This window comes from Nycticebus coucang, chromosome 12 (assembly GCF_027406575.1).
Source record: "Nycticebus coucang isolate mNycCou1 chromosome 12, mNycCou1.pri, whole genome shotgun sequence".
NCBI lineage: Eukaryota > Metazoa > Chordata > Mammalia > Primates > Lorisidae > Nycticebus > Nycticebus coucang.
The window spans coordinates 67,150,449-67,221,593 of NC_069791.1; the positions used below are offsets into that span (position 1 = coordinate 67,150,449).

Below are 71,145 nucleotides of genomic sequence, written 5' to 3' on the forward strand. Positions count from 1 at the left end.
CTGACTTTGAAATATACTACAAAGCTATAGTAATCAAAGGAGCACAGAAACAGACAAATAGACTAGTGGGACAGAATTGAGACTCCAGAAATAAATCCACATGTTTACAGCTAACAGACTTTTATCAAAGGCACCAAGAATATTAATTGGGAAAGTACAGTCTCTTCAATAAATGGTGTTGGTAAAACTGGTTGTCCATATGCAAAGGAGTGAAACTAGACAGCTATCTCTCACCACATACAAAAATAAATTCAAAATGGATAAAAGACTTAAATGTGAGACTCCAAACTATGAAACTCTTAGAAGAAAATATAGAAAAAATGCTTCAGGACATTGGTCTTTGTAAAAATTTATGAATAAATCTTTGCCCCAAAGCCAACTAGACAAATGGGATTATATCAAGAGCTTCTGCATATAGAAAATAATTAACAGAGTAAAGAGCAAAGAGACAACTTGAAGAGTAGGAGAAAATTTTGCACTAATAGAAAAAAACCACTAATCATCAGGGAAATGCAAACCAAAACCACAGTGAGATGTCATCTCACTCCAATTTTCATAGAATGGCTGTTTTCAAAAAAGACAAAAAATAACAAATATTGGTGAGGATGTGGAGGAATGGAAACTCTTATATGCTATTGATGAGAGTATAAATTAGTACAGCCATTATAGAAAATAGTATGGAGGTTCCTCAAAATGCTAAAAATAGAATTACCATATGATCCAGCAATCCTGCTACTGGGTATATATCCAAAGGGAAGAAAATCAGAGATAGCTACACTTCTATGTTTACTGCAGTAATAGTCACAATAGCCAAGATATGGAATCAGTCTAAATGTCTATCAACAGATGAATGGATAAAGAAAATGTGGCATACATACACAATAGAATACTATTCAGCCATCAAAAAGAAGGAAAGCTGTCATTTCTGGGCAACATAAATGAGCTCAGAGGGCATTATGTTAAGCAAAATAAGCTAGAAACAGAAAGATGTGATCTTTCTTATGTAATATGTGTGCTCACTCATATGTGAAAGCTAAAAAAGTGGATCTCATGGAAGTGGAGAGTAGAATAGTGTTTCAAGAGGCTGGGAAGTGGTGGAACAGGGAGAAGTTGATGAATATATATCAAATTATAGCTAGATAGGAGGAATGAGTTTTTCTGTTCCATAGCACTGTAGGTAGATTTATCAGCATTTGCACCAGAATGTTTATTGTAGCTCAATTCACAATTGCCAAGTTGTAGAAGCAAACTAAATGCCCATCAACCAATGACTAGATTAACAAACTGTGGTATATGTATGCCACAGAGTAGTATTCAGCCATAACAAAAAGATGGAAACTTTACATCTTTTGTGTTTACCTGGATGGAGTTGAAACACATTCTTTTTTTTTTGAGACAGAGTCTCAAGCTGTTGCCCTGGGTAGAGTGCTGTGGCATCACAGCTCACAGCAATTTCAAACTCTTGGGTGTAAGCAATTCTGCTGCCTCAGCCTCCCAAGTAGCTGCAACTATAGGTGCCCACCACAACACCTGGCTATGTTTGGTTGTAATTATCATTGTTGTTTGGCAGGCCCAGGGTGGATTCGAACCCGCCAGCTCTGGTGTATGTGGCTGGCACCCTAGTCACTGAGCTACAGGTGCCAAGCCTGAAACACACATTCTTGTTAGTAAAGTATCACAAGAATGTAAAAACAAGTATTCAATATACTCAATACTAATATGAAATCAGTATATATAAAACTACATGCCCATAGGAAAGATAAAACACTAGCAAGGGGGAGGGCAGAGGCAGGAGAGGGGAGAGAAGAGGAGAGAAGGCAATCAGCAGGATGAGGGAGGGAAATTGGCAGGATCTCAGCTAATGTGCACAATGTGAGGGTGTTCAGCACAACCCCTGGGTGAAGGGCTCAGCCACAACTTGAACTTTACTTTAGAATTGAAAATTATGTAATCTAAACATTTGTACCCTCATATTAATTTGAAATAAAAAAATTATCATGTATTTTCAAATAGCTATAATAGTGGATTTTGAATATTTCCAACACAAAGAAATGACCACTGTTTGAAGTTATGGGTATAACCCTGATTTGATCCTTGCACATTGTATATATGTATCAAAACATCACACTGTACCACACAAATATGTATAATTATGTGTCAACTTAAAATAATAAAAGTGATCCTGCAATCCCATTATTAGGTATCTTCCCAGAAGAACAAAAATCATTTTACCACAAAGACATTCCCACAAGAATGTTTATTACAGCTCAGTTCACAATTGTCAAGTTGTGGAAGCAACCCAAATGCCCATCAATCCACGAATGGATTAACAAATGGTGGTATATGTATACCATGGAATACTATTCAGTCATAACAAAATATGAAGACTTTACATTTTTTATGTTTACCTGGATAGAGTTGAAACACATTCTTCTTAGTAAAGTATCTCAAGAATGGAAAAATAAATATCCAATGTACTCAATACTAATATGAAACCAATATATAAACAATTACTCATATGAACAATAAAGGGGGTAGGGAGGTTTGGGAGAGGGAGGGGGAGGGGAAAGGACAATTGGCAGAAGGAGGGAGGGCATTTGGCAGGATCTCACCTACTGTGCAAGAGTGAGATGCAAGAGTGCATGAGTGTACACAGTGCAAGAGTGTATAGCACACCCTCTGGGTGAGGGGTTCTTTACAATGGGAACTTTACCTTGGAAGTGAGAACAATGTAATCTAAAAATCTGTACCCTCATATTAATTTCAAATCACAAAAATAAAACTCAAAAAAGAAGCTAAGTAGGTAATCAACATAAAGAATAAAAAAGTGAAAAAGCTCTATTATAGCTGCATTCTTGTTCCCCTTCTTTATGCTATTGTTACACAAATTATCTTAGAAGTCTCTCAACGCAGTTTTTATAATTGTTTATTCAGTTGTCTTCTTTTTTTTTTTTTTGCAGTTTTTGGCCGGGGCTGGGTTTGAACCCACCACCTCCGGCATATGGGGCCAGCGCCCTACTCCTTTGAGCTATAGGCGCCACCCTATGCAATTGCCTTTTAAAAGGAAAGAGTTACTAACAAAATACACTTACACCATTTTTTATATTTACCTGTGTAGTTACATTTACTGTTGCTTTTTATTTTTTATTGTGGCTTTTCTTTATCAGAGACAATCCTTTTTCTCCCTCTTTTTTTTTTTTTTTATTTTGAGACAGAGCCTCAAGCTATCACCCCGGGTAGAGTGCTGTACCATCACAGCTCACAGCAACCTCAAACTCTTGGGTGTAAGTAATTCTCTAGCCTCAGCCTCCCAAGAAGCTAGGACTACAGGTGCCCACCACAACATCCAGCTATTTTTTGGTTGCAGTTGTCATTGTTGTTTTAGCTGGCCCCAGTTGTCTTTGAACTGCCAGCCTCAGTGTCTATGTGGCCAGCGCCCTACCCACTGAGCTAAAGCCATCGCCATTTCTCCCTTATTTTTGAGGGATAATTTTACTGGATATAAAGTTATTGATTGCCAATCTTTTTCTTTCAGTGCTTTAACTGTATCATGCCACTGCTTCTGGTCTCCATGGTTTCTGATGAGAAGTCAGCTGCTAATCTGATTAAGGATTGCTTTCATATGTTTTTTTCTTTGCTGCTTTCAAGATTCTCTCTTTGTGGCTTTCTATACTTTGACACCGGTGCATCTAGATGTAAATCTTTCTGAGTTTATCCTACTTGTAGTACATTGATCTTTAATATGTAGATTAATATTTTCCATCAAATTTGTTGAGTTTAGGCTACTATTTCTTTTCTTTTTCTTTTTCTTTTTTTGGGACAGAGTCTCACTCAGTCACCCTGGGGTTGCGTGCCATTGTGTCATAGCTCACATCAACCTCAAACTCTTGGGCTCAAGTGATCCTCTTACCTTACCTTCCCAAGTAGCTGGGACTACAGGTGCCCACCACAATGCCTGCCTCTTTTTTTTTTTTTTTTGAGACGGGATCTTGCTCTTGCTCAGGCTGGTCTTCAAGTCCTAAGCTAAGGCTATTCACCCTCCTTGGCCTCTCAGAGTGCTAGAATTATAAGTGTGAGCCACTGTGCCTAGCCTGGGCTACTATTTCTTCAAATATTTTTTATGTGTCTTTCTCTCGCTTCCCTCTGGAACTTCCATTATGTACATGTTGGTAATCTTGAGAGACAACACAGGTCTCTCAAGCTCCGCTTTTTTGCTTTTCTTTTTTTCTTCTCAGATTGGCTAAGCTCAATTATATCACAAAAACCATGGAGACCAGAATCTAGATAGAGAACATAAACAAACATAGAAATTGTCTGAAAGATCCAATAGAAATCTAGAGTTAAAACTTCACTTAAAGGATTCAGCAGCAGATTTGAACTGGCAGAAGAAAGAATCACCATGTTTCTATATTTACTTATGTTCTCTATTTTGTGTAATATTGCTCTCATAATTTTCTTTAATTCTTTAGAAAAGATTTCCTTTATTTATTTGAACATATTTATAATACTTTATTTAAAGTCTTAGTCCAGTTAAGTCTCTTACTGGGATTCCTCAGAGCCAGTTCATATTGACTGCCTTTTTATTTTCTGTGCATGGGCCATACTTTTCTGTTTCTTTGCATTTATCTTTTTTCTCCCATAAAACTGGACATTTTAATTACTGTAGGCCCCCTATATCTGAAGGGGATATGTTCCAAGTCCCTGAGGAGATGCCTGAAACCACAGATAGTAACAAACCCTATATGCCCCCTGTCTTTTCCTATCTATGATAAAGTTTAATTTATAAGTTAGGCACAATAATATATTAACAATCATAAAATAGAATAACAATATACTTTTCACAATTTCATACATTAAATACTCATTCTTACTGTAGATCTTAGCAACCATTACATGATTTTTTTTCCTTCTTATTAAGTAAAGAACTTTTACCTTTTCATTTACAGGAATAACTTCATGGCTTCTCTTTGGAATACCCAAATCAATGGAATCACTATTCTTGCTCTTTGGGGCTGAGTAAAATAAGTGTTACTTGAACACAAGCACTATGATACTATGTATGACAGTCAATCTGATAACAAAGACAGCTACTAAGTGATTAAATAGTGAGTATCATATACAGTGTATATATACTGGGTAGTGGGATTATTCACCTGCCAGGTGAGATGGCACAAAATTTCATTATACTACTCAGAATGGTGCACAATTTAAAATTTGTGAATAGTTTATTTCTAGAATTTTTCCATTTAATATTTTTGGACCACAGTTAACCAAACAAAGCTGAAACTGCATAAAGTGAAACTACAGATAAGGAGGGAGTACTATAATACAATATGGTAACTCTGGCAATCAGATTCCCTCCCCACACCTCAGAGTTTATGGTTGTTGTTCTTTGTTGTTGTCTCTGCTCAGTTATCTTAGTGTTCAGTCAATAACCGCACAGAGCTTTCCAAAAGCCAATAAGTCTTCCAGATTTTGCCAACAGGCCCCTTTTGTATTTGAGTCCATCTTCAAACACCGCAGCAGTTGACAACTCTGTCTTAGCCTTCACTTCCTGCTTGCTCAGATTCTCAAAGGCTGAGGTGGGAGAATTGCTGGAGCCCAGGAGTTTGAGATTGCAGTGAGCTATGATAATGCCACTGCACTCCAGTCCCAGCAACAGAGCAAGAGTGTCTAAAAAACAAAACGAAAAAAATGTGCCAAGCTCATGGGGAAATGCATCAATAATTTTCCCCTAGAGAGAGAAGACGCTCCCTCCAGGTGTCTTCACGGGGGCCCATGAATGGCTCAGGAAACTGGGGACCTGGAAGGGACCCTTTTTCTTCACAAACCCAGGCTCCACACTTCTGATGGAAATGTAATAGTCAGGGAGAAAGGGCAAGAATCCTCCTCCTGTAGGAGGTGCTATTCCTGTTCATATTTTACAGATAGAGAAATGAATCCCAGACTGGGGGGCAACAAGGGTCACTTCTCAACAGAGACCATCCTGGGGCAGGACTGAAGCCAGGTGTCTGTGCTGCAATATTGTCCCCATTTCTCACACACAAACACTGAACCTTACCCTGCTGTTCTTGCAATAGACTGAATGTGTCCCCCAGACTTCATGTGTTGAAACCTACCTGCCAATGTGATGGTATTAGGAGGTAGGGCTTTGGGGGAAGTAATAAGCTCATGAATGGGATTAGTGCCTGTATAAAAAGGAACCCAGAGAGTTCTGTCCCCCTTTCACCATGTGAAGACACAATAAGAAGTCTGTATTCTGCAACCCAAAGGAGAGCCCTCTCTAGAGCCTGACTGTACCAGCACCCTGATCTCAGAGTTCCAGCCTCCAGACCTTGGAGAAAGAAGTGTCTATGCTAGACAGAGAAAGCCATGCTGCCTTGTCATAAAGCCCAAGCTGACAAAAACAGCTCAAGGGGCTGTGTACTCAGGAGGGGATGGGTCACTCTCTGTTTTATCTCTCAACTGCAAATGTTCTTGAGCATATTTGGGCTCTCAGCCCTTCTCCAGGCTCCCTGGAGGCCTATCTGGGTGAGTACAGGGGCAAAGGACCAACCACTTCCTCAGCCCCTAGCACAGTCTACTCCCTCCAGGGGCTTCCGGCTTCTCTGCAGGGCAGCCCGACCTGAGGGTGGCACAGGAGTCTCCTGGATACAGGCCCCTTCTCTGAAAGCCTCTGCCTCCGTCTGTCTGAAGGCTGGTCCTAGGCATCGGTGACTGCCATCCCCAATTCCCCCAAGATTCTTACTTATCTCAGCTTTTGATTTTCCCTGGCGGGCAGGCAGCTCCTGCAGAAGAACCTCTGTGGTCCTCCTTGTGTGGCTTCAAGGACCCTCACTATTTAGGAATTGCAGATTTGCAGGCAAAAGTCTGAATGCCAATGGGAGATATGAGCACTTCCCCCAACCCCACAACCCCTGTGCGGGGGCTAATCAGATGCCACACCAGGCGTTTCTGGTATCTCCTGTGGTTTGGTCCCAGTGCCATCATCCTATCCACACACCAGCTCACCTAGATCTTCTCAGCGCAGAGGCTAGAACCCTGACCCGGAGAGGTGGAACCCAGGCCACTGAACAGTAGCTGGCCCAGAGACCCCCACTTCCCAGGGAGGGCTTGAGCCTGCAGCCCATTGTCCAGAGCCTGGACTGAAGTACCTGGGTAAGAGCCTCATGCCACAGCCTGGAGGAGCACCAGGGGCAAAGCTTGGTCAGGTGAGCTCTGCCCCAGAACCCAGAGGCCATCTTCAAATCTCATTCCTCTCGTAGACATCACCCTGTCCCAAGTCTTCATGTGGTCCCTCCAAAATTACCTCCCCTCTATCAGCGCCTCCTTCCCTTCACAGCAGTAATTTTTTTCCCCAGTAATTTGTTTTATTTTACTTTTTTAGAGACAGGGTTCCTTGATCTCCTGGCCTCAAGTGATCCTCCCACTTTGGCCTCCCAAAGTTTGGGGATTACAGGCATGAGCCACTGCAGTCTGGTCAGTAATTGGTTTTAATAAAGCTTTTGCCTGTCGTCCCTGTCTTATTAGGTTGTAGCCCACATAGGCACTTCCATTGACCATAGTGTCCCCGGCCCAGCGGGTATTTCTGGCAGGAATCAGCAAATGGTGACAAGGTTCTGCATGAGGCCGCCAGGGGGCAGGGCTGCGCCACACGACCTCCAGGATCAAGAGCTTAGGGACAGGAAAACCCTTCATACTGGAAGGTGTGATAATCCCTTTGTGAAACCATGAGGAACAGAAGACATGACCTAAGATTTTTCCAGATACCAATTTCTTTCTCAGTGCCCAAACCTGACAAACCCATTTCAGGAATAAAATAATTGAATCCCTAGCACTTCCTCTTCAGATTTATTTACCCCAAATATAGTAAATGGAAACTAAGGTATAGCAAATAGCACCTCACCTAAATTCAAGAGCTAGATGCCAATGGGCTGCAAGCCAATGATTGTGTGCTCCAGTGGACTCAAAAGGGGTGTGTGTGTTGGGGGGGACCAGCTTTACAAGCAAAAGAGCCTTTTTATAGTTGTATTATGCATATGCTTCGATTTCCCAGGCCAGTAAGATTTGCTGACCAAAACTTTGTAACTTTCTGTTGCACTGATTTGAACTCTTCCCCCCAGAAAGTTCTTCTCACTTTACAGCCATGAGATAACTACAAAGCCTTACATCCCTATTTGACCAGAGAAGATTGGCCAGTCCAGGGTTAGGGTTAGGCTTAGAGGTCACTCAGGATGACTTCCTCAGTGGTGTGACACTTGCTTGGAGTTCCCTGGTGGCAATGCATCTCCTCTGTCACCATGAAAGATGACTTCACAGAGGAGGAGAGGGCACAGTCCTTTGGTTACAAGGGGTTTGGTATTCAGGAAGGAACACAATGTACCAAATGTAAAAATAACTGAGCACTTGGGCGGTGCCTGTGGCTCAGTGAGTAGGGCGCCAGCCCCATATGCCGAGGGTGGCGGGTTCAAACCCAGCCCCGGCCAAACTGCAACCAAAAAATAGCCGGGCGTTGTGGCGGGCGCCTGTAGTCCCAGCTGCTCGGGAGGCTGAGGCAAGAGAATCGCGTAAGCCCAAGAGTTAAGAGGTTGCTGTGAGCCGTGTGGGACGCCACGGCACTCTACCCGAGGGCGGTTCAGTGAGACTCTGTCTCTACAAAAAAATAAAAATAAAAAATAACTGAGCACTGAAGTTTTATATTGTATTATTATACATTTTGTGTGCCTTACTAACAATAACAGTAGCCATTTGAGATATAAAGTTGTGGAGAAAATGGACAATATCACAGGTGGCATTGAGACATCTCACCAAACCTATGATGACAAGCTCACAGGAGAAGAAAGTGACCTGAAAACATTAGGGGATCAAGCGGGAAAGACAGCTATAAGCACCAATGCAGAACTTCCCACCTTCAGCTCAGACATTCTGGACCTTTATCAGTAACTTTGTGAGATTACAAAGAAAACCAGCAAGGACAAAGATATGCTGGGGAGGTTACAGGCCAGTGGGGATGCACTGGTGGACAGGCAGTCAACTGAGAGAACTTTGGAGAATAGCTCTTTCCTCATCACCACTGTAAATAAAACTATCTGGGTATATAATACCCATGCCATGAATCTGCCACAAGATACCATTGCTCCAAGGCAATGTGCAGAATCAAATGTGTTCTCATAATGTGGTCCCTATGAACCTCGACAACCAGAACCTGACCCAGGTGCAGCACAGGAACCTCATCACTAATCTGCAACCTTCTGCAGATGATGTAATCAGGCTATCCAACAAATCAAGAACAACTTCCAAAATCTGCTGCAGATTTTCCTTCAAACCAAAAAGGACACCAATTGGCTGCAAGAGAAAAGACAGAGCTTGCAGGCACCACCTGCCCACAACTTTGCCTTGGCCAAAGTCAACACCACCACCCTGGAGTATCTGAACAGCCAGCTCAACTCATTCACAGATCAAATAGAACGTCAACACTACCTACCTCTCAGGCCAATGAGCAGAACCTGAAAGATCTTCAGACTTACACAGGATTTGGCTAATAGAACAGACAAGTTCAGGCAACTGGAGGAATGCTTCCAGCTCTTTGAGACAGATATTATGAACATCATTAGCAATGTCAGTTACCCACCCCACTACCTGCAGTGGCTGACCAGAGATCTGAATGAAGTCAGGACCATGTGCACCAATACCCAAACCAAATGCTCTGATGATTTGACCTCCTTGAATAATACACGGGCTAATTAACATCTGCTTGGATTCTCTTTCTTTCAGGATGCAACAAGATATGACAAGGTTGAGGTTACACACTTGATACACAAGAAGTGGCCAACTTATCAGTAATTATGGATAAAAGGAAGCTGGTGGACTCCAAGCATGGTCAACTCATCAAGAATTTTACAATACTCTAAGGCCCTCTTGACCTCAGGGGTCTGAGGATGTCAGGGATCCACTGGCCCAATTGGAACAAGGGACAGGAAAGAGAACAAGGGGAGCCTGGTTTTCCCAACCCTGCCAGGGAGAGAGGACCAATTGCAACCATTGGTCACCCCCAGAGAGTGTAGTGGCAAAAAACTCAAAGGCTCCCATGGGTCACCCAGGAAGCCTAGCCCTCCTAGTCCTAGGGCTCCAATAGGGATCCAGGCCCCTTGGATAGCCTATGTCTACCAGGCAAGGATGGGCCCCTTGGCCCACAGGGCCCTCCCAGCTTCCAGGGACTGCAGGGCACAGTGGAGAAACTTGGGGTACCTAGACATTGGGGGCTTCCCAGCTTGCCTGGGGTGCCAGGTATTCCAGGCCCCAATGGACCTCATGTCCCCCTGCCAAGGATAGACTACCTGGCCTGCAAGGCCCTCCTGGCTTCCACAGATTGCAGGGTACAATGGAGAGCTTGGGATATCTGGACCTCAGAGTCTCCCTGGCCCTGCAGAACAGGTAGACCTCAGCACTGGAGGCCAATGGCTGCCTACCTCTCTGGAAGAACTTCACCCACAAATGCTACTACTTTTTAGTTGAGAAAGAAATTTTTGAGGATACAAAACTTTTCTGTGAAGAGAAGTCTTCACATTTAATATTTATTAACACAAGAGAAGAACAGTATGGATATAAAAGCATATGGTAGGTAGAGATAGCCACTGGATTGGCCTCTAAGACTTAAAGCATGAAAATGAATGGAAGTGGCTGGGTGAGACATATCCAGACTACAAAAATTGAAAATCTGGACCACAAGATAACTGGCATCATGGCCACAGGCCAGGAGAAGACTGTACTGGGTTAAAGCAATGAAATGATTTCCAATGTGAGGCATCAATAACTTCATTTGTGGAAAAGAGAATAAAATGGTAAAATAATAAAGTTTTTTTCTTGCTTAAAATTTATTTTTCAAGTATTAGGAACAAGGCTTGTCTGTTTTCCTAACAAGTTTTTTGTTCTCTGAAGGAGTTTATGTAGGGCACCCAGTAATAATTACCTAAAATGTTTATTTTTTTGGTGGGGAGATTTTAAATTACAGGTTTAATTTCTTGTGTAGTTTCAGTAGGTTGTGTTTTCTGGAAAGTTGTCCATTTTGTCTAAATTTTCAAACTTATGGAATGTTGATATTATCTTCCTATAGGCTCTGTAATGATGTCTCACTTTTTCCCATTCCTAATGAACTGAGGTGAGGACAGAGGCTGGTGTTCCAAGTAGTGGAATAGAATGAGCAAAACTATAGCACAGTGGTTGGAATAGTAGCTGGCCCTTCTTGTCTGTCTGGAGGTTTAGGTACATACCAAGGATGGAGAGGGTCTCAGCACCAAAGAACATTCACCTGCTGGCAGAAGTAGCTGCCATTTGACTGTTTTGTTCCATCAGCCCAGAATCATGGAGGCAACCTGAATCATATTATGGCTAAGCCAAGGGACAGGATGTCTATCACATATTTTATAATAATCATACACACCCCTGCACCATTCTGGCTTCCCTCCTTGCTGCTTAGTATCATCCTAATGTGTGCTCACCCAGGCCAAGGCACAGGCTGCTCCTTTGCTCCTATCCCTGTCCCTGTCCCTGGCCTCAGCTCTGCTGTCTGAATAGTCATGCCCTTTTCGGCCTTCAACTCATGTTCCCTCTTTTCTTTTCTTTTTTTTCTTCTTCCCCCTTTTCCTGATGCCCCCACATCCCCTGTGCTCTACCACTGAGCCTGATTAATGGAGACGTCCCTTGGGTCAGTTCCTCCAGCTTGACTCAAGTGGGTCGGCTTGAAAATAAGCCGACCCACTTATTTTCACTCATTACACAGACAATGGCCAGGACACCCGTGGGCTGGAGGCAGAGCTGGCCATGATGGTGCTGCCATGGGGCTCACACCCCAGGACACAGAACAGAACCAGAGGTGATGTTATCACTTTAACCTCAAAACCTAACTAATAATGCTTCTTTACCTCCCAACAGAGGTTAATGTTCTCCTTTGTTTGAGTGACCCACTTCTTTCCTTTCTTTTTTTTTTTGAAACAAAGTCTCACTATGTCACTCTCGGTAGAGTGCTGTGGTATTACAGCTCACAGCAACCTCAAACTCTTGGGCTTAAGCAATTCTCTTGCCTCAGCCTTCTAAGTAGCTGGGACTACAGGTGCCTGCCACAACGCCTGGCTATTTTTTGTTGCTGTTGTCATTGCTGTTTAGCTGGCCTGGGCTGGGTTCTATCCCACCAGCCTTGGTATATGTGGCTGGTGCTGTAACCACTGTCCTACAGGCACTGAGCCGACCCACTTATTTTCACTCATTGCCAACACACCCATGTACATGTGAGAGTGAATTTTGATGTTCAGCCATTAGACGGTAAAACTCTGGTGCTTTAAACAGTCCTGCATGATCACCATTTAAAGTGACATTGAAGTGGAAACCCGGGGCTGGAACGTCAGGGAGTGTCCCCCCCCCCACAGTGCACGATGGACACAGCTATTTGTACACCTGTCCTTGGTGAGAGAAGAGAGCCTTTGAGAAGTGAAACTTTGCCAAGCTCTCTGCTAAGCATTGTGCAACACGGCAGGAAAAATGACCATTCCTACCTTGGGAGCTGGCAGAGGTGTCACCAAGAAGTGATCACTTTAGTGCACACACCACACAAATGTAGGCAGAAAACAACCTGTCCTGGATTCACACTCAAACACTATTTCTGAAAATTATTGGCCATTTTATGAAAATGGAAAACAAGTCAGCCTGAGGCCTGTGAGGAAACTCTTGTGTCTGCACATTTCTCAAGAGTTACACAACACCCACGTCCCATGTGAAGGGGACACACTCGGCTGCCCAGGGTTGCAATTTCTTTCTATTCTGGTCTTGGGGTCTCAAGAGTGGCTAGAAACCAGCCCTGACAGGCCTCTGTGGGGGGTGGCTGTGGGTGGTGACTGTACCTTTCATGGAAGACTTTGTCCCTGCGGGTGGTCCAATGCCTTGTTATCTTTCCATGACCAAGTGGCCCTTTTGCAGGAAGCTTGTTCACACTGGCGCATCCCTGTGGCTCTTGCCCAGTTTATTCCCAAGACAGTCACTCTCCTGGCCCAGGATGGAGTCAGGTTTGGGAATGGGGGGGACATGAGGCCCAGAGGAGGTAGGACAACAAAGCATAAAGTGACTGAGCACCTTATTACTCATAGATCCAGAGGTTTACAAAGCCTGGCAGGACGGTGCCTTTATTGAGGATCCCGGGGCTACCCTCAGGTGGGGTGCGGACTGACGCGTTTAAAGAAAACACATATAAAGGAAACTCATTTGAGACTCGGGTGTTGACTGTCAGGTTTTCAGCATAGTCAGTGGCTGTGGGGTGAAGATCAGGCAGTTGTGCCACAAATAACCACATGGGATGGGGACATTTTAAGGAGACCAAAGGTGACAGGTACAACTGGGTTTCAAACAACTTAAGTCAGGCCTGACAGTGGGTGCAGAGGCAGCAACTACATGTATATGGAGCAAATGTGCCACACCGGGAGATGCCAGGCCTCAGGGCAGAGTCCCCTAAATCAAATCCCTCCTCAGGCCTCTGGAATCCCAGAAGGACCAGGAGAAGCCAAGCCAGACTGCAGGGTGGGCATTCAATGTAGAGGAGAGCAGAGACCCTGGGAGCATGGGGAGACCAGCTGTCACATCCTCCTGGGCAATGGTGAGCAGGGGGAGGGTCAGGTGCCACTGCCCACCCATCTTTCTCCACAGTGCAGAGGCAACTTGTGCCATGTTCCCACAGGGACTGAGGGGACCAGGAGGAGCACAGGGTGCTGGGGGCAGGGTCCAAAGTACAGAGCTAGAATTGTATGAACAGCTTCATTGAGGCATTACACCTGTTTAAATGCGGTTTCTACAAGTTTGGGATATATTAATATATATGCACCTATGAAACTATCACATTGAGAAAAAGAACAAATCCACCTCCAAAGCTTCCCTGCACCCCATTGTAACCCCACCCTCCCCGCACACCCATCCCCAGGCAATCTCGGATCTGCTATCAATGTAGATTCATTTGCCTTTTCTGGAATTTCACAGAAGATGCAATTATATGTAGTCTTTTATTTGGCTTCTTTTGCTCAGGATAATGCATTTGAATCCATTTATGTTCTATGTGTCAATAATTTTTTCCTTTTCATTGCTGATTACTATTCCATTGTGAGGACATTTTACAACTTGTCCATTCACCTGTTGATATTTGGGTTTCTCGGTCTTGACAATTACAAATATAGCTGGCACGGGCATTCATGCACAGGTCTCTGTGGAGACATGTGCTTTCATCTCTCTGGGGTAAGTGCCTGGGCATGAAATAATTGGCAGTGTTTCAAATGTGTTTTACATTTTAAGAAACACCAGGGCTCAGTGTTTTAGCCTTTGGGACTGAAAATAGCAGGGGCTACCCTAGTGCGTGATGGTACAGAGGGCTGGCGTCAGGCTTGCTCCTTGGAAATCATAAGTGGCCTTGGATAAAAGCTAAGTTCCCAACCATTAAGAAGGTTGGGGACCGGGCGGCGCCTGTGGCTCAGTGAGTAGGGCGCCGGCCCCATATGCCGAGGGTGGCGGGTTCAAACCCAGACCCGGCCAAACTGCAACAAAAAATAGCCGGGCGTTGTGGCGGGCGCCTGTAGTCCCAGCTGCTCTGGAGGCTGAGGCAAGAGAATCACGTAAGCCCAAGAGCTGGAGGTTGCTGTGAGCCGTGTGACGCCACGGCACTCTACGGAGGGTGGTACAATGAGACTCTGTCTCTACAAAAAAAAAAAAAAGAAGAAGGTTGGGGACCAGAAGTAGGGCAGCCACCAGTTGCAGCATCTAGAAATGAGAGAATGAGGGACTGGTACACTGATGGGGCTGCAGGTGACAGTCAGGGATTGAGTGCTCACAGGGGCTGCAGGTGACTCTGAGTTGGGGACTAGGGGACAGTTGGCTTTATCAGAAGCCAATGACAATGCCTGAATGGGAACCATTGCTGGTGCCTCCAACTGTCACAGTCAGGCCTGGTGGACCTGGACCAGGCCCAGGCAGTGGGGCCCCTCCCAGAAAAAACAGCACTGCTAGCTAAGAAAGAATTTTATTTTTGAAAGGTGCTAGGGGTGGGGTCTGGTGAGGGTCCATGTCTGTTCCCCTCCATAGTCTTGATGTCCACCCCCATCCCCTACAGCAGCTGATGGGTGTGGGAAGGGACAAGGGGCGGGCTTGGGAGTAGGGGGTAGACCCAGGGTCGTGCCGCCAGTGGGCGCCCTGCCGCAGGTCCTCGAAGGGGTCCGCGCCGCATCGCCGCAGCAGCCACCTCACGAGCCGGGAGGACAGCCCGAGCTGGGGCCCAGGTTTGAATCCGCCCACAGCTGTCCGTCTGAGCCAACTCCGGTTCCTGGTGAAAGGGGACAAGCTGGCCTTCCCAGTGCTGGCTGGAGCGGGTAGCGCTCCCCAGCAGGGGCCCCCGACCGCTGCGCGCTGGCAGGGCTCGGGGAGGCACCAAGGTCCAGCCCGCGGCCGGTCCACCGGGGTGGGAGCAGGCCTCCTCATGGCCCGTCCACCTCCTGCCCTGTCCAACCCTCAGGGCCTCTCATCCCAACCCCTGTTTTGTCCTTTCGCCTTGTCCGTCCCCCTATTTCCCCACTCCTGCCGCCCTCGGTCCCGCTGCACAGCCTCTTTTCTGTCCCTGTCTCCCCCTCAGTCCTTTCCCCTTTCTCGGTCCCTGACTGGAGAGGTCTCCTGCCCACCCCTGGTGGGTGCGGTGGAAACCTTGGAGCAGGCTCTGAAGGCCTTCCTGGGTGTCGGCGTCGGGGAGCGGGGCTGCCTCTGCGGTGGGCACCGGGGCGGCGGGAAGCAGCAGTAGAAGCAGGACCAGCGGGGGCCACATGGCCGGCGGGCAGGACCGCTGGCTGGGGGCAAACGGGCAGTCAGAGATGCTCCCGACCCCTACTCTCTGGACTCCCTTCTTCTTAGTCCCTCCCTGCGCCCAGGCCCACACGTCTGTGCCCGCTCGTGGTATCTGAGCTGCCCAGGGTCAGCCCACAGCCCCTCGCTCACCGGTCTCTGGTTTCACACGACTGTTAGGTCCGGACAGTTCTGTCCTGGAGCTATCCTGGAGGTTGGACACTTCCTCGAGCCCGAGCCACGCACTACCCACTGTTAACGCATCACTCAAACCCTCTGCACAGTGGCCACGCCCCAGGGCACCGCCACACCCACTCCACAGCCACGCCCCCTGAAGAAGACCCCGCCCCGAGGCCCAGCCACCTTTGATAAACTGCGCCCTGAAGATATGTAGCCCACACCCCGTCCCAGGCCCTGAGTTGAGCCTCACCCAGAGTCCGGGTCAGCCTCTGCCTCCCCAGACTCAAGACCCCAGCACTGTCAGCCTGGGACAGTCGTTCTGGGTCCGTCCACTCCTGTCCAATCTCCATTCTCTTTGAATATGTGGATATTCAGAGCTGTTTATAAATCCTTATCTACGAATTCTATCACCTGTGTCATTTCTGATTCCTTATTATTGTCCTACCCATTATGGGCTCTTTTTTCCTACTTCTTTGCCTATATGGTAATTTTTTTTCTTTTTTGAGACAGAGTCTTGCTTTGTTGAGGGGCTAGAGTGCCATGGCCTCAGCCTAACTTACAGCAACCTCAAACTACTGAGTGCAAGTGATCCTCTTGCCTCAGTCTCCCAAGTAACTGGACTACAGGTGTCTGCCACGGCCTCAGGCTACTTTTTTTTCTGATTTTAGTAGAGATGGGGTCTCCTCTCTTGCTTAGGCTGGTCTTGAACTCCTGACCTCAAGTAGCCTCCAAGAGTGCTAGGATTACAGGTGTGAACCACTGCAGCACAGCCATACTTGGTAATTTTTAATTGAAAGCTAAACACTAAATTTTATGCTGTTTGGGAGCTAAGCTTTTATTTCTTCAAATATATTGTATATATTATTTCTTCAAATATATATGTATATATATTTGAGACAGTCTCACTTTGTCGCCCTCGGTAGAGTGGCATGGTGTCACAGCTCACAGCAACCTCGAACTCCTGGGCTTAAGTGATTCTCTTGCCTCAGCCTCCTGAGTAGCTGGGACTACAGGCGCCTGCTACTGCGCCCACTACAGCGCCCAGCTATTTTTAGAGATGGGGTCTTGCTCTTGCTCAGGCTGGTGTCAAACTCTTGAGTTCTGGCAATCTGTTTGCCTTGGCCTCCCAGAGTGCTAGGACTACAGGCATGAGCCACTGCACCCAGCTTTCAAGCTTTCTATTGGGATGCACTTATTACGTAGAATCAGTTTGATCCTCTTTAGGTTTGCTTTTAAGTTTTCTAAGCAGGACCAGAGTGGACTTTAGTCTGGAACTAATTAAAACCTCAATCAACATCCTTCTGGTTTTCAACTTAATGCCTCCTCTGAGATTCTTCCACTTTGGCTGTTGGAAAGGCTATTGTGTGTTTCAGAGACTCCTTCCTGTCCCTTTCTGGTGGTTATTTCTGTGGTCTCAAGTAGGGTCTGGAAACCAAAGCAAATCTCCAGAGCTCTGTGCAGCTCTCTACTGTTTGATACTACTCTGTAGTCTCCAGCCTTCTCAGAGTTCCTGAATGTTCAACTGTCTCATCTCAGGGAGAACACCTCTGCTTGGATTCCATTCTCTGGCAATGAGGCCTGGACTATTTCTCCAGGCATTAAACTGGGCAATCATAGGGGTCAACTTGTTCATTACCAAGTAAATTCATTGCCGTGATCACTATCCTGCTCCTCTTGGTTCATGTCTGAATTCATTTTCTCCAGGTGCTCCTGCAATCTTGATTGGAAGAAAGGCCAGTCACATTTCTATTTCCTGTATGGCAGAGGGTCAGTCCTATTTCTGTTCCCTAGAATGGGTTTAGGGAGAACATATATGGCCCAGAACAGAAACATACCAGCAGTTTGGGATGGATGCTCTAAGTTTATCAACTCCCCTCTAGACAAACATCCACAATCCAGCTGCAAAGGGATTCCTCACCCCCTTTAAAAAATCTCCACTAAAACATGTCAAATTTCTTCAGGTGTCATAAAAGCTGTTTTTGGAGCATGGAAGCACTCTAGCTAAACACCCTACCTGTGCTTGTTTCACCTGGCCCTCATTCCAGCCAGGCTCTCTGGTTCTGGTAGTGCTGGGCTACTAAACACTAAACACCTGTGTCCCAGTTCCACCATGTGGTTAAGTCCGGCAATGAATTTACTTGGCAATGTGCAGAGAAAAGAATTCATGTTGAAAGTCTTGCTCGGATGCTATGACATTTGCACCAGTGTTTTTATTGCCACATTTTGCCGCATCTTTCTCCACTGAGACACTACAACTGTCCTATCTTCCCTTAGATGATTTTTTTTTTTTTTTGAGAAAGTTTTACTTTATCACCCTTGGTAGAGTGCTGTGGCTTCACAGCTCACAGCAACTTCCAACTCCTGGGCTTAGGCGATTCTCTTGCCTCAGCCTCTCGAGTAGCTGGGACTACAGGCGCCTGCCACAACACCTGGCTATTTTTTGTTGCAGTTTGGCTGGGGCCGGGCTCAAACCCTATCAACTGAGCCACAGGCACCGCCCCCCTTAGAAGATTTTAACATTATTTTCACTCTGTGCCCTTTACTCACAAGTCAGAATTCAATGGGAGTTCACCAATTTGACAGAGACCTTTAATGTGAAAGGGAATTTATTTTTCGACACAATTACCTATGTGGCAATTAGGAGGAAAATTACACTTGGTGTCCTTCACGTAATTGAAGTTAGAGTATGCTGTAACACAATTGTGCTGTATGTCGCAGGCATTGCACTCTGCGAGAACTTGGTTTCCCCATATCTGGATATAATTGGGACATAATTTGAGATAGAATAATCAGTGGGTAAATTTTTGGCCTCAAGTAGAAGGAGTCTTGCATTAATGTCTTTTAACAAATCTTAGAGACATAACTGAATAGTAAATGTCCTCTGATGAAATAAGCAGCTTTTCATGGTACTGAAGGGAGAGCTGTAGCCTCGGGTAATGGTTATGCCCAATGGACTGAGAACCACATTAATCCAGGTGGAGAAATCACACCTCCAAGTCCCACAGGACTCCTCTTTCTTAGGCATGCAAAACATCAGTAATCTGCTCACACTTCAAGTTTACTCCCCTGTGAGAAAGGTGAAACAAAAAGCACACGTACTCCACACCATGGGATGTTGTATGTAGTTCCTGCCGTGCTTTTATAAGCTCAACCACCAGCACCCCAACCAAAGCTTCTATTTTTTATAGTGCAAAGTCCTAGTCACCTGTTTCTTCACTCACATTTGTGCTGTTAACAACTGTGTATCTTACATCTGTTGGAAGGATTAGTTGAAAAATTTTACATATAATTTTTCATCAAGTCAAACTCACTGCTATGTTTATTTACTGCAAAGAAAGTTCACCCCATGGGTGGCGCCTGTGGCTCAGTGAGTAGGGCACCGGCCCCATATGCTGAGGGTGGCGGGTTCAAACCCAGCCCCGGCCAAACTGCAACAAAAAAATAGCCGGGCGTTGTGGCGGGCGCCTGTAGTCCCAGCTACTCGGGAGGCTGAGGCAAGAGAATCGCGTAAGCCCAAGAGTTAGAGGTTGCTGTGAGCAGTGTGACGCCATGGCACTCTACCCGAGGGTGGTATAGTGAGACTCTATCTCTACAAAAAAAAAAAGTTCACCCCTATTGTAATGGCTAAGATGCATCTCAAATTCAGAAATGTGAAAAACAATTTGAGAAAACATGAAATGTTATGTATTATCTATTTATTGAAGAGGCATTTCACACCCATTTATTTATATATGCAAAAGTGTAAGATGACAAAATATGTAATGACCCATTAATCTTTCCAAATATTTTACTTAAAATATACATTATGCTAAGCTTTAAGGACACAGTGTAGGAAATCATAGTAGTTGCTAATAAAACTACTATAGAGTATGCATTTCCTGCACAGAATTATACAAAATCTATTTGATTCCTGTTACGCAGCATATTCATACACACCTAGAAAAATATGATGAAAGCGTGCTGAGTAACATAAATGTTAGCCATTTGTGGTTTTTGAAAATTTTATGGAAAAGTGTAACATACATGCAGAAAAATAACTTAAGAACACATTCAAGATATTCAGCACCCAGATTTAGAAACGGATTATTTCCAGCACCAGATAAATGCCCCTTTTCAGCCTTGGTCAAAGCTAACCCATATCCTGATTTCTAATTTCAAAGTAGACAAGGTTGCTGTCTTATACTTTACATAGATGGAATTATACATTATGTTCACTTCTGTGTCTGGATTCTTTCATTCAGCACTGTATGTGAAATTCAGCTACATTATTGCACAGACTTCTAGATCATTCATTCTCATTGCTTTACAAGCACCAGCTTTCCATAATGACTTTATCAACTGGCAATTCCCCCAGTAATAAAACAGCTTCCAGTGCTTACATCTTTGCCAAAACTTGATGACTTTTTCTTTTCGCTTCTCATTTTAATTATTTCAGCGGGTGAGTGGTAGCTGATGTTTTGAATTTGCATTTCTGATTATTAATAAAGGTAAGATATCTTTTTATATTTACTGGCCATCTGGATATCCTGTTTGTGAAGCCAATGGCCAAGTGTTTTGTCTTTTCCATTCCCTTGATTTGTAGGTACTCTTTATATATTCTAGATCGGGGGCCAGAAAATTACGAGCTATATACGCGTCAAATCCACACCGCCACATGTGTTTAAGAATAAAGTCTTACTGGAAAATAACCATGCTCCTTTGCTAAAATATTACATATGGCTGCATTCACACTATAATAGCAAAGCTAAGCATTTGTGACAAAGCCCCCCAAAATTACTATCTGCCCTCTTATTAAAAAGCTTATTTTTTCTCATTCAGTTCTATTGTCACATATGTGAACTGAAAATACCTTCCCCCCTTCTGTGGCTTCTTATCCACTTTCTTAATGGTATAGTATATTCTTAGTATATTCAAATTACAAGTTTTGTTTAATTTTATGCCAAAATCACACTTTACTAATTTCTATGGCTTTATTACAAGTCTTCATACTTGGGAATATAAATTCTCTAGCTCTGTTATACAAAATAGTTTTGACTATTATTGGCTTTTTAAATGTTCTAACGAGCTTTACAATCAGCTTGTTAATTCCATAAAAGACTGTGCTAGGATTTTTTTTTCTTTTTTTTTTTTTTGCGGTTTTTGGCTGAGGCTGGGTTTGAACCTGCCACCTCCAGCATATGGGGCCAGCGCCCCACTCCTTTAAGCCACAAGCACCACCTGGATTTTTTTTTTTTTCCCCACAGTTTTTGGCCAGGGCTGGGTTTGAACCCATTACCTCTGGTACATGGGGCCAGCACCCTACTCCTTTGAGCCACATGTGCCACACTGTGCTAGGATTTTTATTAAGGATGTGTTGAACATATGAATTAAGGTCAAGAAAACAGACGTCTTTTTTTATATTATCCTGGGAGTGCATACACAAGATACATCCCTCTCATTGTTTTGTAGTGTTTTCTTTTTTTGGACACACTTCTTGAAAACATTAAATATTATTCACCTAGGCACTTGAGGACTTTGTAAGTGGGACTGCTTTTAAAAATTTCACTTTCTCGGCAGCACCTGTAGCTCAAAGGAGTAGAGCGCTGGCCCCATATGCCAGAGGTGGCAGGTTCAAACTCAGCCCCGGCCAAAAACTGCAAAAAAAAAAAAAAATAAATTTCACTTTCTCTGTCTTTTGCTGCTGTATTAAAAAGATTTTGCAAAATAGGCAGCACCCGCAGCTCAGAGGGTAGGGCGCCGACCATACACTGAGCCTGGCGGGTTCGAGCCCAGCTTAGGCCTGCTAAACAACAACTGCAACCAAAAAATAGCCAGCATTGTGGCAGGCACCTGTAGTCCCAGGTACCTGGGAGGCTGAAGCAAGAGAATCACTTAAGCTCAAGAGTTTGAGGTTGCTGTGAGCTGTGACACCACTGCACTCTACCGAGGGTGACACAGTGAGAGTTGGTCTCAAAAAAAAGCTTTTGAAAAATAACCTTGTAGGCAGAACCTTGCTAAATTTACTAACTCTAATTATATATTCTTCAGAATATTGTATACAAAGTCATGCCATCTGCAAATAAAAGCTTTATTTCTTTTCTAAGATTTATGCCTTTTGTTTCTTTTTTTTTTTGCCTTACTGTGCTGGCTAGGTGCTCCTGCATAATGCTGAATAAAATTAGTGACAGCAGATATCATTCTCTATTTCTTTTAATCTTTTGATTAATCTTTCACTATTTGGGGTGGATATAGTGGCTCATGCCTGTAATCTTCACACTCTGGGAGGCCAAGGCAGGTGAATCTCTTGAGTTCAGGGTTTGAGACCAGCCTGAGCAACGGAGACCCCATCTCTACAAAAAAAAAGAGGGGAAAAATACCTAGCCAGGTGTAGTGGCTGGTGCCTGTAGTCCCATCTACTGAAGAGGCTGAGGCAAGAGGATCACTTGAGCCCATGAATTTGAGGATACTGTGAGCTACAATGACTCCATGACACTCTACCCAAGGCAACAGAGTTAAGACTGTCTTAAAAAAATAAAAAAAAATTTCCCTATTTTGCCATTAAGCATGCTGCTTGTTGTAGTTTATGTTGCTCTTTACACAATTAAGGAAGTTCCTTTCTACCAATAGTTTGCTAAGATCATAAATGAACACGATTAATTAATTTTTGCCACATGAATTTTCTGCATACTCTAGATTACTTTTCTTCACATGGTATATAACAGCAATTGACTTTTTTTTTTTTTTTAGCAATTGACTTTTAAATATTAAGACACTCTTGCATTCCTGAAAGAAGATCCATTTGATCACCATTTTATCCTTTTTCCAAAAACCTATCTCTATTTTATTTGCCCAGGATTGGGTAACATGGCCAATATAAACAATTCACCAAAATAAAACTATCATTATTGGTTTAGACTAATCAGGATTTACCCTCTGTGTCATGTGAAGAATTGCTAGAATAAGACCCAAACTTTTCCAACAAGGAATGAAAGCAAAAGACTTTAAGTTAACCCACAGAAAAAAGTCTTACGGAAACTTGTATTAATTTGTTCTGAAATAACAAAATAATATTTACAGCTAATAAAAATTCAGATAAAATTTCTGAACTACATAGTATTGGCACTCTGCACACTCAAACCTGTGGAGTAAAATGAATGGTATGAGAGTTGGAGATATATTTTAGAGAGGACGAGTAGTACGCTTATTCCCTTTCATGGAAATAGACTTAAAAGAATTCCAAATTATGTATGCATAGTTTATCAAAATAGCATTTTTAAAAACATTTGTTTGCTCGGTGCAGTTGAAAACTTTAGAAAATCCACTACCTCCTCTACTAATGAGGCATTCATTAAAAACACATTTGTAAATTCATCTAAATAAATAATTATATATTTCACTCTCTTATACCTATCAAATATTATCTCACCAACAACATATCCTGTGTTAATATTTTGTCATCCTAATACTCAAATAATACTGCCTTTACTACCTTTTCACAAATTATTCAATCCAAACTTGCATAGAATTACCATTAGATTGCATTTTTTTTTTTTTTGGCCGGGGCAGGGTTTGAACCCGCCACCTCCGGCATATGGGACCAGCGCCCTACTGCTTGAGCCACAGGCGCTGCCCTAGATTGCATTTTAAGAACATGATTGGGACTGCCATATACTCATTTAATGCTACTGTCCTCACAATCAATTCCTGATGATTGTAAAACTTCATTTTATACAATGAAGATTAATTCAGAGCTGTTAGCTTCTAATGTCTTTCCTATAAACACCTGTTTTTACATCAGAAGTATGGCTTTTAGTATAACAATTCCAAGACAATATGTTTTCCACATTCATCATATTGACAAATTTCTCCTTAGGATGATTCCCTGATATGCAAATATAGTTTGAATCTAAAATAAATATTAAATACTTATAAAATTTCACTCCTGCATAAATTATCTAGTGTCCAATGAGTTGTATGGTCTTGCTGAAGGCTTTGCTTTTTGTTGCATTCTTGGGGCATCTTCTCTGTGAAAATTAAAATTAAAATGAATCGAATGCCTAAATGCTTTTCCCTATTCAGGAACATGAACTCTCAGATGAACAATTATATTTGATTCCCTACTAGATTTCCCATATTGTATTTAAAGCATTTTCTAAAAATTGAGAGATTTTTAGACTTCAGAGATTTCCCACATCAAGTACATTCATATTTCCTCTTCTATGAATTCTCTGGTGGCTATTGAAGGCTGATCTGTGGTGGAATTTTTTCCCACATTCATTACATTCATAAGGTTTCTCTCCTGAATGAGTTCTATAATGTACGGTGAGGTACGACTTCTGAGAAAAGACTTTTCCACATTCATTACATTCATAGGGTTTCTCTCCTGAATGGCTTCTATAGTGAACAGTGAGGTTTGACATCCGAGAGAAGACTTTTCCACATTTACTACATTCATAAGGTTTCTCTCCGGAATGAATTCGATGATGTATAGTAAGATATGACTTCTGAGAGAAGAATTTCCCACATTCGTAACATTCATAGGGTTTCTCACCAGTGTGTACACGTTGATGTCTAAATAGGGATGAATTATGGGAGAAGGTTTTTCCACATTCACTACATCCATAGGGTTTCTCTTCTGAATGACTTCTATAATGTTCAGTGTAGTATGACAACTCAGAGAATAATTTTCCACATATGTTACATTCATAGGATTTCTCCCCTTTTGGAAGTGACTGGTGCCCACTGAAGGCTGAATTTACAAAGAAGGTTTTCCCACATTCATTACATTCATAGGGTTTCTCTCCTAAATTAGTTGCATGATGGTCAGTGAGATATGACAATTGAGAGAACTTTCTACATTCATTACATTCATGGGATTTCTCTTCTGTGTGTACTTTCCGATGTCTGATGAAGGCTGAATTTAAATTGAAGGTTTTGCCACATTCATTGCATTCATAGGGTTTCTCTTCTAAGTGACTCCTGTAGTGTATAGTGAGGTATGATACCCGGGAGAAGAATTTTCCACATTCACTACATTGATAGGGTTTCTCTCCTGTATGTGTTCTTTGATGTGTAATAAGAGTAGACTTTCGGTAGTAGGATTTCCCACATTCATTACATTTATAAAGTTTCTCTCCAGTGTGTGTTCTCTGATGGTCACTGAGAGCTGACTTGCGGGAGAAGGATTTCCCACACTCATTACATGGATAGGGTCTTTCTCCTGAATGATTTCGCTGGTGAAGGGTGAGATGTGTCTTTTGGCAGAAGGTTTTCCCACATTCATTACATTCATAGGGTTTCTCTCCTGAATGAGTTCTCAGATGTTGAGTGAGGTGTAATTTCTGACAAAAGGTTTTCCCACATTCATTACATTTATAGGGTTTCTCCTCTAAGTGTGATCTCCGATGTACTGTGAGGGTTCCCTTTTGACTGAAGGACTTCCCACATACATTACATTCATAAGGTTTCTCTCCTGTGTGAGCCCTCTGATGTATAATAAATTTTGACTTTTTACAGAAGGATTTTCCACATTCATTGCATTCAAAGGGCTTCATTTCCATTTGTGATCTCTGATATGTGTTAAAACTTGACATCTGAATGAAGTCTGGCCCAGAATGATTCCATTCATAGTGTTTCTCCCCGATATAAGCTCTCTTATGAGTAATGAAAACAGTTTCACTCTCTAAGGCTTCCACACATTCATTATATTCAAAGGGTTTCTCCAAAATGTTGATTTTCTGTATAACACCTTCTTCATTTTGAGAATAGGTATCTACATTTTGATTAAATTCGTAGAGTTTCTCTCCATGATATGTTTTCTCACATTCATTACACTCATTAGGCTTTTCTCTGGCATAGCTCCCATCACTACTAATTAATTCTGAAGTAGAGTCTAAATTCTTTCCACATGAGACACAACTGTGAGCTATTATGCTTGAAGGAACAAGGCTTGCTTCCATATAAATTTTATCAAAAGTATCCCCTCTCTCTTCAATCAGGGTTTTGCTGTTGATATAAACAACTTGCCTTGAATGTTTGTCTTCATTTTCTTGGATTCTCTCTATCAGGTCATCACCTTCCCAGACTTCTTCTAAAAAAGAATAAAATCAAACAAACTTAGTAAATCTGAACACTCCAGCTATGGAAAGGGAATGGTACCAAAGAGCCCTATTGTGGGATTTAACTCTGGCTTTGGGGACCATCTCCACAGACACAAAAAATAATTACAAATGTAAAATTCTTTCTTTTTTCCTTTGATTTCTAATACAAAATACATACACACAAGGGCAGGTGGACATGGGAGAGGGATAAGGGTGGGATAAGACTTAGCAATAGTGGGGAAAGGGCAAGTAAATTCACATTAAATAGAAGTACCTTTGACACTTTACAAATATTATGGCTAAACTTTAGTTGAAATAAGCATAAGAAATCATACGCAGAGAATAAAGTCAGCGAAAAAGTGCTAGATCCAGACAATAATGGAGGACTCAAGAGCAAATGCGGTCAATGGGAGAGCAAAAACAGTTACTAGGTATATATGCAAAGGAAATATGGTAATATTCCCACTATTTTAGACCCTTCCAAAGTCTTTGCCTTTCTATTCTGCACAGTACAATAAAGAAATTCTAAAAGCTCCAACTCTTCATGTTTAGAGACAGACTCCACAACCAAGACTCCAACTCTCAAACCTGAGTCACACTCACCTGGAGGAGAGATCCAGGCACATAGATGTCCAAAAGAAATGCAAGATAAACCAGAGGGGGGGCAAAGTATCTTAAAAACAAGATCAGATCCAGTCAGTGTTCTAATAGTGTGTGATATTAACTAACCTTACTTGAGCATCAAAAATTCTCCCTTTACTTCTTGCACAATATAGAATAGTGCTTAACAGCATGAACACTGGAACAAGCTACCTCAATTCAAACAACTCCAACAATTTCCTGGCTGGGGGACCTTGGGCAAGTTACTTAACTGTGACAGTTTCACTCATCCAACACATGGATAATAGTGCCTAAACCATAGGGTTGTAAAAGTACTAAATTAATTAGTACATGTAAACTGCTTTGAATAGTTCATAACACAAAGCAAATGCTCATTAAGTTTAGCGATTAATTTTCTTTCAATTTGCTAACTTAAATTTCCTAAAACCAGTCAGATCTCTTTTTACTTAATTCTGAATACAAACAAGAGTTCCTATACTCTCGTGTTTCATTTGGTGTAAAACCATACATATCAGATTCTGAAAGCTTCTCCCACAACATTTACTTTTATTTTTACCTATCTTTCATATTTTTGGATGCTCTGATGCTATCTTTAGTTGCTATCACTCACATTCAATGCAACACTGACAATACTTTGCTCAGCAATCTACAGCATCCCTGAACCCAAAAACCAGCAGAAAACAGAGAAAAGTTATAAACAATATTTTTTAGCACCTGGAGTCACACTATGTATTCAAGCTAGTATTGAATTAATCTTCTACTCCTGGAAGCCTAGGCTGTATCTTGTTTATTCCCAACCACAAGTCTGCGCTCATGTTCTTTTTCACTCAATTTGACTTGCAGCATTAACTATATTCAAAGTCTATCTTTGGGGAAGCTTTAAAACATTTATCAAATTTCTTCCCAGCTCACTGAATAGCCTTCCCTTAAATTTTAAAATAATGTTAACACTAAGTTGTAAAATGTGTATTAGAATTTAAATTTTCCATGTGAAAGCCAGATTTTAAAATAGTTAATGCAGCTATGTTCTTATTTCTTAACCAAAACCTATGTTTCTAGAACGTATTCATATTTTCTTTGAATCTCTCCAAATAGAAATTAAATTATTAGTTCCTAATCTGAATGAAATGGGTACTTACAGATTGTACTCTAATCCCTATTTTATCAGAATCTATTGCTTAGAATTAATGATCTCTCATGGATGAATAATAAAGGTCTTTCATTTATCTAACCCCCCAGTTATTAAATAAAAAATTTAACGAATGCCTACTCACTATATGTGATATATCTCACAAAGCAAAGCAGAGTGAAAATGTCATTTTGGAGAATTATAATTCAGGTAGAAAAAGCTGAAGCAACAAATGTATGCAACTACATATCAGAGTATAGAATCACATCTCACTTTTCTGTAGTAACATCAGTAAGTGGAATTGATATTAAGAGAAAAGAAAGGCTGGAGTGATGAATAAATAATGAAAATTTCATTCACTATGGAAAGTTTCATAACTTTTAAGGTCAAATATAAAGAAATGAGAAAGATGGGACAGGACTTGTGGCTCAGTGAGTAGGGCACCGGCCCCATATACTAAGGGTGGCAGGTTCAAACCCAGCCCGGGCTAAACTGCAACAAAAAAATAGCCAGGCATTGTGGCAGGCGCCTGTAGTCCCAGCTACTCAGGAGGCTGAGGCAAGAGAATCATCTAAGCCCAAGAGCTAGAGGTTGCTGTGAGCTGTGACACGATAGCACTCTACTGAGGGTGACAAAGAGAGAGAAAGATGGTAAATTTTTTACCGTTTTTTTAACACGATTCAAAAATAAGTAATAAATGAAGAGAGGAAAGGAGGGAAAATATACATTATCTGGGCAAGTGAAGTGCACACAAAAGAAAGGGACAATGATCATTTGAATGGAAGATACTAAGAAATCTAGACCAAACAGAATGTAATAAGAGTTTGGGGAAACAGAAGATTATTAATTCTATAGGATCATATTGTGGGGACCTAAGGGGCAAAGAATTTAAATTCCATTTAGGAAGCAACAGAATAATCAGAGGCTTATCTCGTCCAGCTGGTGATAAGAGCAAATGTATGCTTCAGATTGAACAGACTTTACCATGTCCGAATAGGAATCACTGCAATCCCAGTATGGAAGAATACTGATGGATCTTGGTGTGAGAAGAAAGTACGAATATGCAAACAATTTGTAAGGTTTTCAGAGAAAACAAAAAAACAAAAACTATGGAGAGAAGACTGTTACAATCTAATAAATAATGGGAGCTGAAGAAAGAGAACAGAATTCATGATTTGGGGAAGTTCATAATTTGTCATCAGACATTCTTAGAAAGAAGGAAATAGATTATCTAACCAGTTTTTCCAGGCCATCAAGTAAAATATTCAACTAGATCATAGGGTGAAGGTGTTAGACATATAAATATGGATATCAGCAGCATAAATGAAGTGAGGAAAAAGCCTTAAAAATTGAGAATAGAGATGTTGGCGTGGATGTGGAGAAAGGGGAACACTTTTACTCTGCTGGTGGGAATGCAAACTAATACTTTCCTTTTGGAAAGATGCTTGGAGAACACTTAGAGATCTAAAAATAGATCCGCCATTCGATCCTACTATTCCTCTACTAGGTATATACTCAGAAAACCAAAAATCACATCATAACAAAGATATTTGTACCAGAATGTTTATTGCAGCCCAATTCATAATTGCTAAGTCATGGAAAAAGCCCAAGTGCCCATCGATCCACGAATGGATTAATAAATTGTGGTATATGTACACCATGGAATATTATGCAGCCTTAAAGAAAGATAGAGACTTTACCTCTTTCATGTTTACACAGATGGAGCTAGAACATATTCTTCTTAGTAAAGTATCTCAAGAATGGAAGAAAAAGTATCCAATGTACTCAGCCCTACTATGAAACTAATTTATGGCTTTCATATGAAAGCTATAACCCAATTATAACTAAGAATATGGGGAAAGAGGAAAGGGAGGGGTGGGGGAGGATGGGTGGAGGGAGGGTGGTTGGTGGAACCATACCTACAGTGCATCTTACAAGGGTATGTGTGAAACTTACTAAATGTAGAATATAAATGTCTTAACACAATAACTAAGAAAATGTCAGGAAGGCTATGTTAACCAGTGTGATGAAAATATGTCAAATGGTATATAAAACCAGTGTTAAAAAAAAAAATTGAGAATAGATAAACCCTTTTAAGGAATACAATGAAGACCAAAAAGGCAGAAAATAGGTCCTACGAGGGACACTCCTAAAAATGCAAGAGAATGAACCAAAATGCACTTATGAAGTTAACACTTCCTGAATGTCTTCTATGGACAGAGCATTGATCCAGTTATGGGGAAAGGGGAATGAAAAGACAGACAATACATGAATGAGCACTTGGGGAAGGAGAGGAAAGCCCAGTAAGTGTTGTATCAGATCAACAGAGGTAGGTTTGGGAATAATGCACACCACTGTAGGCTATGACTGAATCCACAAGCTTAGGTGGAAGATCACGTTTTGGTATCGGAATGCCTTCAGAGTTAAATGAACTAGCGGGCAAGGAAGAAGTCTGAGATATTTTACACCAGAGGAAAGAAAGTGGAAGATAAAAAGAATCAACATGAAAGACTTAAGTTAATTTTTTTTTCAGGCTTTTGAATGCCTGAAAACAAAAAAGAGTAGGTAAGGTATTGATAGTGCTAGGGAAAGAAGAAGTCATTGGATCCTCAATACCATATTGGTCAGCAAAGAGAACCCCTACCAAGATAAATCAAATGTAAAATAACAAAAAGAGAACATGAACATGCGTGCTGGAGGGAAGTGATATTTGGACAGTGGGAGGGATGATTTCAGATACCTAACACATATAAAACTATCACTCCCAAAGGTCTGAGAGGACTATTTTTTGATACTGTATTAACTTACCTGGATGACTTTGACATGACAATTCACCTTCCATTATCCACGGTTCTTCCCCCTGCTCCAACTTAATAATCACATTTGGTTTGGTAATATCATACCCTGTTAATGACAGACAAGAAGAAGGACCATTTGGCTGGCTTCAGTATCTCTGAAGATGCTGCTGCTTCAGAGGCTGCATAATAAAGTGCTCCATTTTTTTAACCTTACCAAAATTAGAATCTTTCAATGAAGTAAAGATACAAATACTATACCTAGTATCCCAAATAAATGGTCTTATCATTCATTTCTTCAAACTCAAGGATAAAGTCATTAAATTGAAAGCATTTAGAAAGCAAGCTGCCCTTACCCACAGAAACTAGATTGCTGTAGTTCTCCAACATCACATCCCTGTATGTTATTTTTTCATCAGGGTCCAGCTGCTGCCACTCCTCCTGGGTGAAGTCCACAGCCACATCTTTGAATGACACTGGCCCCTATAATGGCACCATGATTGGAAGTGAGTAATGCAGAAAAGGCATATGAGGACAAGATCTTACCATGCTCATTGATCAAGTTAACCATGAACACTGAATACCTTATTTTACTGATTGTGGAAGGAAAACAAGCCATATTGGAAACATATTTCCTCTGAGTTCTTCAATATATCAAAAACAAAGAAAACAAAACAAAACACAACTGAGTTTCTGTTTTGTGATAGAATTGAGTTTAGACAGACATAAGATGAGTAAAATACCATTCTTTTAAAAAGCTGATAGGCTGACAAGGAGATAAACATGTAAATAAACATGCCAGTACCATATTTGCCATGTATAAGTGCTCCTGTATATAATAAGCATCCACATTTTTTGGCCCAAACTTTCAGGAAAATGTCTCTTAAGAAAGTAGCTGGCCCTTAGCCAGAAGAAATGTACCTGGGGAGGGCTAACACTAGCCTGATAAACGTGCAGATTGCACCACCCTCCTGTAGGGTGCCCCTTTTCTCTCTTCTGGGAGCCCTTCCCTCCTGTCACGTCAGAAGCCATGGCTGAGAGGGCCATGTGTGCACCTAGCAGAGCAGGAGCTTCTGAGCTGCTTGGCCTATGGGTAGACAGGTAGATCCTTGGGGCTAGTGCAGGGCTACTGGTCCCCTCCATGCAGCCAGGCCTCAGGCCTTGGGCCTCAGCCCTCACACCACATAGCCACTGCCCCCTCCCCTGATCACAGCATTCAGTGGAAACCACTCCGGTCCACTCTCACTAGATCCTGGATCCTCTGGGACTGTACCCCCATGCACCAGGCAGACCCAGGTGGCGCAGTGTGGAAGCCTGGATGTTTACTGGGCTTCCCGGTCCCGTGCATCCTTATTTTTCCCTCAATAATTTGGAGGAAAAAAGCATTATACATAGCAAAACATGGTTTAAGTGTTTTACTTCTTATCACTTCCTTCAAGCTCCTTTGCTGTTAGTTCCTCCCATCCTCCTGGATCTCTTCAAGTTGGAGCACCCACCACTCAGTCCCTGATCTCTCTTCTTCCCAACCCACTGCTCTAGCTCTCACTCTCATTCAGTTTCAGCTCTTTGAGCCTTTGGCTCTTTTATGCTCACAGCCAGAAGCCTTCGGTTACCAGCATGGCTAAGTTTTTTACTTCCTTCAAGTTTTACCCCAAGCATCTCATTCTTACAATAATAAATATTGACTGAATGAACACCCAAAGATATCACTAGAGTGCTGTAGACAAGGTACAGAATGGTTTAAGAAAAGGGAATCAATTTTTTTTTTTTTAAACAGAATCTCACTTTGTCACCCTTCATAGAGTGCCATGGTGTCACAGCTCACAGCAACCTCAAACTCCTGGGCTTAAGTGATTCTCTTGCCTCAGTCTCCTGAGTAGCTGGGACTACAGGAGCCTGCCGCAATGCCCAGGTATTTTTTTGTTGCAGTTGTCATTGTTGTTTAGCTGGCCTGGGCTGGGTTTGAACCCACCAGCCTCAGTGTATGTGGCTGGCGCCATAACCACTGTGCTACGAGTGCCAAGCCCAAAGCTCAACCTTTTTTATCTCATGGCACACTTGAACCTATAGTTAAACTTCCGCGGCACACTGAAATTATGTTGACAAAAAAAAAAAAAAGAGTAAAACAAGAATATACTCACGGTGCTTTGAACTTCTTCCAAAAATAATTTAATTAATGATCTTTAAAATTTTTCATAGCATGTCAATTGAAAATCACTGCCCTAAAGGCAGCTCTTAGAAAACTACTCTCAAAGTAATTTAAGCAAATTAACCTTACCTATCAATTAACCTTACCTACCTTACCTACCTATGCAAAATGAAGTGGTGGCTATCTAATTACATAGCCCTCCCTAATTACTTACAGACTCTGCAACCATCCTCTCTTAAAGAAAAAGATAAGTTAAACAGTATCATTAGTTGAGTATACTCACATTAGCTATTAATTATCTCACGAATTAATATAGAGAATCAAGAATTACTATTTGACGAAAACAGCATAAATAAAAGATAAACATCAAGATGAATAACTCAATATTGACTGAACAAAATTCATAAAGGAAATAAGACATTTTTATTTGGGGGGATTCAATGAGGGTACAAAGAACCAAGTTACACCAACTGCATTTGTTAGGGAAAGCCCCTCTTATAATTATGTCCTGCCCTCAAGAGGTGTGTTACACACCATGATGCCCTCACCCCCTCCTTCCTTCCCTCTCTGCATTCCCCCAACTCCTACCATGTACTAGTATCAACTGTCCTCACATCAGCATTTGAGTACATTGGATTCTTGCTTCTCCATTCTTGTGAAGCTTTACTAAGAAGAATGCATTCCACCTCCATCCAGGTTAATACAAAAGATGTAAAGTCACCATCTTTCTTAGTGGCTGAATAGTATTCCATGGTATACATATACCACAGCTTGTTAATCCGTTCCCGGATTTGTGGGCATTTAGGTTGTTTCTACAATTTGGCAACTATAAATTGAGCTGCTATAAATAGCCTACTGCAAATGTCCTTATGATAAAAGAATTTTTTTCTTCTGGGTAGATGCCCAGCAATGGGATTGCAGGACCAAATGGGAGGTCTAGTTTGAGTTCTTTGAGGTTTCTCCATACTTCCTTCCAAAAAGGTTGTATCAGTTTGCAGTCCCACTGGCAGAGTAGAAGTGTTCCCTTCTCTCCACATCCATGCCAGTACCTGCAGCTTTGAGATTTTGTGATGTGGGCCATTCTCACTGAGGTTAGGTGATATTGCAGGGTGGTTTTGATCTGCATTTCTCTGGTAATTAGGGACAATAAGCATTTTTTTCATATGTTTGTTAGCCATTCATCTGTCTTCTTTGGAGATGCTCTATTCATCTCTCTTGCCCATTGATATGAGGGATTGTTGGCTCTTTTTATGTTGCTTAGTTTGAGTTCTCTGTAGATCTTAGTTATCAAGCTTTTGTCCGATTCATAATATGCAAATATCATTTCCCATTCTGATGGTTATCTACTTGCTTTGGTTGCTGTCGCCTTAGCTGTAGAGAAGCTATTCAGTTTAATTAAGTCTCATTTGTTTTTGTTGTTGTTGCAATTGCCACTGAAGGCTTCTTCATAAAGTCTTTCCCCAGGCCAATACCTTCAAAGAACTTAGACTTTTTTCTACTGATTCACATTTTTTAATAAATTAAGCAAGATATTGCTTCCATCAAATGAGAACACTCTACTAAGAAACAGCCATTGGAGAATACTTAGAAATTAAAGACTAGACCGTTGATATTTCTTTTTAGAAGTCTCAGGAAGATTAGCAAATGGAACACTGAATATACATAACTTAGAAAATCTCTTGGAAAATAAAAAATGGAAATGATGAAAGCAAAATTGGAATATAAAAGTCAGATCCAACAGATTCAACATTTTCAGAAAGAGAGAACACAGAGGATGGACAAAAAGAAGTAATCTCAGACAGAACAGAAAATGACACATGAACAATCACATAAACCTTCATATCAAAAGGGGCCATCTCAAGAATATTGGGGAGGGCTCCGCGCCGGTAGCACAGTAGTTACGGTGACAGCCACATACACCGAGGCTGGCAGGTTTGAACTCAGCCCGAGCTATGACAAATGCAACAGAAAAATAGCTGTGGCAGGCACCTATTGAGGCAGGAGAATCACTTAAGCCCAAGAGTTTTAGGTTGCTGTGAGCTGTCATGCTGTCTCTACAGAGGGTGACATAGTAAGACTGTCTCCATTAAAAAAAAAAAAGGGCAGCGCCTGTGGCTCAGTGAGTAGGGCGCCGGCCCCATATTTCAAGGGTGGCGGGTTCAAACCCAGCCCCGGCCAAACTGCAACAAAAAAATAGCCGGGCGTTGTGGCGGGCGCCTGTAGTCCCAGCTGCTCAGGAGGCTGAGGCAAGAGAATCGCGTAAGCCCAAGAGTTAGAGGTTGCTGTGAGCCGTGTGATGCCACGGCACTCTACCCGAGGGTGGTACAGTGAGACTCTGTCTCTACAAAAAAAAAAAAAAAAAGAATACTGGGGAAAAGCACAGAGAGCTAGGAATTTCCTGATAAAATAAAAATTTCCTTTTAAAAATAAGAAAAAAAAAAATCCTGAAAAGGTACAGAGCCCAATAAAAAAAAAAAAAAAAAGAAGTACTAGTTACTCTGGTAACTGATATCCGACTTCTCATCCAGTAGAAAAGCATGGAGAATTGCCCATAGTTTCTTAAAAGACGATTCTAGTTTTGAACCTAGAAGCATATACAGATTGAGTATCCTTTATTCAAAAGGCTTGGGACCCAGAAGGGTTTTGAATTTTAGAATATGGCAGAACCTCTGTAAGTTGACCACCCAAGGAACTGTAACAAAAACATACAGAAATGGTTAACATAAGGAACCAGGCCTACTATACTGACACACATACATGTGCTGCGTGTTCAGTTTACGAAAATTACGTCAACTTAAAAAAAAAGAAAAAAAGGAAATTACATCAACTTAAAGAGGTGGTCAACTATGGAGGTTCTACTATATATGCATTACATTTATAGGTTGAGCATCCTGAATCAGAAAATCCAAAATCCAAAATGCTCTAATGGACATTTCTTTAAGTGTCATGTAGGTGCTCTTAAAGTTTCCAAGCCACAGAAAAACAGAGGTAGAGGTAAGGAGAAAGAGTTGAGAGACCAGGGAAAAATGGAAGAAAAATGCAACCAAAAAGGAATAGTCAAAGAAACTAGCCCTGACTGACATGTTACAATTGCAAAGAACATTGAAACAGTTTATAACTGTATTTCATATATTCTGTAATAGAGAGCAGTCCCCTAAAAAACCCAGGTTTGTCTCAGCCTGTTTCAGCCTTGGTCCCCCACATGTCCCCCCCCCCCAGTCCCCACCCCCGTTAATTTCAAAGGCACGTTTCAGAATAGAACAAGGAAGTTCCCTGAGTTCCCAAGAACTCCTAGCAACAGGTAAAACAATGGGAAACCTTTCCCCCATAGAACAGGGAAGTTCTCCCAGTTCCCCCAACCCCCTAGCAACGGCTAAACAATGGTGAAAAAAAAATTACCTACACAAAGTTCCCAGGTACTGCAACGGTGAAAAAAAAATTACCTACGCAAAGTTCCCAGGTACTGCATCCCCCTAATTGCCCCCATGCCAACCACCACGTAGCACACCACACAGTCGCCACGCTGAAGCCCCCTGATTGTAACCCTGCCCCAGCTAACTGCCACGTTTTTGCTTTTGTTTCTGCTTGCTTACATGGCAACAAAAATGGTATAAAAGTCAACCTGCCTCTCACTTCGGGGCAGTTTGCTATCCTAGCAACGGTCCCCTGCGCAGGTGTAATAAATCACCATCGGATTTATACCTGAAGTGGGGTCCGAGTCTTTCTTCCAGATGGCAGGCGCTTACTACAATTCAAACAAATTGAGTAGATAGGCATGATATAAAATAGACCCATTAAAAACTATAATATCTGAGGTAAAAATTATTCTGGACAAGATTAACAGCACTGCAGAAAAAAAAAGCTTAGTGAACATGAAGACACAGCAATAGAAGCTACACAGAATGAAATAGAAGAGTAAAAAAGAATTAAGAGAAAACGAAGAACAGCAGTGAGCCATGGAATAATTTTAAGCAACCTAATATACAAGTAACAAGAATCAATAAAAGAAGCCAGGAAGAAGAGAAAAAGGGTCATCATTATTTCTTCAATAAGAAATTTCCCCAAAGTAGATGAAACTAATATCCAGAAAATTCAGCAATCCCCAAGCATAAAAACATGAAGAAAATGATAACACAATCAATTGCCTCTAACTAGTATGCTGCACCCTTGAACTCCTGGGCTCAAATGATCCTCCTGAGAGTAGCTAGGACTACAGGAGTAAGTTATCACACCAGCTACCACCCAGACTGGTCTTGAACTCCTGGCCTCAAATGATACACCTGCCTCAGCCTTCTTACATGCTGGGATTTCAGGCACCAGGCTGTGAACTACTATTAAAAGACTTAAGGGCATGGTGGCTCACTCTGGGAGGCTCAGGCAGGTAGACAGATAACGCCTCAGCACTCTACCCAGGGTGACAGAGTGAGACTGTCTCTAAAAAAAAAAAAAAGACTTATCAACCCAACTACAGCACATGAACTATACTTGTATTATGATAGAAAAGAACATACCAAAAAATTTGTAGATAACTATGAAACTTAGAACACCAGATATTATATACATATATTAAGAAAAATGGCATTGTCAGTTAGTTATCTTCATGCCCCCCCCTTTTTTTTTGAGAGTTTCACTATGTCACCCTCCATAGACTGCTGTGGCATCACAGCTCACAGCCTCAAACTTTTGGGCTCAAGCAGTTCTCTTGCCTCAGCCTCCCAAGTAGCTGGGACTACAGGTGCCAGCCACAATGCCAGGCTATTTTTTTGTTACAGTTGTCATTGTTTAGCTGGCCGGACTGAGTTCAAACCCACCACCCTGGGTATATGCGGCTGGCATCCTAACCACTGTGCTACAGACACCAAGCCCTCCATGCCCTTTTTAATAGACTCCTCATTATTTAAAGACAAATACAGAAATACTTACAGATGAATGTTTTTAAAAACCAAGAAAAGTTAGAGTCCATGAAGAAAATAGCAGCATGAAAGTTAACAGATGTCAAAGGCAAAGGCAGGGTCATATGAGGTAAGGACTAGAAAATGCCCATTGGAATTGACCATTATTAAATCCCCAGTAATCTTCACTGACAGATTCAGGGAAGTGATAAGGACAAAATAAACCACTGAGAACTGAAATATTTCAAAGACCATAATCTAGAATTAAAGGGTAAAAATGGAAATATGTCTACTCTGATCACAATTATTTTGGTACTTGAGAAAATTATATGCATCAAGTTCTACTTGGGCAGCAGGCCTTCTGCTTACATAAGCAACAAGTATAAGCTGGGAGTCGCAATAATTTAATGGTTGTTATTAGGAAAGCTGTCCCCAATTATATCAACTTTAACAAAGATACTTTTTGATGTCCTAGGAAATCTTTAAAACCCACAAGTAACAAAAATGGTTTCTCCTTAAAGTCAATACAAATGACGAAATAGACAGTATTCTCCTTTTTTCCATGACTGTCAAGAACATTGAGTCTGGCTGGGCACGGTAGCTCACGCCTGTAATCCTAACACTCTGGAAGGCTGAGGCAGGTGGATTGCTTGAGCTCACGAGTTCAAGACCAGCCTGAGCAAAAGTGAGACCCTGTCTCTACTAAAAATAGAAAAACTGAGGCAAGAGGACCACTTGAGCCCAAGAGTTGTGATTGCTGTGAGCTATAACACCACAGCACTCTACCCAGGGCAACAGCTTGAGACTCTGTTTCAAAAAGAACATTAAGTCTTGTTCTCTACATTTGCAGCTCAAATTCAATAGCTCTGAAGTATCCTAGTACCTACACAAATAAACTAGACAAAAGATTCTTGGTGCTGATCTGCCTCTCTTGTATTTTACGTGATAATGTCTCTTGACTATTTCTACAGGCCCATTTTAAAGTAAGGGACCCATATAAACTTCCTAAAATGTATTACAAAACAAAATGGGGAACACATACACAAACAGGGAAACTCACCTCTGATTTGTTCATTTTCTGCTGTGTTTAGAAATGTGTAGAGACTATTGATGATGGACCTAGGGGAGAAGCGGGTAATTGAAGTTATGAGTCCTTCGGCCTGCTGTAAGAACCACCAAAGAAGGCTAGATAAAATAACACCCTATAAACACTCACCAGGAGCTAATACAGCAAAACGGAGTAAACACACACTGCACCACCTTTGTAACTCCAACATAATCAAGTGGTAATTAGGTGAGTTAGACTCTCTTGGGTGATAGCTTGCTGCCATCAAACACAACGTGAAAATAAAAATTCTCATTAAACTGCTCAATATTTTCTTATTGTCTCTTTATATTATTCAAAATCAAAGAAGCCACAGGAATTGAAAATCTGATTCTTAAAAATGGGATTAATGTGTATAAAGTGTAGTTACCTGACTAAACCTGCTTACAGCTGCAGATAATCTTTTTCAAGACATCTGGGACAGGGAGGACAGAAGACTGGCTTGGGAGAGTAATCTCCTGAATTCTACCGTGAGCAATCCTATCCCCAAAGCCAGTGACCATGATCAAGTCACCTATCTGCTAAGGCCCAATCTCTTCCTCTAGCAACTGTGGCAGCAAGAGAGAATCCTTGCAGACTTCCCCTACACTACATTCATTATACGATTTCACAAGGGTAGACCTGAGCAAGAACAAGAGCTGCAAATTCAGTATAAACACGTTTGCAATCTGGTGCGGTGAGAGAGAAAGGAAGGAGTGTTAGGAGTGCGGAGGAAAGAAGTGGAGAGGAAACGTCCACAGCTGACGATGGTGACCCGCCCCTCTCCACGGTGAACCCCCTCTTCACTGATCTTTCCTTAGAGAGCCTACTTCGGTGCAGCCTGCCCCTGCCCTCAAATCCAACCATTCCTCTTTCCTGGAAGCCATGGAAAGAAACCCGCCCCTGCCCACACGCTCATATCCTCAGCAAGCTATCACTTTACCCATGTTCCGCTCACTCCGAGCCCGCAAACTCCCGACCTATTCCGCCCGAGGCCCAGCGGCCTCTGCCCCACAGCTCCAGAAAGGTCGGGGCAAGAGCTGTTCTCACCGGCGCGCTTCTGCTCCCAAGGTCTCCTCCTTCTCACCTCACCAAGGCCTTTCTATTTCCGAGGATCCGGGTCTGGTCCTACAGCACAAATTCAGATGGAGCATCCCTCCTGGTACTTAAAACTGCCTTCCTTGGGACTCACCGTCCCGCGGAGCTTCGGCCGGGCAGCCTAGAATGCAGACAGGCCGGTCCCGGGTCCCGCCGCCCCTTCGCCGCCGCCGCCGCCACTGCCCGCTAGACCTCTCGAAGGTCCCGGTTTGAGCCTCCGCAAAGCCTCGGGACCGCCTGGTTGTCCTCCTAGCCGTCGGCGCTCAGCCCTGTAGGCTCCAAGATCTCGTCCACCAGAGCCCAAAGCCTGGCAAGAAGGGCAATCGGCAACCTGGAAAAGCGCCGGAAGAGAGCGCAGAGTGCTGCGGTGCACATGCGTGAACACGCACACAGGGCAAAATACACATGCGCAGGAGAGCGCCGGAAGTCTGACTCCCAGGGCCCGCCTTCGGCCCCAAGACCCGTACCAGGACTCTATTTCCCATAAGTCTACGCACCACACAGTTTAGAGAAGATCTAAAAAGTCTCTACTTCGTCTGGTTGTTAAAAAGCTCTCTGCTGGGCGGCACCTGTGGCTCAGTCGGTAAGGCGCCGGCCCCATATACCGAGGGTGACAGGTTCAAACCCGGCCCCGGCCACACTGCAACCAAAAAATAGCTGGGCGTTGTGGTGGGCGCCTGTAGTCCCAGCTACTCGGGAGGCTGAGGCAAGAGAATCGCTTAAGCCCAGGAGTTGGAGGTTGCTGTGAGTTGTGTGAGGCCACGGCACTCTATGCAGGGCCATAAAGTGAGACTCTGTCTCTACAAAAAAAAAAAGCTCTGTGCTATGATGATTGGCAGCCTAGAACTCCGTACTCAATTTCGCATTTGTTGGCACTCCCTTTTAGGGTCAAGCAGCTAGCTGCTGAGATTGCACCGCAGAACCCAAGGCCTGACCACCTCTCTACATTAAACACCTCCTGAAGTTGACCTAATTTTCATAGACTGGACATGCACCGCATGTACATATCAGTACAGTAGGCCTAGTTTCTTATATTGGCCACTTCTGCATGTTGATCCGTTTATTACAGTACCTCTGGTGATAAATTTACAGAGGTTCTACATATATTCTTTTTAATTCAAACTATCAGTCTTTTAATTACCTATTTTATTGTCCTAAGCAATTGTTAGACAACAAATCATCTAAAACAGCGGTTCTCAACCTGTGGGTCATGACCAATGATACTACATCCTGCATATCAGATATTTACATTACAATTCGTAACAGTAGCAAAATTACAGTTATGAAGTAGCAATGAAAATAATTTTATGGTTGGGGGTCACCACCACATGAGGAACTGCATTAAAGGGTTGCACCATTAGGAAGGTTGAGAACCACTGATCTAAAAAGATGATTCCTAACAGAAACAAGGTGAGAGAGGATACCCAAGAAGGGTGAGGTCTAGGAGAACAGGTCTTCTCAAGGAGACCAAAGGATACACCCACAGAATCCTCTCCATGGTGACTCAGCTCTTGGGAATTTGTAAACTGAACTTCCCTGAACTTGGAAATTTCCGCTTCTGTGAAATCCTGTAGTTCTGTGAGGACTGGAATAGCATCTCTCACTTAATTCAAACTGGCAGATGGAAAAGGTACCTGTGCGTTGGAACTTTTTGACTGGCAGTAAAAAGGGAAAGACCAAGCAGCCATTTGGAATTCTTCTATGCCATAAACTCCCAGCTGGTGTATAAAGCCCTTCCTCTTATAAATATGGTGTTTGGTGCTCTTTCTCTCCATTGGGCCTTGTCTTCCTGCAACATTTTTGGTTCCCTGACTGGGAAGCGAGATCTATGTCACTTCCCAGTCAGAGAGCTAGAAAAACTATCTGGGTGTTGTGGTTGGAGAGAACACACACCTGGTAATTGCTGCCAATCCTCTGGACACCCACGTGGGGGCACCTGCTTGGCCTGGGTGACAAGAACCACTGCGCACACCAGGGAGGCAGTTTGACCTTCCTGTGTGGATGCCTCGACTGGGTGGAGAAAGGACCCCCTCGGCAGGTCTTCAAGGAGTCAAACACCAGGAGGAACTGGCATACAGGAACAGGCACCTACATGGGGAGACGTTTAAGGCAAGGTATGATTGATCTGGGGGTCCCACTACAGTTTTAGTGGAAGAAGGAGCCTGATCAACTCCTTGGGCACTGGCAGGTTGGAGGTGTGTGAAGGACTTATTTGGGCCCAAGTTTTAGTGGAAGAAGGAGCCTGATCAATTACTTGGGCACTGGCAGGTGGGAGGCGTGTGAAGGACTTACTGGGGGCCCACTACAGTTTTAGTGGAAGAAGGAGCCTGATCAACTCCTTGGGCATTAGATTGCTGGCAGGTCTGTTGAGAGGTGTATGAGAGTGTGTGGATGTGGTATGACTGAGAACTCTGAGGGTGGAGTTGGACCTCCCTTTACAGGCCTAGGGAAGTGTTGGTTTGCCTCCTATGGCTAAGTGGCAGCTCAAGTGGGAAATCGAGGCTGCCCAGGTTAAGAAATGGGTTGGAATTGTGTGCATGTGAGTGCTTGGAGACTGACTGAGATGTGTAACAATAGGTGGGGTTTCTCCGCCCCCTTCTTCACAGGGTGAAACAAATATGCAAGTGTCCCCTGCTTCCCTGCTCCAAATTTGCCCATGGCTATTCTGAGAGAAACTGGAAGTTCTAGGTTTTCTGCTTTCTGTCTAGACTTTGGCAGCCATATGGCCATGTGGGACTTGGGGGAAAATGGAAAGACATTAGAAAGGATTACTATGTTGTAGTTTTGTTACTGGAATTTCTTCAGTGAGTCCTTGGTCAGGAATTTGAGAATTGAGACAGCAGGTCACACATATAGTGATAAAATGGGATTGGACTGAGGGGCATGCAGAAGGAGTGGAGGGGCATGCAAAGGGAGTGGAGAGTGCCAGAGCTATTGGCAGAGGGGCCATGCCTTGGAAAATGTTGTGGTTCGGGTGGTCCAGTGAGTTCTGAATGGTCCTTGAAAATCTGGGAGAGAAAGTGTAAATCTCGTTCCCAGGCAGGGCTGTACACATATCCACAGCAGGTCTCCAAGGTGAACAGCCTCTAGAAGGGGGGAGGAGGCCCAAGTCAGAGGTTTCCTGCAGGGGCCCTTTGTCTAAGAGTAAATACGTGGCCCTGAGAGATATTTTGGCCAGGACTTGGTAAATGGAGAAATACCTTTACAAACTGATTCTAGCAAGATTGGGAAGGTTATTAGGTCTTTGCTGCAGTTTTTGTCTGGGGAGGGGAATAGGTTGTGTGCTCTCTACTGAGGGTGGAGCCATCCAAAACACTTCAGGCTGCTTTGTTCATGACCTTGCTGGGGCTCTGAGGGTATGGCCTGCAACATGTTTGTGCCTGAAGATGGGAGTCTGATGTCTGAGCTCACCTGAGCCTAAAGAATGAGGGTTCCCTGTCCAACCCTGAGTGGGAAAATCCTGTATCAATATTATATCTCATAAAATGTCTCTAATTTGTAAAATGTAATAATTTGGTTGTTTAAATTTGTTGGGGAAACTGAGTCTTTGTCAAAGAATAAGATTCTTGCCTTTTAAACCTTCTAATTATCAGTTTGGCCAAGTGAATATTTAACTTCATAATGAACTGTGATCCTGTTTTGTGGAAAGTAGGTTTTTGAGAGTAAGAGAAATTAGAAAGGAAAATGACATTGTGTAAGGAAAGAATCTTGTGTGATAAATTTTATTCTGAAACAGAATGATTGTGTAAGAAAGTGAAAGGCAGAGAAAAAGTTAAAGTTTAGAATGTTTGCAGATTATCTGTGCAGGTTAAATGAAGCTCATAAAAGGGAATTTGTGCAGGAGTTTACATGTGATCCAGTTGACTATGTATTTTCTCTAATATATTTTGGCTTGTAATCTTATTTGAACAAATGTTTTAAGTCTTTGATATTTGACAAAACTTCCAAAATCAAAACTCTAAATTTGGGGCTCAGCACCTGTAGCACAGTGGTTGTGGCACTGGCCACAGGCACCAAGGCTAGCAGGTTTAAACTTGGCCCAGGCCAACTAAACAACAAAAAAAATTACTCTAAATGTGGTCTTTTTGAAATATTAAGACCACTGAAAACCTGAGAAAAACAAATTAGACTTATTTGACTTATTAAAAATGTATAGGAAACATTGTCTAATATGAAATGGTGATTAATTTTGTGTGAGTTATGGTTATATGTACATTCCAATATTATAAAGCATTGGTATGTCCTAACATATAAGACATTGGTCTGTTCTAACATATATTGTTGGTAATAATTTTAATTCATCTATAAAAATGTTTTTTATAACTGAGTCCAAAGTTTATCCTAAAAAAAGAGAGAGAGAAAAGAAATACAAGAGAGGCTAACAAATTCTCTCAAATTCAATTCCTGATGTCTTTAGAAATTGAGTACTTTCAGACTATAAGCTGACTTTTAGACCTTTGAAAAGTTAACATGTCTATGAGTATTGCTAACCTAACTTCAAACAGAACAGAAATCAGTTATGTGGAACTGGGCTAGTTTTGTTTTTGTTTGAAATATTATTGATTCTGTCCATGTTTTGCTTTCCAGAAGTCAAGAAAATCATTTTCTGTCTTTTAAGCTATTTGTAGCTTTTCAAGCAATGTATGTACTTATGAGCAGAATTTGAAACATGTATTTTTTTCTCTCCTTGATTTCTCCAGAAAATGAAAGCCATTTGTAAGTATTCTTAATTTCCCACAATATAGGTATTTGCATAAGTTCAATAAGAATCTGTTTTGTTCTATAGGACATGAAGAAGGCACTGGTTATTTTACCAAGGCTTTGGCTAGGTTAGCATTTCCAGAGGTGTCTAGACTGCATTAAGGAATTAAGGTTGACTTTATAAGGCCAATAAAAAAGCCCTTTGAAAAACCAGCCAGATACCCATTGATAACATTTCTAATCTGTGGTAAGTAACAAAGGTCACTTTCTAATGGGTCTGGGAATTGAAATATGGTTGGGGACCTCAGGAAAAGAGAAATTTACCCAATGCATACAGGTATCTAATGGCACACATGAAACCTGGGCTTGTGGAAGGCTTTCAAGTCTTAACCTGAGATTCCTTATAAAAGGTTCTAGCAAAGCCAATTTTAAAGGAAAGAAGAGCCTAGATGACTAATAATTATTCTTATTGTACTTTATGCAAATAATCAGACCCAGTATACTAAAGGTACAACTAAGTTGGTTCTGCTGTAATTTGTCTTTAGTGGAAAGAAAAATTGGAGAAAGAGAAATAGTTTAAAAGAAGAAAAGAGGCTGTGGCCCACCTGTATTAAGTTCTAGCCTTATCTGTACTGTCAACTCATAAAATGAGACATAACTGTTTTAATGAACTGATCTGTTAAATGGGACTAAGAGACTAACCAAAGAGTATAGAATTATATACAATAGTTGTATTTGCTCTGAAGCCTTAAGACTCAACAAAGGTCACCTGTTGGCTACACTAGAAAAATTTGTGCAGTATTAAATGTTATCTGCTATGTCTATATAGATACCTCAGGAAAAATTAGAACCTACATGAAATGAAAAATGAACCTATTTTGCCTAATCCATATACCCTGCTGAGTCTGCTGCCAGCAGAAGTCAAGTGGTTCACTTGCCTGGACTTAAAAGATGCCTTTTTCAGTATAAGGCTGGCTCTGAAAAGCCAGAGACTATTTGCTTTCCAGTGAAAAGAGACCAGACATGGAAACTGCAATCCAGTACACATGCACCAGGTTGCCACAGGAGTTCAAAAACTTATCTATGATATTTAGAGAAGCTCTGACTCATGACCTCCAGAAATTTCAGCTGAGGAATTAGAGCATGTAGTGTCCCAGTATGTTGATGACCTCCTCTTTGCGCACCCTATCCTAGAGGGCTGCGACCAAGGCATGGACTGTCTTTTACAACATCTAGAGGTATGTGGCTATAAAGTGTCTAAGTGGAAGGGCCAGATCTGCCAGGGGCAAGTACGTTATCTAGAATTTACAATCTAGCAGGGGGAGAGGAATCTAGGCATGGAACAGAGGCAGGTCATTAATTGCCTCACCACCCCCATAAGCCAAAAGCAGGTTCGGGAATTCTTAGGTGTGGTCAGTTTCTGTCATCTTTGGAATCCCAACTTTGCTGTTTTGGCCAAACCCTTGTATGAGACAACTAAAGGAGAGGAAAGAGAGCCTTTAGAATGAGGAGAAGAATAAGAATGTGCCTTCTCCCAGATGACTGCACCTGCATTGGGGTTACCAGACTTGGCCAAGCCCTTCACTCTGTATGTCTCAGAGAGAAGAAAGATGGCTGTGGGTGTGTTAACCCAGCTGGTTGGGTCCTGGACAAGACCTATAGCTTACCTCTCTAAGCAGTTGGATGGAGTGGCAAAAGGATGGCCACCATGCCTATGGGCTCTAGCCACTACTGCTCTCCTTGTGCAAGAAGCTAATAGTCTGACTCCAGGACAGAATCTCAGGGTAAAAGTACCCCACTGTATGGTCACTTTAATGGACACTAAGGGACATTTCTGGCTCACTAATGCAAAATTAACTAAGTACCAAAGCTTAATGTGTAGCCATTGATGCATAACAATAGAAGTTTGTAACACCCAGGACCCTGCCACACTCCTTCCAATCAATAGAAGAGAGACTGAGCATGACTGTGCAGAAGTTAATAATAATGTGTATTCTAGCAGACCTGACTTGCGTGACCAGCCTTGGACACCTGCAGACTGGGGCTTGCATGTAGACTGAAGCAGTTACATGATGGTGCAAGGTGAGCAGTGGGCTGGACATGCAGTGGTCACCTTAACAGAGACAATAGAGGCTAAGCTCCTACCCCAAGGAACATCATCTCAGGAGGCTGAGTTAATTTCCTTGATCAAGCCTTAGAACTAGATCAAGGGAAAAGTGTGAATATCTACACAGACTCCAAGTATACTTTTCTGACTCTCCACATACACAAGGCATTGTACAAGGAGAAGGGACTATTAAATTCTGGGAAAAAGGACATTAAGTATCAGCAGGAGATACTTCAGTTGCTAGAAGCAGTATGGAAACCCTGGAAGGTGGCAGTGAGGCACTGTTATGGACATCAAGGAGATGCTTCCACCATCACTAAAAGGAACACTAGGGTTGGTACTGAGGCAAAAAGGGCTGCATCCAAGCTGTACCAGGTGTCACAAGTGGCTCCCCTCATCCCATGGATTCTGGAGCTCTCACCTATCTACTCCCGGGAAGAGAAAGAATGGTTGGCAGTGGAGGGAAACCAGGAAATAGAGGGAGGATGGGTAAAGATGCCAGATGGACGAGTAGCAGTCCCCCAGCTTCTTGAAGCCACCATGGTAACAGGAGTCTTTGGTGAAGTTATTTGGCCAGTACCTCTACATCTCCCACCTGGCAGCCCTGGGCAAAACTATCAGTCTACAGTGTCACCTGCAATCAGTTCAATGCACCAAGGATCGATGGTACCTCCAGGAATCCAGTCAAATGGAACAACGCCCTTCGAGGACTTCCAGGTAGACTTTACTGAAATGCCCAAGTGTAGAGGGAAGAAGTACTTGCTGGTGATGGTCTACACATATTTAGAATAGGTAAAAGCTTTCCCCATCAGAATAAAGAGAACTCCTAAAGTAGTAAAAGTATTGCCCAGAGAAATCATCCCATGGTTTAGGTTGGCACTCTGGTCTAAATTTGATAATGGGCTAGCCTTCATAACAAAAATAGTGCAAATAATAGCTAGTGCTTTGAGTATCCCCTTGAAACTATATGTAATGTATAGGCCTCAAAACTTGGACAAAGTAAAGTGCATGAACAGAGCCATAAGAACATAAATCGGTAAACTCTGCCAGGAAGCAAAGCTTAATTGAATACACCGGTGTTCAAAAAGACCTCTGTCAATCCTCTGGAATTTAACAGGGACTCCTAAAAGAACTGGGAGAGACTGAATTGAATAGACAAAAACCTTAGAAAGGGTAGCAAGGAAGATCTCCACTTGGGTAATTAACCATATTCTGTTTAGTCTTTTGTGTCTGTACATCCTTTCTCTCTGGAGGATCAAGGGGACCACTCTAGGTCCAGGATCAGAACCTGGTCGCCCTCAAACCAAGGTACAAAGGACTTTACACCATCATCCTGTCCACACGCACTGCAGCAAAGATGGAAGGAATCCTCACCTGGAGTCATCACAGCTGGCTTCACTGCCCCTGAGAAGTAAAGGTAACTTTTGAGACAATCAACATGCCCTTCTCCAGCCACAAACTGGGAGCTGGATGGTCAACACATCCAATACAAACTCCTTGTAGGACTTTTCTTAATTGGACTTTGAACTTTAGGAAAAGTGAGGGAGGAACACAGGGAAAAGTGGGGGAAGAACATGAGGAAAAGTAAAAACTCATATGTGTATTAGCCCACTACCATGGTACTATTAAGGCCCAAATAGAGAACCCAAGAGGAGTCACGGTCCCTAAAATCTAAGTGCTGAAAATCAATATCAGCACCTGCAGAAGCAAGCTGATATTGAGAACCCAAATTAAAATATATTGGAGTCTTAAAAGAGGGAAATGAGAGAGGATACCTGAGAAAGCTGAGGTCTAGGAGAACAAGTCTTCTCAAGGAGACCAAAGGATATGCCCGCAGGGTCCTCTCCATGGTAAGTCAGCTCTTGGGAATTTGTAAACTGAACTTCCTGGAACTTGGAAATTTCCACTTCTGCAAAATCCTGTAGTGGTGTAGGAGCTGGAATAGCATCTCTCACTTAATTCAAACTGGCTAATGGAAAAGGTGCCTGTGGGTTGGAAATTTTTGATGGTTGATAAAAAGGGAAAAACCAAGCCAGTCAGGGAGCACAGCTATTTGGAATTCTTCTATGCCGTAAGCTCCCCAGCCCATGAATAAAGCCCTTCCTCTTATAAACATGGTGTTTGGGTGCTCTTTCTCTCCGTTGGGCCTCGTCTTCCTGCAAAAAAGGCAGAAAAATTATATTTTGAAAGCATAGAGCTAGGACATTAGGCCTAAAAATTGTACCATCATTTATTTGCTCATACCAAAGGAAATAAAAGCTTGTTTGTAAGCCGGGCACGGTGGCTCATGCCTATAATCCTAGCACTCTGGGAGGCTGAGGCAGGTGGATTGCTTGTAGTCAGGAGTTTGAGACCAGCCTGAGCAAGAGCAAAGACTCTGTCTCTAAAAAACAAAACCTAGCCCAGTGTTGTGGCAGGTGCCTGTGGTCCCAGCTATTTGGGAGGCTGAGGCAAAAGGATGGTTTGAGCCCAAGAGTTTGAGGTTGCTATGAGTCATGATGCCACAGCACTCTACCAAGGGTGACAAAAAAAAAAGATCATATGTAGTCTCAGTGAAGACAAAATGGCTAGAAAAATTACCCTAATTAAAGGTAGGACTTGTCATGTAAATTTAGAACAATAAGAATTTCTAGTGACTCAGTTCTCCCACTCAGACGCTCTTACAAGTGGAAATTTCCTTTATGGATATAAATTTCTTTTATAAAAGGGTTTCAAGGGGTGGCTCCTGTGGCTCAGTGAGTAGGGCGCCAGCCCCATATACTGGAGTTGGTGGGTTCAAACCTGGCCCTGGCCAAAAATGCCAAAAAAAAAAGGGTTTCAAGATACCCACTTAAGAGCCTGGAACAGTAGCTCAAGCCTACAATCCCAGCACTATGGGAAGCCAAAGTGGAGGATCACCTGAGGCCAAAAGTGTGAGACCAATCAGAGCAATAAAGTGAGACCCCCCCTCCACAAAAAATAGAAAAATCAGCCAGGCACGGTAGCATGCACCTACCATCCACAGTACCATCCACTTGGGAAGGGCAGTAGGAGCCCGGGAGTTCAAGACTTCAGTAAGCCTTGATGAAGCCACTGCCCTCCAGCCCGGGAAATAGAGCAAGATTCTGTCTGAAAAAAAGATACCAAATTAAATGCCCTTGGGTGTGTTTTAAACTCAGTCATTTAAACTCAGCTACTGTTTTTCATCTAAAATTACTGAGTTCATGGGTGGAGTCCACTAAAGAAATGGGTTAAAAATGTATTTGTATACCTGAATTCAGTATGGATAAATCTGAACAAGCAAGTCTATTTTATCTGAAGACCTGCCTTATAAACACTTTATCCAAAATAACTTCTGTGTGGGGCCTAACCCCTTTGCCCTCTTCCTCCCTTAGAACAAAAGGCTGACCTGGCTCTGCCCCAAGAGTTCCATCAGAAAGACCCCAGCCTGTCAAAACTTTTCCCCAAACTGTGGAATCTTCCTCCCACTAAACCCAGTATAAAAACAAGCCGCCAACCACTCTTGGTGAGATGCCATCTTTGCTCAGGGAGGTCTCTGTCCCCTTACATTAAACTTGGCCTAAACCTCTCCTAAACTCATCCCTGGAGATACTGCCAAACCCCTTTCATCTGGTGCTGAAACCCCAGGACTGGTAATTGGCTAGTGGCCTGGTCCAGCCACTCCAGTTCCCTCAGAACCTAGTCCAGGTGTTGTCCATACCCGACTCCACTGACTGCCTATTGGAGACTTAGTTAAGGACCTCAGAGTCATCAATGCTGCAGTAGTTCCTATCCACCCTGTTGTTCCTAACCCCTATATCCTGTTGTCAACCAGTCCCCCACCATATCACACTTTTCAGTTTTAGACTTCAAAGATGCATTCTGCACTATACCTCTCCACCCTAATTCCCAAAACCTCTTTGCCTTTACCTGGATGGACCCAGATACCCATCACTTGGCTTAATTAACTTGGAAACTATTGCCTTAGAGATTTCAGGACTCCCCCTACCTCTCTGGCCAGGCCCTCACTTTAGATATTTCACATTTTTCACACCCACTGTCCTCCAATGTGTCAATGACCTGCTTCTTTGTGCCCCATCCTTTTCTTCTTGCACTGAAGGTACAGTTTATCTCCTCAACTTCTCAGCATCCAAGGGGTACAGGATCTCCCAGTCCAAGGCTCAATTAGTTACCACTCAGGTCACACATCTATGTATAACCCTAATTCCCAACACACACACCATTACCATTTCTCCCAAGTTCCTCATAGAAAACATGCCTGTTCCCACCACCAAAGAGGAAGTCCTTTCCTTTTTAGGTTTGGCAGGTTTCCTCGGAATCTGGGTCCCTAATATTTCTCTTTTAGCTCAGCTCCTTTACTGGGCTGCAAGACGCGATTTACAAGAACCCTTAAACTCTTTGCAACCCATCAACACCCCTTTCTGTAAATTCAAGGAAGCCCTCCTTTTGGCCCCAGCTCTCACCCTGCCTGACTCAACTCATCCCTTTACCACAGAAAAATAGAACCTAGCCCTAGGAGTCCTAGGACAATACCAAGGTCCATCCTTCCAACCAGTTGCTTGCCTCTCTAAGCAGTTGGACTGCCTGTCTCTGAGCCCTAGTGGCTGCTGTCCCAACAAGGGAAGGATTAAAATTAACTCTAGGTCAGCCCATCACTGTTCACTCCTCCCACAACCTCCAAGATCTTATGGCTTCCCGAGTCCTGGAACTCCTCTCGCCTTCAAGAGTACAAGAATTTCACTTAATCTTCATTGCCAAGCCCTCTGTTTCTTTAGGACCCGTTACTCATTGAAGCCCAGCCTCCTTACTCCCCTTACCACACTCAGAACCCGTACATTCATGCTTACCTAAACACTTCTCTTACTCTAACTCACTCCATGCTCTAAAAGTCTAACCCCACCTTGGCATGTAGTTGCTGGGTATGTTTACACATTTCCCCCAATTCTTATTCAGCTATACCTACTTGGGCTTCTATGCCTGCCTCCAAACCTGGAATTTCCCTTTTTTTTTTTTTTTTGTCAGAGCAGGCCTACTGTCTGCTCGTTACTTCTTCCATGGAGAAACTGAGATTTATGCTGAAGGGAAGAGAATCAGCATGATTGCACAAATTACCTAAATACCAAACCAGACCAAGCTCATTCCCTACCCAAGAATCAAACAAGGATGCTGTGGTGAAATCACAGAACTTTAACCATTAGGCTATGAGGTAAATTGGCCTCAGCCATTTTTCCCACAGGGGCAATGTTCAAAGGATTTTTATTTATTTTTTGTTTTGTTTTGTTTTGAGACAAGGTCTCACTCTATTGCCCAAGCTACAGTGCAATAGCTTTATCATAGTAACCTCTAACTCCCAGGCTCAAGCTATCCTCCTGCCTCAGCCTCCCAAATAACTGAGACTACAGGCACCCGCCAACAACACCTGGCTAATTGTTCTATTTTTATCAGAGACAGAGTCTTGCTCTGTCACCCAGGCTAGAGTGCAGCATCGTCATCATAGCTCACTACAATTAAAACTCCTGGGCTCAAGTGATCCTTCTTCCTCAGCCTCCTGGGTAGCAGGGAGTATGGGAGCCAACCACGACACCTGGCTAATTTTTCTATATTTAGTAGAGACAGGGTCTCACTTTTGCTGAGGCTAGTCTTGAACTCCTGAGCTCAAGCGATCCTCCAACCTCAGCCTCCTACAGTGCTAAGATTACAGGCATGCACCACAGTGCCCAGCCAAAGGATTTTTTTAATCTTTTAGATCATGATTTGCTCTTCAATTTTGTCAAGAGAATTTTTAAGGCTAGCAGTGAAATTGTTACATGTTCTTCTTATAGTTCTGATCTTTTCATAAATACAAATACGGCAATTGTTTAAAATAAGAAATCTCTAAAATCTTTTTTTTAAAATTGAGGGCTGTATAAAAGATCCATCTTTGGCCATTGATTTTTAATGACATGGCTCAGCAGCTGTAGTTTGGCGGCTAGGGCGCCAGCCACATACACCAGGGCTGGTCAGTTTGAACCCAGCCCGGGCCTGCCAAACAACAATAGCAACTACAGCAAAAAAAAAATAGCCGGGCATAGTAGCGGGAGCCTGTAGTCCCAGCTACTTGGGAGGCTGAGGCAAGAGCATCGTTTAAGCCCAAGAGTTTGAGGTTGCTGTTAGCTGTGATGTCACAGCACTTTACCAAGGGCAACATAGTGAGACTCTGTCTCAAAAAAAAAAATTTAGGGCAGCGCCTGTGGCTCAGCAGGTAGGGCGCCGGTCCCATATGCCAGAGGTGGCGGGTTCAAACCCAGCCCGGGCCAAAAAAAAAAAAAAAAAAATTTAATGACACATTTATTTTAAACAACTTAATCCAACAGCCTTTCCAGATGTAATCCTAAAGAGCTCCTCATTCTTCTAGAAATAGGCTAAGATATAAAACACTATTTCTGGGAAGAAAGGGAATCATATATATATATATACACACACACATATATATTGCATATATATGATATGTATACATATCATATGTGATATACATATATATATCAAAGCAAAAAGGCCTTCTAAAACAAGCGAAACCAACATTCAAGAGTATTTTCTAGACAGACTCCCTATTCTGTCTAGCTGGGGAAAAGTCTCCCCAAGACAAGAGTCTTTCTCTAAAATAGAGAATGCCAACCAAGACCACAAAGGAGCCACCATTTCTCCAGAGATGCCAAAATCTAGAGAAGGGGGGGGTGCTATGTGTGCTTCAAGTACTCACTATGATGTTTTGTAGTTCCAGAAACCATTTCTCCATTGTAAACAAGTCCAAGCACCATCCCACAACATCCCACTGGTAGGGATGGTACCAGAGATGGCCCTCAGTCCAAGATACCGAGCAGCTGCTAGAGCATGTCTCTAAGACTGTCCCACCAGTGAGAGGCTACCAAACCACAGGCAAATACAACAGAGATCCCAGATGGGCCTCCATTTTGTAACAGCCCAAATGGGTTCATCACCAACTGCTCAAGAGGAAGCCAATACACTGAGACAGCAGAGGTCACAGCAGAGAAAGAGTTTAGAATCACAGGCGCTGTACAAGAAGATAGGAGGAAGTTTGAAAATCCATTTCCCTAAAAATTTGGGGAAAGGGTCTTTAAAGATAGTTTGATGAGCAAAAAAGTTAGGCAATTGGGTCTGCTTATTGGCTAGGTTGGGGCAGAATCATAGCAGTGTAGAAATTGCTTCTTTCCTAGGTGGGTTCTTAGGAAGGGATCCCAATACCAGTTGAGTCAGTTCCGTAGTATGGGCCACTGGTCTCAGAGGGTCGGCTGTTCCACCAGAAAGCAGGGCCTAGAAGAGCTTTCACAAATTAGCTTTAGCTTTTACAAGGGCCATGTTATCTATGAGAACAATGAAGAAAGCTAAGAATCCTTATGACCATCAGCTGTGTGACTCCTGAGTAGTAAGTAATTATAGGAAAGCAACTTAGAGACAATGGTTGGTTATGTATATAAATATGCATATATATAAATATGCATATATATACATATATATATTTCTCCTATCACAGTCCTCACCTTGTTATAATGGGTGGTTTCAAAAACTGTAGAAAAATCAGAAAATATACCCACAAACCAAAAGAAAAACTACACCTATGATCTTCCCTCTCACAGAGGGTATATTTATGGTTAGGTAAAAATGTCAGTCTTTTAAAAAATGGAATAATAAAGACAATGACTTATCTCTGTTTTTTTTTTTTTTTTTATGAAATACAGCAGTATTCTTGGCCAATTCTTTCTTAAAAGCTGGTAGGGAACAAATTAAATATTTCTGCCAACCCAGAAAAACCTCTCCACAAATGCAAAAATTAAAACAGTTTTTTTTATTGAATGTTAAGCCAGACTGTGATGCCCAGCACAGGTGAAACACTAATGACATTACAAAGAAAATTAAGCTCTCTTGTTTATACAGCTGCATAGGTACAAGTATTCTAAAGATAAACAGTAAAAGGATTTAACAGCACCATTTGCTATACATTCTTACATAGCTCATTCTAAATTCACCTGGTAATTGAGTTGGCCATCCATACTAGTCAATTACCTTTATCCAATGGTACTTTATCTAATATCTAACTAATATCTTAGTTACAGGTCAGAGCAAGGTGCCTAGGCTAAACTCCCAGGAAGCCAGGGGAGATGGAGACACTATCTTCCCTGATGTTTACATTTCAAAGAGATGTTTCTCAGATCTTTAAAAAAAAAAGGCCAGAGGCTTACTTAGGTTTTTAAAATGTTTAGATACATATCAAAGGGCCAGAAGAAAAAAGTACTTATATTACAAGTTTTCTCAAGGAAATACTCTAAAAAAGCCAGAGGAGAAAATGTCTCTATCTTTTGGCAACAAGGAAGATTTTTAATCTATTTTTAAAAATCACGCAATGCAAATAACAATGCCCAAGAAGATGGTAAAAGGAAAAATAATAACGCAGACTGCAGATTATGAGCACAACGTATTTTAATTTAAAAATGCACTCTCAAATAATATGAAATTATAAATCCATTTATTTATGTATTAACAATTATATACAAATCCAACTGTATCTTTAAAAGCAAATTACAATGTAAAATAGCATGAACAAACATACCTAAGAGGGACATATTCTTAAAAAGAGGACAAAAATTTAAAAAGAGGACAAAAATCAAACTCCACATAACCCAACAGTACATTTTCCAGGGGAGTAAGTATCAATATAAAGTTGGATGGATACATTCTCAGAAAATGTCTGTGTAAGGTTTGGGAAGTTTCTGTTATTCATTTTTCTTGTATGTCTTTAGAGACTCATAATTCTAGGTCATGGGTAGATGATGTTTGGTGTCTACCTCTCTGAACTGAGCACCTGTCACCATCACCTGGGTGGTGAGTCAACTGTCTGACCCCACTCTGGTTCCCCTGTGAGCCTGAAGAGCATCCCTTTTCCTTCCTCACAGGAGTCTAAGCACAAGGATACAAGTATGATGGATGCTGTGGGGATAGGAGTCTCAGCACACCAATGCAGGCATGTTGAATGCCATGGGGATGTGGATCTTTGTCCAGGAGCTGCAACAGGGATCTGGCTGGGATCAGGAAACTGTGAACCAAGTCAAGGTGACAGGTCATAGTGAAGAAGGGAAAAGGAGCTCTAGAATCAAGGTTTTCCGATGTGTGCTTGTCACAGTCTTCTCCCCCTGGGAGAGAGTGCAGAGAGACCACTCAGGAATTGGTTACAGATATCTACAATATCATCTATTTTTTCAGATTTTATCCTTTACTTTCTGGTTCTGGAACAACCAGCCATTTTACTTTACGATAAAACTATTTTCTTTTTTCCATTAATAAACAAAATCACGTTTCATTTTCTTACACACAAAATTGTACCTCTTTGTCATATGATTGATACCAGCAGAGTCTTTATTGGTTTATACTAATTATAACTTATAACCAAAGTTACTTCCTTTTCACAGAGAAAACTAGGGGTTGAAGAATTGAGAACATCAGCATTTTAGCAGACTACTAACGATAACAAGTATACATAACACAACTCTGTCTAGCTATAAACATTCCTAATAGATCCAAACAGAGTTAGTTTTGGTTTTGGTTTTTGAGACATAGTCTCACTTTGTCACCCTTGGTAGAGTGCCCATGGCATCATAGCTCATAGCAACTTCAAACTCTTGAGCTCAAGCAATCCTCTTGCCCCAGCCCTCCCAAGTAGCTGGGACTATAGATGCCTGCTACAGTGACTGGCTATTTATTTAGAGATGGGGTATTGCTCTTGATTAGGCTGGTCTTGAACTCCTGAGCTTAAGCAATCCACCTGCCTCGGCCTCTCAGAGTGCTAGGATTACAGGCATGAGCCACCGCACCCGGCCAACTCTCTCTGTAACAACTAAAAATAAAAATGGAAACCAGGAACAGTGGCTTGTGCCTATAGTCCCAGTATTTGAGAGGCGAAGGTGGGAGGATCATTTGTGGCTAGGAGTTCCAGGCTGTAGTGCACTATGATTGAACCTGTGAATAGCCACTACACTTCAGTCTGAGCAACATAGTGAGACTCCATTTCTTAAAAAAATAAAAAGGAAGAACATATACATTTGAAATTATGCTTAGTAATTAATGTTCCAGAATTCTGTCTTACTTAGAAATGACCTAAGAACCCAATGATACATGTGAGTGAACTCAATTTTATATCGGTCCCAGGGTTTTAGCGAATGATCTTCGAATTTATGGTTAAGCTGACATACATAAAACATAATTATTGTTGAAATAAAGTTTGTAGAAGTGATAACTAAATTTGGTTAAACACAAATTTACATTTGTCATAACCTTAAACATTAAGAGTGATGTTAATTGGATGGTGCCTTGTAGCTCAGTGGGTAGGGCACTAGCCATATACACCCAAGCTGGTGGGTTAGAACCTGGCCTTGGCCTGCTAAAACAACAATGACAACTGCAACAAAAAAATAGCGGGGCGTTGTGGCCGGTGCCCGTAGTCCCAGCTACTTGAGAAGCTGAAGCAAGAGAATGACTTAAGCCCAAGAGTTTGAGGTTGCTGTGAGCTGTGATGCCATAGCACTCTACCCAGGGCAACAGCTTGAGACCCTGTCTCCAAACAAACAAACAAACAAAAAAGAGTAATGTTAATCAGTAAGTCTATGTAAGTTTAGAAAAAACATATCTAACAGCAATAGCAAGTTATGCCAAACAATGATAAATCGGCTAAGACACAGCTGTTTTTATTAAACCAAAAATATTAAACTAGTCTCATTTGCTTAAGATTTATATAAATTATGTTGTTTTTTGTCGGTTTGAACTGCTATAACAAAATACCATAAACCGGGTGGTGTAAAAAAACATTTATTCCTCACAGTTTTGGAGAGATCACCAAGTGGTCAGACCATAAAACCAAAGACACAATCATTGACGCTAGCAGTGGTTAATTAGAAAAAAAGAAACTCGGCCGCCAATGAACCAAAACCAAAGCAAAATACAAAATTGGTAGAAGGGGAAATTGCTAGAAAACAGGAAGTCAGCAAAGTTTAGTCGCCATTTGGGACTCACTCCTAGGAGCAAGAAAATCTGCACCTGGGCTTCGCTCATCGCTCTGCGCATGTGCGCCGCTCAGCAGCCCTTTTGCTGGCCCAGCTGCGTGAGTCTATCCAGGCAAGGTGAAGACATCGAAAACCATCAGAACGGAAGACCAAGTTTATGTCTGTCTCACAGATAGAAAAAACGAGCACATGCTAAAGAGTTTATTTAATGCAAGAGGTCCTGGCAGATATTATAACCATTTCAAAAGAGAGTAGGAGTAACAGACATAATGATAAACCAAGAATATTGAAATTATTGGGCGGCTCCTGTGGCTCAAAGGAGTAGGGCGACGGCCCCATATGCCGGAGGTGGCAGGTTCAAACTCAGCCCCAGCCAAAAAAACTGCAAAAAAAATAAAATAATAATAATAATAAAATAAATAAAAATAAAAGAATATTGAAATTATTAAATAAATGGAGAAATAGAATCAAAACTGGATTTTCTCTGTGTATGTGGGGGAGGGGAGTCAATCAACTTCTCCCAGGCAGGACAGAAGAGGTGGTAAAATAGCTCATTTCAGAAGAGGTGGTAAAATAGCTCAAAGTCTGTGAGCCAGGCTGGAATCAAGTAACAAGGTCTTCCAAACCATGCTTAATTTTCTTTTCTCTTTTCTTTCTTCCCTCCCTCTCCTTCTCCCTCTTTCTTTCCCTTTCCCTCTCCTCCTCCTCCTTTCTTCTTCCTCGTGTGTGTGTGTGTGTGTGTGTGTGTGTGTGTGTGTGTGTGTGTGTGTGTGTGTGTGTGTGAGAAAACAATTTTCCTGCCTGGAGGACACTCATCAAAGTATCACAAGAGTGGAAAAGTGGCCAGGCTCACACCTGTAATCAGTCCTAGCATTCTGAGAGACCAGCGGGCAGATTTCTTGAGCTCAGGGGTTAGACACCAGCCTGAGTAAGAGCGAGACTTTGTCAACCCAGGGTGACACAGTGAGACTCTGTCTGAAAACAAAAACAAACAAACAACAACAAAAAAAAACGGAAAAGCAAGCATTCAATGTGCTCAACACTACTATGAAATCAGAGTAGAGGAACAAATACACACCCACACAAGACAAAAACACAAACTCAAGTGGTGTTGGAAGGGGGGAGGTGGAAGAGAGGAGGGAAGAGAGGACTGGCTCACTTCTACCCAGCAGGCACAATGCAAGGGCACACAGCACACCTCCTGGGTGAGATGCACAACCACAACCTAGACTCTCTGAAAGGAGAGGAGGCCAGTTCAGGGATGAAGGATAGGCTTGATTTTAAAGGAGCAGAATGGAGCCCTGGACAGCTAAAACAGCAGTGGCAACTCCAACAACAAAAATAGCCAGGCATTGTCACAGGCACCTGTAGTCCCAGCTTCTTGGGAGGCTGAGGCAAAAGAATCACTTAAGTCCAGGAGATGGAGGTTGCTGTGAGCTGTCACGCCACAGCATTCTATCGAGGGCAACATAGTGAGACTCTGTCTCAAAAAAAAAAAAAAGAATTAAATTCCTTATGTGTTGGAGAGCCTTAAGATGGATGCAGAAGGAAAGAGCAGGAACTAGCTAGGAAGAAGTCCGCAGAAGGAAACAAGGCTCGAAGAGGGAACTTTTGTGCTGGTTTGCCATAGGACCCAGGTTGGCCATAGCCATGAGGCCCATGGGAACATCACCCATGGGCAAGCTTAGCAAGTAGCTTTTCCATCAGGGACTTTCTGGGGCAGGAAGTAGGAGAGGAGATTTTCAAAATAGCAGGGCAGCTTCATGCTGGTCATGGGAATACAAATGTCCCAGAAATACTCCTCAACCTCCCCTTTACTGTCAAAGTGGCCTGCTGCCAGTCTCCCCCCATCACCTTTTTTTTGAGACAGAGCCTCAAGCTGTCGCCCTGGTTAGAGTCCGGTGTCATCACAGCTCACAGCAACCTCCAACTCCTGGGCTCAAGCAATTCTCCTGCCTCCGCCTCCCAAGTAGCTGGGACTACAGGCATCCGCCACAACACCTGGCTATTTTTTTGGTTGCAGCCATCATTGTTGTTTGGCGGGCCCGGGCTGGATTTGAACCTGCCAGCTCAGGTGTATGTGGCTGGTGCCTTAGCCACTTGAGCCACAGGGCCGAGCCCCCTGTCAGCTTCTTAATGTTCTCCAGGCCCTGGGAGCAGAGGCTCAGGAGCTTGGCCAGATCAACCAGCAGCTTTCCCTACTTGACCTCCTGCTTCTGGCTACAATTCTCCCAGTAGGTGGTCACAATGACAGTGGCATAAGCCCCAGTCAGGACCAGCTCCATGCTGGCCTAGTCCTCCTGGTTATCTTGCACTACTTCTGCATAATGCAGCCTCAGCTCCTTCCCTGCCTTCTGCTCAGTATCCCTGGTCACCACTCAAACTTTGAATGACCCATCTTCCAGGAGTGTTTGGGCCACCCTGGGTACTTCTGGCTCCAGAAACCACCACCACTTTCCTGTCTGCCATGGTGGGATAGAGACAACCATCAGCAATCTTGGGCTCCCTAGGCTGGAAACCCTCCCCTTCTCACCTTGCTTGGCCAGACCACCTCCTAAACAATGTATAATTTTTCATTTAAACACAAAATTCCTTTTTATACACTTTGTTCTCTTCAGGAGGTAAAGTTATGGGCAATGTTCCTCTTTCAATTCTGTGGGTAGTTTCTGTTCTACAGTTTTTGTGAATTAAAAACAGTTTGAAAAAGCTAAATTTCTTTTCTCCTTGTTAGGGGGAGAAAGGTATCTTGTTCCAGAATAATATTCTATTTTATCACTGGGCTCTATTTTCTAATGTTTTAGTTAAATGTCTCATTTGTGATTGTACGCAAACATGACACAATGTACCTAACCCTTTCATTTATTTACCATGGTTCTTCATGGACAGTGATTCTCGTATTTTTAAATTTTATTTGTTTATTTATTAAATAAACAGAGTGAGGTAGGATTTCACTCTGTCACCCAGGCTGGAGGGCAGTGGCAGGAGCGTAGCATACTGAAGCGTCGAGGTTGGCCCCAAGCTAACCTCCCGCCTCAGCCTTCTCTCAAAGTGCTAGAATTACAACCGTGAGCCTGAATGGTCCCTTAAACATGCAGTCTTAGAAAAAGAAGAAATGTGAGGTTAGGGTTCGGGACTACTAGTCCTCCCAACACAGAGTCCCTTACGACTAGACGAGGCAGAGACTTTTAAGACGTTCCCCAAGCCCGGTAGAGCGTAGGCTTATGGGAAAAAGAGTCCTAGTGCTAGGGCTGGTGGTGGGCGCTTGGAGGCGGACTTCTGATTTCTCCTGCGCATTTGCACCTTATCTTCTGTGCGTGTTCACGCATGCGCGCAGCCGCCCCTCTGACCTTGCTTCCTGTCCATTCCCGGGTTGTGGATCTCTGTGGTTGCCATACTTTGGCCTCTGGCGGGAGAGATCGTGGAGCCTGTTCGGTTTAGCGGCGACAATCAGGGCCGACACTCAGGCGGGCACGGGGCTGGGTGGCCCCGGGTTCGTGCAGGCTCGGCGGAGGTTCGAGTGGGGACCCTCGAGTGCGGCCCCCGGGCCCGCGATACTGGAGCTTAAGGGGCGGAGCAGTAGCGGCGGCGAAGGGGCGGCGGGACTTGGGACCCGCCTGTCTGCCACCTGGGTGGGCCGGCCGAATCTCCGCGGGACCGTGAGTGCCAGGGGAGGCATTCGTGGAGCCCAGGAGGGACGTTCCGCGTGACTCCGTCCCATAGGCCCAGATCCGGCCCCTCGGGAATAGAACGGCGTTGGTGAGGCGGGAAGGAGGAGACCTCGGGAGCAGAATTGCCCCGCGAAAACAGCCCCCCGTCCAGACCTTTCAGGAGCCTAGGGCAGAGGCTGCGGAGCCGCAGGAGGGGTAGGTCATGGATTTGCGGGCCCAGAGTGAGCAGGGCTTGGGTGGAGTCACCTCTTGCCGAGGACATTAGTGTGTGAGGAAGGGGATGGTTTCAATGGCTGGAGGGCGGGGGCAGGCTCCGCCGGAGTAGGCTCTCCAGGAGAAGACCTGTGAGGACTGGGTTTACAGGGAGGGGGGCGTGTCACCAGTCTCAGCTGCGGATGGTTTTCTCTGCACCCCTTCCTCCTCTCACCGCTCAATATTGCGAACCAGTCTGTAACTAAACGTCCTTCAGCACCACTGTTCTCTAATTTGTACCTGCTGGTTTCACCTCAGGTCTGCCCCTGTAGAAACATATTTTAGGGCAGGAAAAGTCAGCAGGGATTCTCTTTTGCTGCCTCAGTTGCTAGAGGAAGGCATTGGGCCTTAGTAGATAGGTGACTTGTACAAGGTCACCAGTTTTGTTGTAGGATGTCTAATAGTAGAACTCAAAATTCTCATCTTCCAGGCCAGTGTTCTGTCCAGTGTTATCTTAGTTAAATCAGGGAAAGTGGGTTTTTTTGTCGTTTGTTTGTTTTTTGAGACAGTCTCACAATGTCATCCTCTGTAGAGTGCTAGGGCGTCACAGCTTACAGCAACCTCAAACTCTTGGGCTTAAGCCATTCTCTTGCCTCAGCCTCTCAAGTAGCCAGGACTACAGGCGCCCACCACAATGCCTGGCTATTTTTTGTTTGTAGTTGTTATTGTTTGGCAGGCCCAGGCCAGATTTGAACTCGCCAGCTCTGGTGTATGTGGCTGGCACCCCAGCTGCCGAGCCTGTTTTTTGTTTTAAATAGAAGATTCTTTTGAGCTGCAGCACTCAGTTTTGTACAAATACTCAATGGTGCTGACTGTATCCTATGGATTTTTTTTTTTTTTTTTTTTATTGTTGGGGATTCATTGAGGGTACAATAAGTCAGTTACACTGATTGCAATTGTTAGGTAAAGTCCCTCTTGCAATCATGTCTTGCCCCCCCTATGGATTTTTTTATTTCAGTGGTTAAAAGAGTAAGAAAATAGATGAGTGTTACAGAATTCTTTTTTTTAATAACTGTGTGTAACAATGTCATTATTTCACTAGGATCCTGTGTTCATTCAGCATGAGAATTGCACCCAGCCACCTCATAACCACGTGTGAACTATAATATCTCTTTTTGGGGGGATGGGGAAACAGTCTCAAGCTGTCGCCCTGGGTAGAGTGCGGTGGAATCACAGCTCACAGCACCCTCAAACTCTCGGGCTCAAGTGGTTCTCCTGCCCCAGCTTCCCAAGTAGCTGGGACCATAGGCACCTGCCACAATGCCCAGCAATTTTTATTTTGTTGCAGTTGTCATTGTTGTTTTCCAACCCACCAGCCTCAGTGTATGTGGGCAGTGCCCTACCCACTGAGCTACAGGCTCCACCTCTTGTGTGAGCTATAAATGTCAGTGTGGTTGTGCTTCCCGATCATTTTCCAGTCCCTACTGAGGGCTTAAAGGGACAGTCCCATAAGGTGTCGTTTATGAAACTTTCTCTGTACGTTTTTATGTGAGAGATTTCTGCCATGGCAGGCCAGATCTTGCATAACTTCATTGCTTGTGTTTTCTTTCCCCAGATCTGCCTCTGCTTTCACAGTCCTCCTAATTTTCCCAAGAGCAGCAGAAAATGAATAAATCCCTGGTGAGTTTTTCTGTTCGTGTATTTATTCTCCACTTTGAATTGCAATATAACTTAGGTAGGAAGTAAGGGCTCAAGTTTTAAGATGTAGAAACAGAAAGTATGATCAGACAAAACAGAGTAGCAGTCAGCACCAAGCATGTTTGTCATGTTCATATGTGTAGATAGAGTGGCCTTTGAAGAGTTCTTAAAGCCAGAGTACAGGTGTGTCTCCTGTTCTTGGCATTTGTCACAGAAAAAAAGATAAATTCCATCTGGTACTTACACTGACCATAAGCGCAAACATTTTTGTTTTTATATGGATATTATAGATTTCTTTGACATAACCATAGCCTTGCCTTACTGTTCTTCATGTAAGCAGAAAGTGTACTGCCCACAGAGGACTCAGTGCCTGTGATATCTCTGGTGACTAAAATACTATTGTACCACAGACATACTGTTTTTATTGCTTGATGCAGGGATTAAACATGGATCATTTAAAGGAATGGCCTCTTGCCCTTAAATTAGTGTCTGTAAAGATTTCTCTCTGTTAAGTCTTATCTGGGTTGCACAGCAGCTAGGGCATTAATCTCTAGCAAAGAAGCCCTTATCTCCCATTCCCATTTTCCCCTGGTGCCACAGCTTTGGTTCTGTCCCTGCTGTTGGTCTGACCAAAGGGTTGCCAGTGCTCTTACTCCTGTTGGACATTGCTAGTCCTCACCATAGCCTGCTGTGCAGTGTCCTCTGTCAGTTTCTATGACATTTCTCTCCTTGCCCTCTTCCTGAATTTGATGGTTTCTCTGCTTTCTTCAACTCTGGACTCGTGACTCTTCTCTTACCTGTCTGAGCTCACCCTCCTACACTTCTAACTACTAGCTCTAAATTGGTTCTCCTGCATGGATCAGATCCCTCTGTCCAGCTGCCTGCTCAGCATTTCTATGGAATATGTCCAAAGGACATCTCATAGGTGCAGTAAATCCAAAAAGGATAATTTGCAGCCCCCATCCTATGCCTTCTTTTGTTCCTAGTAGTTCATTGATTATCTAGCCTATAACTCTATCCAAAAAAATAGGATTCTTTCTAAACTCTTTGGCCATTCTCACCACATGGAATTGTTCAAGTTTATTAATACTATATTCTAAATGGCTTTATCCTGTCCTGTTATCCCATTCCTATTCCCATTAAAGTAACTTATTTTTTCCATCTGTGGACTACTGCGGAGACTTCCTTTCTTTGCTGTGGCTGCTTTCATCTGCCAGCTTGAGTGTATTTCCCACATTGAATATTTCTCCTAAACCTAAAGCATTAATGGTACCAGCTGTGCATGTGGAAAGCACTTGAGAGGCTCCCTGAGTAGATGAGAAAGTGAGGTTGCCTTAAACTGGGATGGAGAAGATTGTGGGAAAAGCAGGTTTAAGAAAAGGCCTTAGGGGTGGTGCCTGTGGCTCAGTGAGTAGGGCGCCAGCCCATATACCTAGGGTGGTGGGTTCATAGCCAGCCCGGGCCAAACTGCAACAACAAAATAGCTGGGTGTTGTGATAGTTCCAGCCTCCCTGTAGTCCCAGCTACTTGGGAGGCTGAGGTAAGAGAATTGCCTAAGCCCAGGAGCTGGAGGTTGCTGTGAGCTATGATGCCACGTCACTCTACTGAGGGTGACAAAGTGAGACTGTCTCTTAAAAAAAAAAAAAAAAAGGACCTTAGAATTATGTATGTCTTAAGACATTTTAAATTTGAGCTGTTGGTATTTGGTGAGGTAGTTATATCAGGAAGGCAAATGTATGTGTGTTGGGGTGGGGAGGTTTAAGAGATGAATCAGGGTGGAAGTTGGCACTGGAGGCCAATCCAGGGATAAGCCTGGCACTCTCCCATGTGCTGTCTGGAAGAAGAGGAGGACCTGAGAAGGTGCTGCTGGTCAGGCAAGAGTGAGGACCAGGAACCTGGAGTTTCTGAAGCCAAGGGAAGGAAAAGCTTCAGGAAGGGGTGATCAGGCAAATGAGGACTGAGAAATAGCCATGGGACTTAGCCCTGGGGAGGTCACGTGACTCCCTGGAGATTTGTTGGGCTAGATATGTAGGGTAAATATGTTGTAGGCTGGGTTTTTTCTTAATCTTATAAGTGATGTTGAGGTTTGAGTATATTTTTTATATATTTAGTAGCTGGGTTTTGTTTTTTGTTTTTTGTTTTTGAGACAGAGTCTCACTTTGTTCCCCTTGGTAGAGTGTTGTGGAGTCATAGCTCACAGCAACCTCAGTCTCTGGGGCTCAAGCGATGCTCTTGCCTCAGCCTCCCTAGGAGCTGGGACTACAGGCACCCGCCACAATGCCCAGCTATTTATTGATTTATTTGTTTTTAAGAGATGAGGTCTTGCTCTGGCTCAGTCTGTTCTCGAACCTGAGGCTGTTCTCGAACCTGTGAGCTCAGGCAATTCACCCACCTCGGCCTCCCAGAGTGCTAGGATTACGGGTGCGAACCAGTGTGCCTGGCCTGGAGCTAGGTTTTTTGTTGTTCTTGTTGATATTAATAGACTTACAGTTTATGGCAGTTTTTAGTTTATAGAACAATTGAGCAGGTGGCACAGAGTTCCCTCATCCTCCTCCCCTCTCAGTTTCCCTTGTTATTAATATCTTGAGCCAGTGTGGTACATCGTTCCACTTGGTGAACCAATATTGATGCATTATTATTACCTAATATCCATACCTCATATTAATGTTCATTCTTTGTGTTTTACAATTCAGATTTTAACAAATCTGTGACAAGTATCCATACCCTTACAGTGTCATGTAAAATAGTTTCACTACCCTAAAAACTCTCTGTGCTCCAACCCCTCTTCTCCTTACCCCTAGCTCTTGGCAAGCACTGGTCTTCTCACTGTCTCTACATTTTTGCCTTTTCCAGAGTATCATATACCTGGAACTATCCACTCTGGAGCCTTTTGAGACTGACACAATTCTATTGTCTGTGGAAAAAGTGGTTCCTGCCCCAGCCAGATGAATCCATGTGTAGAACTGCCCCCGTTAGGTGATACCTGCTCATGGCAGTCTTTTTATCATTGTTCATCATTTATTATCATTGCTTCATGCCCTGTAAAGTGCCTGCTCATACCAGTGCTTTTATCCTTGTTTTGTTTTGTTGACTCATAAATACTCATTTTCTTTTTTTTAATTTTGAGACAAAGTCTTAGTCTGCCACCCTGCGTAGCAGCAACCTTAAACTCTTGGGCTCAAGCCATCCTCTTGCCTCAGTTTCCCGAATAGTTGGGACTATAGGCCCTGCCACAATGCCCAGCTAGGTTTTCCATTTTTTTTTTTTTTTTTTTAGTAGAGATGGTGTCTCTTGCTCAGGCTGGCCTCAAACTCCTGAGCTCAAGCAATCCACCTGTCTCGGCCTCCCAGAGTGTTGGGATTACAGGCATGAGCCACCAAGCCCCACTAACTTATAAATACTCTTAAATGTTCATAAATTTTTCCAGTTTTGGTTATGTTAGTAAACATTTTCTCCCAAGATAATTTATCTTTTTACTTTATTTTCTAATATTACCACATAATTATTTGATATCTGCATTTTGATAAATATTTTGTGTTCTTTAAATTTCTCAGGATGAGGAAGTTTGCATGGATAGTCTTTTCCTAGTTCAAGGGACCCTTCTCTAGCCATTACTTAAGTGCAGCATCTTAAAAGATAACGTTCATGATGGCGAGTAGGAGGAATTCATTTGTCTTGGAGCTCTTTCACTTTTCTAGGAATTTTCATTTTTTCCCCTCCTATCTCTGGTGTTCTGCTTCAGTTGTTTTACTTGGATTGGCCTCAGAGGTGGTGACTAATACTGACTCTTGAGACTTTGCATATATGAGATGCATTTTTTTTTTTTTTCTGACGTGCAAAGGACTCTTGTTAGCTAGGTAGAGGACATTTGGAGTGCAATCTTTTGGCCTGAGTAGGCTCTGGCTGTTGCCTGACTGTTGTGGGATCCCTAAGCATTTTATGATGACTATGCTGACAGATATCAGGTGGACAAACTAAATAGTGACACATACTTGAGGAAATGAGTCCAGACTTACTTTACTAAGAAATCAACAAGTTGTTATTGTCAACAAGGCAGAGCAAAACGATGTGCGAACTTCTGGACTCCTTCTTCATCATCTCATTAAAGTGGCCATAGTCATGGCTGGTGATGTCTGAATGATGTGCAGGCAGAGCTTCTGATAATTGCTCTCCGATGTGGTCTCATCACCTACAGGGGCAGTTCTACCAATGGATTCATCTGGCTGGGGCATGAACCACTTTTTCCACCACTATGTGTCCCATCAGCAGTTGGACACTCTCTGCCTCAATCACCTTTAGCTTTACCAAGGCAGCCAGGCCTATCCCTAAACAGTCTATCACCTGGACCTGGGTGAGAACAATGTGGCTTGTCAGGGACTCCTATAGCGGACTCCTCCTGTACTTATAGATCATTTCACATATAAAACCTAAAATTCTCAGTGAACACCAAGAATTTGTCATCATCACACCTGACCCCTAAACATGAAGTACCCTTTCCTTCCCTTACTTCCCCACTGCTCCTACTGCCGTGTTTTGTTGAAATCATCTGAACTTTTTTGTTTTAACACACAGATACTGTTTTATAATATTTTCTTGGCAATTACATAGAACTTAACCATATTATCTTTCGTTGTTTAAACTTCTGTCCTAATTTGGAAAGTGGTAAGATACACAGTAGATAGTCAACAATAACAGTAGATATCATTGATTAAATATATGTTATGTTCACAAAACTATGTTAAGTGCTTTCCACAAATTAGTCTATTTAATATTGGTATTATATGATAGGTGCCATTATTATCTTTATTTTAGAGGTGATAATACTAAAGGAACAGTTATAATGACTGATGTAAGTACTTGTGAATGAGAAAGTTTGTTCAAAAGATACACATTTAAAGATAGGGTTTTGATAGTTCCCAGGTAAGCTGTTCTGCCCCTCCTCCTCAATGTGTTTGTCCTCTCCTGGAATGTAAAATGGGAAGAAGGATAATTCAGAGTTACCAACTAGGAATTGGGGGTACCTAAGCCAAACTATTACTAATATAATGTGGCAGGCCATGGTCAGACCTTCTACATGGAATAAAATACAAAACTAGAATGTGTGTTGCCAGGCTTGCTTGTTGCTTTGGTAATTATGACCATATTGCAAATTGGTTCTAGTGGTAGCTATAGAAGGAGCAGGTTTGGGCAGGAGCAGTGACTGACTTTTAGGCATGTTGCGTTTGAGATCTAAGAGGTGTGTCTGGAGTTGAGAAGAGCGGCTTGGACTGGTGATATAAACTTGGAAAATAGTAGTGCATGCCTGGTAATTAATCATGAAGCCAGGTGTGCTCACTGTTAAAGTAACAAGTGCAGATAGCAATGAATAAAAGACCAAAGACTGAGCCCTGGGCCCCTCCAAATTCATGATGACTTGGAGAAGAATAGGAGCCAGCAAAGGAGACTAAGAAGGAGTGGCCAGGGAGATAAGAGGAGAACCAACCTTGTTGATGTTCTGGAAGCAAAATGAAGAGCATTTGAAGGAAAGGAGTATATTGGGGGTTTCCTTGAGTGTTCCTCAAGAGCCAGGATCATTATTCATGTAATAATGAATCCATGTGTATATTCATGTAATGATTCGTGTAAGCCCAATATTTTAATGTCTATGGAATGAATCTCTTACCAGTGTGTTTCTAGTCTGTAACATAACATAAGGTATACAATGTTTATGGCTAAGTTTACCAGTGAGCTTGGTGAGATCTTGTCCCCATGTACCTTTTCCACATGACCCTCTTCCAATCATGGTACCATTACAGGGGCCAGTGTCATTCAAGGATGTGGCTGTGGACTTCACCCAGGAGGAGTGGCATCAGCTGGACCCTGAGCAGAAGATAATATACAGGGATGTGATGTTGGAGAACTACAGCAATCTAGTTTCTGTGGGTGAGGATAGCTTGCATTCTTGGTTGCTAAAATATATATGGGATTTCTCTCAAATTTAATGACTTTAACTTCAAATTTGATGGGACAAATGTGAGTTATCTGATTTGGGCACCAGGCAGGGCATTTTGGTGAAAACCTTCCCAGTGAAAGGTTCTAATTTTGATAAAGCACAAATGACACTTTTGTTGTGCAGCTTGTATAGAGGCCCTATCCTCATATGATGGAGACCCTGAAGCCAACCAGCTGGGCTCAAGTTCTCTTTCATTTCTCATTAACAGGGTATCACATTATCAAACCGGACGTTATCTTGAAGTTGGAACAAGGAGAAGAGCCATGGATAGTAGAAGGAGAATTCCTACTTCAGAGCTATCCAGGTGTGTTAGTGGAGGCAGTGAGGGATTGGTAATTTGGAATTGTTTTTCTCAGGAATTTTTTAATGGTCTCAAACCTTTAGAGTTGACTAAAGATAGTTACTTGTAAGCTGTAAACACCTGAAACTCACTCCCAAAGACTTCTTTCTTCCCCATAAAAACATATGTTTATAGAGCTTTGCCACACTTACCACTACCCAGAATCAGAATCTAGTAACTTCCTTTTTCCTCTTAAACCTTGGGTCTTTGTTTGCTCTTCTAGCATTTTCAGTAATTGTTACTGTAGATTTCTTTCTAGGCATTCATGAGTCTGCTATTAAAAAATAACTTATGTGACTCTTATGTTCTGGATTTTTTCATCTTTACTATGAAATGCCTCAGAACTTGTTTCTATTCCCAGTTCCATTTTTTATTTCTTTCTTTCGAGGTTACAGTCCAAAATCCCCATCCCATGCCTAAGTTGATAGATTGTGTCGCTTGTTGTGATGTGCATCTGTGCTTTATTTTACAGTGCTGGCTAATCCTCAGATCCCAGCCCTCCTTAAGTTTGGAGAAAACATTACATGGGTCTCCCTCTTTAACCAAGTACTCTATTTCATCTTGTCTCTTATTTATTGTTCTATTCTTAGTCCCTTGAATGATGTCCTTTCATGAAGGTGCTTCATAAGTATCGTATATGTAAGCAAAATCTGGTTTATTTGTCTGGTTTATTTGACACCTCCAGACATGTCTCTAAAGGATTGACTGACTTCTACCTGCCGTGATTTCCTCATTTCCTGAGTTTCTCAAATGGCTTCTCCAATCTCTACTCTGTAGGGTTTTGTGTACTGCTCACATCCCACGTGATGCCTCTGCCACCATTGCATAGCCTGGGTTCTAGTCTGGTATTTTTGTGATAGCAGTTCAATGCTGCTTTCCTCTCATTCTCATCATGTCTGAAAATTGATCATGAACTCTTCTAGATTATAATTACTAATCACCTTCCCCACCTCCCTTTATTTATGCCTCTTCTTTTCCTGTAGTGGCCCTATGAAAACACTAAAAATGTGTACTTCTCATAAAATAGTATTGATTTCTCCAGGATTATTGGCTTTTGTCCAGTGTGAAATGTCTCAATTTATCATCTGTATAGCCTCAGTTTCCTTTGACTTGATATAACAAGAAGTATACAGGGAGTTCCTGAGTTACAAACATCCAACTTACACACAACTCACACTTAAAAATGGAAGCTATTACAGGAAGCCCCTAAGTTACAAACATCCAACTGATACATGACTTGCACTTACAAGTGGAGGCTATTATAGGTAAGTACCTGTTCCACCATACATCAAATTCAACTAAGAATAAACCTACAGAAGCTATTGTTTGTAACTTGTATTCCATGAAGCCTGGATTACTATGAATAATTGGATTTGCAAGATATCTTCACCCAAAGTTCCCAAGTGATCTCATCATTAGCCTCAAGAGATAAGCTTATAGCTATTCACTATTAATTCCTAAAGAGAATTTCCATTCTTTGTCTTTTAAGGATAGCCACAATATTAGCCCTGTATTAC

The 71,145-nt window shown here is 42.6% G+C and overlaps 3 protein-coding genes and 2 pseudogenes across 11 annotated transcripts in view; 2 read left to right on the forward strand and 3 right to left on the reverse strand.

The window, feature by feature from the left end:
- Window positions 1-8,300: 8,300 nt before the first annotated feature.
- On the forward strand, window positions 8,301-13,216 carry LOC128561973 (collectin-12-like; annotated as a pseudogene).
- A 1,828-nt stretch (window positions 13,217-15,044) lies between these two features.
- LOC128561974 (uncharacterized) lies at window positions 15,045-17,730 on the reverse strand. Its single transcript, XM_053556616.1, has 4 exons — window positions 17,672-17,730; window positions 16,009-16,235; window positions 15,721-15,860; window positions 15,045-15,346 (listed from the first exon to the last, which is right to left on the reverse strand). The coding sequence occupies exons 1-4, from the start codon at window positions 17,728-17,730 to the stop codon at window positions 15,131-15,133; spliced, it is 642 nt and encodes a 213-aa protein (XP_053412591.1). The 3' UTR covers window positions 15,045-15,130.
- Window positions 17,731-19,710: 1,980 nt separating this feature from the next.
- On the reverse strand, window positions 19,711-40,218 carry RBAK (RB associated KRAB zinc finger). Of its 5 annotated transcripts, none has more exons than XM_053556960.1 (5): window positions 39,977-40,218; window positions 38,761-38,819; window positions 31,016-31,142; window positions 30,673-30,768; window positions 19,711-26,104 (listed from the first exon to the last, which is right to left on the reverse strand). In XM_053556960.1, the coding sequence occupies exons 2-5, from the start codon at window positions 38,773-38,775 to the stop codon at window positions 24,192-24,194; spliced, it is 2,151 nt and encodes a 716-aa protein (XP_053412935.1). In that variant the 5' UTR covers window positions 38,776-38,819; window positions 39,977-40,218; the 3' UTR covers window positions 19,711-24,191. The 5 variants fall into 5 exon arrangements, with proteins under 5 accessions (XP_053412935.1, XP_053412933.1, XP_053412934.1 ...); XM_053556958.1 differs by having other exon boundaries at window positions 39,872-40,218; XM_053556959.1 differs by having other exon boundaries at window positions 39,835-40,218.
- A 19,085-nt stretch (window positions 40,219-59,303) lies between these two features.
- Window positions 59,304-60,207, reverse strand: LOC128561975 (nmrA-like family domain-containing protein 1; annotated as a pseudogene).
- Window positions 60,208-60,965: 758 nt separating this feature from the next.
- ZNF12 (zinc finger protein 12) overlaps window positions 60,966-71,145 on the forward strand; it is a 17,287-nt gene continuing 7,107 nt past the window's right edge. For 3 of the 5 annotated variants that reach the window (XM_053556742.1, XM_053556745.1, XM_053556746.1), the window contains exons 1-4: window positions 61,110-61,601; window positions 63,214-63,278; window positions 69,092-69,218; window positions 69,497-69,592. In XM_053556742.1, the coding sequence (XP_053412717.1) occupies window positions 63,264-63,278; window positions 69,092-69,218; window positions 69,497-69,592 (238 nt within the window). In that variant the 5' untranslated portion in view covers window positions 61,110-61,601; window positions 63,214-63,263. Of the gene's footprint in view, window positions 61,049-61,109; window positions 61,602-63,213; window positions 63,279-69,091; window positions 69,219-69,496; window positions 69,593-71,145 lie in introns of those variants that run through there. The other 2 variants (XM_053556743.1, XM_053556744.1) reach the window with 2 other exon arrangements.

What these genes read in the sequence shown, in the direction of transcription:
- LOC128561974 (XM_053556616.1), bottom strand. Translation starts at nt 17,730, where the DNA reads ATGAATTCAGACATGAACCAAGAGGAGCAGGATAGTGATCACGGCAAT. An exon ending in CACGGCAATGAATTTACTTG is followed by an intron (nt 16,236 to 17,671) that starts GTAATGAACAAG and finishes ACATATCTTCAG; the next exon opens with GGCGCAGTTTATCAAAGGTG. An exon ending in TCGTGTGAAACCAGAGACCG is followed by an intron (nt 15,861 to 16,008) that starts GTGAGCGAGGGG and finishes GTTTGCCCCCAG; the next exon opens with CCAGCGGTCCTGCCCGCCGG.
- RBAK (XM_053556960.1), bottom strand. An exon ending in CAGCAATCTAGTTTCTGTGG is followed by an intron (nt 30,769 to 31,015) that starts GTAAGGGCAGCT and finishes TGTCATTAACAG; the next exon opens with GGTATGATATTACCAAACCA. An exon ending in GTCATGTCAAAGTCATCCAG is followed by an intron (nt 26,105 to 30,672) that starts GTAAGTTAATAC and finishes ATTCTTTTTTAG; the next exon opens with AAGAAGTCTGGGAAGGTGAT.